The sequence below is a fragment of the Tympanuchus pallidicinctus genome, unplaced genomic scaffold, assembly GCF_026119805.1.
Source record: "Tympanuchus pallidicinctus isolate F22 unplaced genomic scaffold, pur_lepc_1.0 scaffold5, whole genome shotgun sequence".
NCBI lineage: Eukaryota > Metazoa > Chordata > Aves > Galliformes > Phasianidae > Tympanuchus > Tympanuchus pallidicinctus.
In genome coordinates this window covers 51,649,442-51,710,389 of record NW_026294769.1, presented here as the reverse complement: position 1 = coordinate 51,710,389, position 60,948 = coordinate 51,649,442, and the positions used below count along the sequence as shown (strand labels likewise).

Sequence of the window (60,948 nt, the reverse complement as noted above, 5' to 3'; positions counted from 1 at the left end):
CAAATCTCTGCAAGTCCGTTTTCAAGAGGAATTTAAGCAGATATAACCAAATAATAAGAGACTAGAGCTCCACCCGTTCTAATGTACCATTTCTTAGCAAAATGATGATGATCAGTACAAGGTGTTCCTTGCCCCGAGGCTTCTCTTTGGACTCACATTCTTCTTAGGCAGTGGTCTGACACGCTCGCCCTGGCAAAAAAAAATGGAAAACAAAACAAAACACAATAAAAATCCTGTAAAAATACCTTCTGTTCCTCTCAGGTATATTGGGAGGAATACTCAGTATGGCTGGAAGAAGGAAATTTATTTATAAACATGACATACAAGACTAAAAGTAGAGTATGCAGCTTTTCCTCTCCTCTAGAGGAAAAACCAGATGGAGGGAGAACAACCAATATCAAGTTGTCTCTATCCAGTGATCCGGAAGGATATGTATAAACAGAAAATACATAAAACAGGTATAATTTAATGATTTTTCTTCATCACATATAAACAAAATACTTGTTTAAAATCAGTCCACCAGTGTCAAGTTTTTGGCTTTCCGACTAAACCCCAACTGGTAACTCACCAAATGCAGTCTTGATGAACCCAGTGTCTTTGTTTGAGATTCTACCAATTTATAGTAAAGACAAAGCAGTACAGATATAAAATTACTATGTAGAAACAAAGAGTTGTGTATTAAGAAATATTCACATGGCTTCAAACAGAAACAAATACATTTAAAGATGCAGTCTTAGAGAATTAAATACAATGTCTGGATAAGGTTGAAGTCCTAGCTGTTTGTTATCTTTCAACTTCTGTACTATAATTCTGGCAAATTCCTCTCCTTGGCTATCTGAGGTATCAAGTAGCTGTCGGACTTTTGATGTCCTTGTAGGTTTGGTGCTTATAAGTTCATAGTCTTCTTTCATGAGTAAAAATCTTGATAGAAGAGCATCCAGTGACTGATTCAAACATGCTTCAGTCATCTGATCAATAATTTCTTCTCTCTTACTTTGGATCCATTGATGAGCTACATTCTGTTGTATGGTTTCCAAAACAAAATCTGAGATCAGGAAGAATTAAAAAAAAAGATTAAAAAAAAAAAAAAAAAAAATCAATTAATATTATAACCATCTGATGATAAGCAGAGCCATAAAGCAAAGAATGATTAGAGACAGAGCTGTTCAAAAGTTCTTTTTAGTCAGACAGTCACTTGACTACTGTGTTGCATTTCATACTTAAAATGTTCTGATAATTGTCAAATTGTTGGCTAGAATATTTTTTTTTTTATCTGAATCACAGTACTGTTTAAATTGGAAGGCAATTTCACGAGGTCATCTCATCTCACATCCTACTCAAAGCTGGGCCAACTTCAAAGATAAGTCAGGCAGCCCAAGGCCTTTTCTAGATGAATTTTAAGCACCTTCAGTAATGGACCTTCAACAGACTCCATAGTCAACCTATTCTAGCATATGACCCAGCATGGTAAGAAAAGACAGAAGTGCTAACTCCACTTCCCACTAGGATTTTTATTTAAGTCTAGTGAAAATGTCTCTGAAGTTTCCTGCGTATATTCCTTAAACAGAGGATTTAAAGAGTGAAGAGTTGCAGATCCTCATATTCCCATGAGTCCTCCACCACAGTAAATTCAAGATACTGTATATTTGGCTGAAGAATTACAGAAATAATTTATGGCATGCTTTCTTTTCATTTTAAAGACAAAAACAGTTCCACTTCCTCCTTCATACACAAACATGTTCAATATGTGGGACTTGGAATTAAACCAGTATTTGCCATACCTGAGGAAATTGGTGATGTCTGCAGCACACACGAGGAAGAATTTGAGGCAACTGAAATATTCTTGTCAGATGAGGGAAGGTAACTGTATGGATGCACAAAAGGTTTGGCGCTTTGATTTACAGAGAGATTTTCATCCACACTCTGACAGCTGAGAGAGTGTAGACCGCAAGAATTTCCATCTTAAAGTTAAAAAAAAAAAAAAAGAAAAAGCTGTAATACACCTATGCTCATTATGTTCATAAAATACAGTTAATAATTAGAACAAGTTCATAAAACAAATCATTAACACCTCAAATTCACTTCAAATACAGCACACTATTCATTGCACACATGTTCTGGGCACACTCCTTTGTCTACAACCAGGGCTTGATTGTGGTTTTGAGGGTCCTGTCTTATTTTGAAAGAACATTGACACAATAAATCCAGTATGCGTGAACTGTTGGAACTCTGCTGGACAGAAATTTGATGTGCAGACTGGAAGAACAAAATAATTATTTGAAGTGTTTGCAGATGTAGTTGCGAGTCAGTGTGAAAGTCAGTTTATTTTGATGAAATTTTAATCTTTTCTTTAACCTTTGTTACACTACCAAAAAAGATTCAGGTGGAGGAAAGAAATACAAATGCTGACATTCAAGTGAGACATAAATAGAAGCTTTTGGTGGTTTTCTGAAGCAGCACATGCTTTCAAGAAAGCTTTGTGTTAACTTTTCAAGGAATGTTAAAGGAGGATATTTATTAGGTAGCAAGCCTAATAGTTTCTATTGTGAGATTTGTGTAGCAGAAAAAAAAGATGCAGAGAGGCAAGAGAAGAAATGAAAAATAGCTGATAAGAAACGAATTACAGGGCATATACCTAACTCTCCACAGTTCTCATTAAAGATTTTCAATGTGTCACTTGACAAGGAGTTCTGGAGATGTTAACTAAGAAGAAGGAATACAGATATAAAAATTCAGATGAGCATCTGTCATGCTTTGATGGTTTCTCATTGATTTTACATGTCATGCAGTACACTGGGAGTTAGAGAGCTAATGCTGCAGTTCTGTGGATTATTGGTATGTTGGGTCTCTTCATTTCAGAAGAGAAGAATGAACTACAACTCCCAGAAGACTTTATTTTTCTGTTTCTGTTCTCTGTTCTGAGGGAAAAATAAAACTGATTGAGAGTCACAAGACTTCCCTCTTTGCTCCTTGGCTGTTTCACCTACAGCATTAGAGTAAGGACTTCGGTTTTGGAAACTGTCTCCTCAATTTATTTACTAGCTTCAATTCCAATCATATTGTGTTATATTGTGTTATCTTACATTCCACTGCTATATTTAGTAAATTAAGTTTTTTTCCTTAGCTTGTTGCTGCTGTTTCCTTCAACCAGGTTAATCTCCCTACTTTTTCTCTCCTGGGTCTTTCCATGGGTCCCTCCACCTCTTTGTCATGGACAGCAGGCCAAATCATAACAGCAATCTAGAGATGCAATAAGATGTAGCTCCACAAACAACTCGGGATTTACAGCTGCCTGACAAATGGGGAGTTCTGAAAGCTTAAGCACAATGCTGAACTGTGGAAGCACATGGCCGTAAGGACTAAGAGCAGTAATAGGAAAACAGAAATGAAAATGTATTATGATTATTTAAATGAACTAGAACTCACAATTCCAAACTGACTAGAACTCACAGTAACTAGTATTTTATTTCATGAAAGGCAGAAAAAGTAAGTGATGTACTGTGATGCAGCAGATATTATCTCCTGCATGAATGAGAGAGGATAAGGAGAGAACTGGTATGAGCAAATGAGCTTTAGAAAAGGATTTTAAAAAGCTCTGCTGGGACAAGTTGTTATAGATCTCTAGGCAAACACAAATACAGTTAACACAGAAATCTCAGAAGTGGAAATTTGGTAGCATAAATACCAGATCTAGACTCCGTATGAGGCTTAGTGTTTTTGAGATGTGGAATAAGAACTAGTAAATTATCCTGTAACAAAGCACTACATAAGAAAAGAAAAAATATTCTAATATATAAAGTACAGTTCTTATTTCAAACAGAAAACAATTGTTAAACTTTTTATTTTATTTTGAGATATAGAGTTCTGCTAGCCTTAGCTCAGTATCTTAAGATAGAAGAAGCACAGCAAGGACTAGCAGGAGACCATGATAAAAAGAAGCTTATTTTATAATAACACTGTGTCAACAGAGTTCATTCCATTTATCTAGAGAAACAAAAGGTATTAAGGGGTTACTCTGTCTATGAGCCATGGGAAAAAGGGAAGAGAGCTACTTAAGCCTAAAGCAACAACCAAGAACAAGTGCATATAAGCTGGCTAAAAAAACATAAAGGCTATAAGTTGGAAGACTTCCTAATTCTGAAGGACAAGTTTCTGCAAAGTCTCCTAAAGTATTACCAGAAGAAAAAATAAAAAAATCTACAGTCATTTACTTCTGACTTAATGCCTTGCCAAACTCATTTCTTGCCAGTAGAATCTGCAAACAGATTTTCACTTGAAACAACTGTATCTAATTTTGGCAAAGAAAGAAGACTCTTACTTTCCATTGTAAAACTATCTGATGAAGATATTGGCAAAGTAATAACATATACTTTGTACTTGATTGCTTTATAAACATGCTTTAATGAAATGAATGCCTGCAATTGTTAAAGAACTAACTTGACAGCCCAGGAGGCACACTTGGACGCTTAGTTATGCTAAGCATAACTGATGTACAGATAAGTCTCCAAATTCTAAGACTGACTAAGAATTATGGAAAAATATTTTCCTTTGAAGAACCTACTAGCACAGAAACAAGTTATAAAAAGTGGCAGTATTTGTTTATACAGATGTATGACTTGAAGGAATAATACAATTCTATAATATGGAATTGTTCCATGGAAGGGGAATTGTAGCATGGAAGGAGAGTTAAAAGATCTAGTTCAACTGCTTGACCACTTCACAGTAACAAAAGTTAAAGCCTATTACTGGGGATATTGTCCAAATGCCTCTTGAACACCAACAGGAAAGGGCATCAACAGCATCTCTGGAAAGCCTGCTGCAGCGTTTGATCGCCCTCATGGTAAAGATGTTTCTTAATGCCCAGTTTGAACTTCCTTTGGCATATCTCTGCACTGCCAGAGATGTCTTGTGATTGATCAGGGATCAGGAAGCACAGCCCACCTGACACCTGTCTCTGTGCTTCCCCTCCTCATGGAGCTGCAGAGAACAACAAGGTCAGCTCTCAGCCTCCTCTTATCACTGACTGAACAGTGCAAACATCCTCAGCCTTCCCTCACAGGACATGTTGCCACTGTAGTAATTTCATTGTTTCTAATTGCTGTTAAAAAATTGACAGGAGGGTTTTGTAGAAGGTTTTGCAGGCTTTACAGTATCTTTATGCAAATACAATACGTCTAAGCAGTGACACTAAAAAGGACCTCAGACTGATCAATCAATTTAACTGCATCACCACATCTTATTCAAACGATCTCCACAGGAAGATATGGCAATTTTTAACACAAACCAGCAGCAAAAATGGCTGATGGTTATTGTTACAGTAAAGCATCAGAACAGACTGCCGAGGGAAGTAGAAAAGTCCCTGTCCCTAAAGGTATTTGAGAGATTTGGCAATGTAGCACTAAAGGACACAGGACATGGTAGAGTATCTCCAGTTTTGCAGCATACCAGCAGACTTTTTGATGCTCTGATTTACAGCAATAAAGTCAATTGTCTTTTCTGCTTTCTCACCAGTATTTCATGCAAAGCCAAAGGACTATTTTGAAACACAGATTTACATTTTTTCAACATTGAAATGAAGTTTTAATTTCACAATGCATTGCTATTACACTTTTCTGGCTTCTGATGACAGTAAAACTTCAAAATTCAATTTTGACTGTGAATTTTGCCAGCTTTTATTCATAAGAGGTGATAGCTACAAAAGATACGTACAGACACTTTTGCAAGCCAATGTCCATTTGTTGAAACCTTTTTATTTGTTGAATGAGAAATGATCTAGAGGTTGGCCTGGATTAGAAACTTTCTGTTTACTCAGCTGTAAAAGCACCTCAAGATGCTTAGCCTTTTTATTTTTAGAAGTACTTCACAAATGCTTAACTGAACTATCAAGATAATAAGACAAGAAAACAGTACTGCTGCACTCATGATCTTTCAGTAGGAAAACCAATGTTATGAGAATTCCTCAAGTGACAGGAACAGAAAATATAGGCTAAAATGCAGTAGTTTTTCAGAGCACTAAGTTGACAGTAATAAAACGCATCTCTTTTCTGACACAAACAGATATCCAGTAATCTATAGGAGAAGGGAGAATGGTTTTAAACTGACACTGGGGAGGTTTAGGTTGGATGGTAGGAGGAAGTTTTTCTCACAGAGGGTGGTGATGCACTGGAACAGGTTGCCCAAGGAGGTTGTGGATGCCCCATCCTTGGAGGCATTCAAGGCCAGGCTGGATGTGGCTCTGGGCAGCTTGGTCTGCTGGTTGGTGACTCTGCACATAGCAGGGGGTTGAAACTCGATGATCATTGTGGCCCTTTTCGACCCATGCTATTCCATCATTCTATGATTCCACTATATATAAGTGCAATGGCACAATGGCAGCTGCAGTGTCAAATTATATTTACATGAAGTCATGAGTATTACCTGATGAGAGGATATTATACTGGGGAAGAGCTTTGCGTCGTGATACATCCGGAGAGATACTCCGAAGAGGAAGTGCATCACAGTGTATGGAAGCAGATGTTTCCTGAAATTTTTCCAATTAATATTAATACATTTATTAAATAAATGCATATTAAATAAATAAAAAGTTGCAATGATTTAAAGAGCACTTTCCCATCACTTTCTTTTATGTGCTCTAAATACACAATCGACTACACAATTAAAATATTTTTTGAGGTGAATATTATACAAATGTATCCTTAAAGCTGTACTCAAAAAAAAAATGTTATTTAAAGCTGACAGTAATTTTGTATACGAGTTTAACCACTGGTAAGAATCAAAAGAAGTAGCATTAAGAACTAAAAATTTAAAAACAAACCTATATGATCCTATACAAACAAGCGACACAGAGGCATAATAGAGCGCAAGGGAGCCAGTTTCAATCTAACCTGCAGACACTGTGCTGGATTCCTCAAGGGGATGGCTTTCCCACACTTAGAAGATGTATTGAACATGACCTTATTTCTGCTTGATCAGCCTGATATGACTGTGTACATGCTGCATTCCATCTCAACCAGTGCATGTTAGACCTTTCTTTACTGCACAGGAAACTAAATTGCAGAACCACCCCCTCTTACTAAAACAACCCCCTTTTAAAGTTCTAAAGATCTTAATGATGCTGACATACAAGGGAAGATGCAAAATTTACCTCTTGGGGATTCAGTGGTATATTTAGAGATGTTTTCTCCGCAACTGCTTTTTTTCCACTCCTGTGGATACATTGCGATTCATACTGTGACTGTAAGAGACAAATGGCATTATATTAAATTTTTGCTTTAATTTAAGCCTGATACAAGACTAGAGGAATGTCAAATATTACATTTCTCTTAGCAAGGAAAAGCAAACATGCCAATTTATTTTACTCACTTATGACTGCAACAAAAGTGACTTACCTTTGATCTCTTTAACAGAATTACTGCTTCCAGGATAGCTATTTCATCAAACGTTCTCAGGACTGGTTCAAGGTCTATTAAACATTCTAAACAAAGAAAGATTATTTGCCCAATGATGCAGTATGAAAATTAAATTTTCATGTTGTTAAAGCTACTTTCTTATAATAAATTAGTTTTGCAAATATATCTCTTTGTAATACGAAACTACTTATGTTACCGAACAGAAGTTTATTACTTTCACCCGTTACAACAATCTCACATCACCAAAACAAACCCTGTTCTTATCTGGCTTTCTCAGCAGCCTGGTTGAAAGAAATGTAGGACTGTGCCAGACTCCTAGTCTTGCACTCCTGGAATGGACAGATTAATGGACTTGCTATATTTCAGGGCAGACTCAACAAGTTTAGTCTGCTAAATGGGATCTAAAAAGCACAAGACTCCCACTCCAGCAGAAGTGCAAAGAATTATTAGAGGAAAATAAACAATCAAGACCCCACTGCAATATCCAGAAGATCTGCTGTGGAGATCTGTCACCATGGAGATGGTGATTGTTAAAACACTGAATTCATTGGATATGGATAAGTCAAGTAATAGTATCTGCAAGCTCAGCAGAGACAGAAGCTTACATCATCTGCTTGCAAAGGAAGCCACATGACAGTTTAATAAACAAGAGACTGTGTGATGCTCCCTTGTTTCTCAATGCTAAAAGATTTGCAAAACAAAATACTTCAAATTTTGAGGTGGATATTATACAAATGTCTCCTTGAAGCTGTGCTCCATCCTCAGGAAAGGATAACAACATGTAACAACTTCTACTGCGCTTTCTATGAACGCCACTGATTCAGCAAAATCCATTTACTGTACTGTGAACCTCTGACATTGTATCTTTATTAATGTATTTTTATTGCTTTTACTGTATTTTTACTGTTTCACTATAGTTCTCTCAGATTAGTTCCTGTTTAACTGGTACTTTCAAGACATACATTCAGCAGTGGGATTCTCGTTCCCTTGCTTCAGCTCACACAGAACCTGGGACTCCATTTTTCACAGTGAATTACTAGGGCTGTTTTTATTGATTTTAATTAAACTGCAGGTACATGCTAGAAGGCTGCAGAATCAACAGAATTACAGAGCTACGCAGAAGCAGGGGAATAAGTAGCCTTTGGCCCTTCTTTATAAGGGGAACAGACAGGTTAACAAAATATTTCTATTTTAAGTGTATTTGAAAAGGAAGGGGGAGGGTGGGGAGGAGGGGAGAAGCTGGGTGTTATTTTCTTTTTCCCTGTGCTGTGCTGATTGCAAAATTTCACAGTCAGTGAACTTCTCTTCCCTTAATTTTGAGAAAGATTTCTAACTTCCTCATTCTTTTTACAATAGTAAAGGGAAAGCAATGCATGTTTCCTTCAAAGACTAAATCAATTCAGGTACTGCACAGAGCCAAAGAACAGTTCATACTGCGTGTCTGTCCCAGGTAATTATTCCTTCTGTGTGACCACAGACTTGGGCTGCTATTTTATTTTGGGTAACTGACATAGGAAAGCAAAAATACTTAAGGAAGTACTGTGACGTCTTCTTTTTTTTTTTTTTTTTTTTTTTTTTTTTTTACTTTATTTCTTTAAAATATATATTTATTTATGCAGAGAAAAAAAAATAATTAAACAGCCCACAATTTAAAACCATATAAACCAGACTCATACCAAAATAAATGAACATTTCAAAAAACATTTTTAAAGCAAAGTTAAAAATGCTTCAAAAGAGGACACACAATTCATTTTGGACTGCAAATTTTGAACACAGAGATGATAAATCTCTTTGGTTGTGTCTCCATTTTTTTTTTTTTTCTGCAAAACTGGTCCAGAAAGAAGTTACAAACACTTATTTCTCAGCTGCCTGATTAGCAATTTTCCAATAAACTCAGATTTTATAAATGTTTTAAAAATAGCAGACTTCTGTTCAGCAAATCTTCAAACGAGGTGCTAGGATTACTGTCCTAATTGAAATACTTGAATTTTACAAATAAGAGTCATTGCATTCACTTCAAGTTGTGAGAAAGACAAGTTTTTAAGGAGCAATATACAACTCATGAGTTTATTTCAAAAAAGAACCTAAAAGCTTAGCAGATGGCTGTTCAGCAAATCCAGAATTCCCAGCTTCCTCTCAAATACTGTTGAACTCTAAGACAACTTTATTTTTTAGGTCCAGATTCTGAATTTTAATTAACAGTTAAGAGGTAGTAGGATAATGGAAGCCATATGGCAGAAGAGAAACAAAAATTAAGAAGATCAGTTTCAAGGCTAATAAGCCATTTCAAAGCACTGGATCAAATTAAAACATAACATTCTGTGTGAATGAAAAGCTTTTTGAAAGTTCTTAGATGCATCTGACTGAGTTTGAAGACCAGCTCTCGGGGTAAAATACTGAGAAAGCTAAAAGACTGAAATGTGAGCATTCAAATAATGAAATATACTATCTGTATTGAGGACAAAAAGGATGAGGATAAAAGAGAAAATAAGATACTATAATTGTAGTTGATAAAGTGCATGGATGAAATACTCCTTCCATAACAGGGAGATTTTAAATATGGCACAAAGAGACATGATTAGCAATGGAAACAGGTCAGACTGACAGTTGGACTGGATGATCTTGAAGTTCTTTTTCAACCTAGACAGACTATGATTCTATAGGTGACTACACCAACTCTAACAAGAGCAAGTTTCATAACTGAAAACCTGGTGACGACTTTCAGCCCACATTTTTACAGAATTGCTGTTGCACACAAGAGCTAGAAGTCACAAAAATACTAAGCAGCTTTTCATGTTAGAGAGAAATTGGTATGGTATGGGGAGTATATTGGTATGGCTCAGCATACACCAAGCACACTAATTAAGCATGACAAATCTAGGTTTGATTTCAAAACAGAACTTTTCTAGTTTACAACATGCCCTGTTAATCTCTGCAGGCTCACTCTTCAATCTTAGGCTCCAAATTACATAATCCATTGGAAAAAGGCTGAAGGTATTTGTATTTGTTCTCATAGACAAGAAACCATACAAAGAAAACGTTAAAAGCTATTTGTGTGGCCTCAACAATTCAAAGTTCCAGTGAAAAAGATTCATCCATGCAAACATGCAACAACAAAGTGAATTTACAGTAGCTCATCTGATGTGCAATGATTTGCTGCTTTGCCAGCTCTTACAAAACCCACAGTGATCACTCTATGTATTTCCCTTATTCTCCTCCCTATTCTGAAAATAAGTAAATAAATAAAATATTCCAACTCCAACTAACAACTTGATTTTATGGCACACGTAGCTCCATTCATAAAAATTAGTTTATAGATATGATGGAATCAGACAAGAATCACACACCATTTGACTGAGCAGAGACATACTTTTTGACATTTTTACTATTTCCATTTTGCAATTACACCCTTACTCTATATGTACGAGATGAGACAAAAAAATCTGGCAATTTTAAGAACTGTATTCATTTTGCAAAGTAAACTTACTTAAGAATGATGGTCTTTCATCTGGGTTTTGTGCCCATCCACTTTCTATCAATCTTATGACAAGAGCTCGATGTGGAATGTCCATTGATAAGCTCGTTTCACTTAAGTCTAGTCGCTGTCCTTGTGACACACTATACATTATCTGCAAGGGGTTTATAACTTCTGTCAAAATAGACATCGTGCTTTCATTAGAAATATATGCAAAATAAATAGCTTACTACAGGAAGAATAATTAAGACTGCAGTTGTAATATTTACATTTCACCAAAATAAGGCTGTTTTTTCTTTTAAAATTCTTTTAAAAGCAAAGAATTCAAAATACATTTTTTCTTACCAACATTGTAATTTGAAAAAGAATCTAATCTGAGAAGTAACTCAATTACTTCTTAAACAGGCTTACAAATAGGATTGTTATGAAGCAATCCCTAAATGAAGTTCCCAGGTATCTCGGTGACTGGCACGAGTGACAACTAAAGCTAGAAAAATAAATTACAAGAAAACATGGTCTTACCTTCAAATGGGTGTTTCCTTGACATCACTTCCCATATAATAATTGCAAAACTGTTTAAAGTGTAAAAAGTATAGAAGACATTATTTTAGATTACCAGCACTTATTGAAACAATATAGAATCATAAAATTGCTCAGGCTGAAAAAGACCTTCAAGATCATCAAGTCCAACCACAACCCAACCATACTACACTAACAACCCTCTGCTAAATTATGTCTCTGAGCACCACATTTAAATGGTTTTAAACACATTCAGGGATGGTGACTCAGCCACTTCCCCGGGGAGCCTACTCCAGTGCTTAACAACTCTTTCTGCAAAGAAGTTTTTCCTGATATCCAACTTGTTGCAACTTGAGGCCATCTACCCTCGTCCTGTCACCAGTGAGAAGAGACCAGCCCTGCTCTTGCTGATACTACCTTTCAGGTATTTGAAGAGAGCAGTAAGGTCTCTCCCGCAGCCTCCTCTTCCACAATTGCTCAAATAACCTTTGAGCTCTCCAAGCTTCTTCAAATTAGCTGATCATAGCTCTAACATCCTAAGAGCCATTCTTCTATTTAGTTGTACAGGTAGCCACAACTCTAGTACTTTCAGCTATGATTCAGAGCTGACTGAAGCAAATCTACTTGAACTTTCTTAAAGTGAATTATTCCTTCAGGAGATGGCTCTCTATTCAGAGACACAGACAGGAGATCTCTAAAACTCCTCTAAGTCCATTACTCTTTATTTTCTTAACTCCTTTCAAAAAAAAAAAAAAAAATTTCTTCCCAATACATTCTGTGAATTATTTTAATAGATGTATACAAATTACAAAGGTGTGTGAATTGAGCTAATGAACAGTTTCTTTCCACCCTCCACTGTATGCATACACTCTCACTCATAGGAACTAGTCTCCTTGGTCTCTTTTGACAGTTCCAGCTTAATTACTGAAGCATCACACTTGTCACAGCGTTTCCTTGAGAAATGTATAATCTACAATTCCAACTACCAGTTGATTCTTCTTTCCCAATTCATTTGGCTTAGATTCTTATAATATTACTGAAAACATGTTAAAATCTAATTTCAGCAACTCAGATGTGAATTCAGATTGCAGAGTCCCCTTGAGGTCAGTATAGGTTACCTGTAGATATCATGTTTCACACTTGCCCGAGTTTTCTGACTGGGATTGTAATCTTCAGGGGGCATGTAGACAATGGTCCCTCCTTCTGGTAAGGAAGTTTCACTGCGTGACTGTGACATGGATATGACACGCCATTTTGACATGCCAAAATCTGCAATCTGGAAAGGACACAGCAGTTGTTCTGGAAGCCGTATTTATCTCTGTTAACCCTTGTTACAAATTCCTGAAATACACCTGAAAGAACCGGTTGTTTGCAATCCTCAACCTGACACAAAGTATGTGGTTGCTTTAGAGACAGGAAACACCAGCTTCACTTCAGAAAACATTCCCAGTTCATGACTCATGTCATTCCTACAGCACTGCCCTATCCTGTTGTTCTTTTAAGAAAGGTTCATATACTCTGTGGCTGAGGAATCCGTTGTGGAAGTCTGTCCCAAATCACAAAATCATACAATGGCCTGGGTTGAAAAGGACCACATCTAGTTTCAACCCCCCTGCTATGTGCAGGGTCACCAACCACCAGACCAGGCTGCCCAGAGCCACATCCAGCCTGGCCTTGAATGCCTCCAGGGATGGGGCATCCACAACCACCTTGGGCAACCTGTTCCAGTGCGTCACCACCCTCTGTGTGAAAGACTTCCTCCTAATATCCAACCTAAACCTCCCCAGTGTCAGTTTAAAACCATTTCCCCTTGTCCTATCCACCCATGTAAACAGTCATTTTCACTATTTTCTTTCATGGAAAACAAGCAACAAAGTCACTGTGTTTCCAGATCACCGATTGTGTAAAAAGCACAAAGTTAATGAAGATAATAATAGCTACATGCAACTTAGCCTGCAGATATCTAGGGGCAATTGCATTTACAGAAAAAAATTTAGGGAAGTCCACCTCATTCTCAAAACTAAGAATCATTAATCTAAAATTAACAAATTTGGTACCCTGAAATTCTGTGCTGCAAAAAGTCAAATATTTTTTCACTGTGCCTCCAGGACCTTCTTTCTCCTTGTCCCTTCCTAGAGAAGTCACCCTACATCAAGAATTAACCGGCTTAGTTTACATTCCCAGACATCCACAAATCAGGAGCAAGATGTATGACCAGGTTATGGGTGGAGAGCTGCACAAATAGAAGAATAAGAGCACTAGCAAGCTCCCAGTCCAGCACCCAGGTGAGAACCGTTATATATCATAGAACGGCTGAGGATGAGCCGTTATATATCATAGAACGTTATATATCATAGAAAGGCTGAGGATGGAAAGAACGTTAAAGATCACCTAACTCCAGACACTCTGCCGTAAGTAGGCTTGCTACCCACTAGATCAGACTGCCCAGGGCCCCATCCAACCCGGTCTTCAACATCTTCATGGATGGGGTATTCACAACTTCTCTGGGCAACCCGTTCCAGTGCCTCACCACTGATTAAAGAATCTCTTCCTAACATCCAACCTGCACTTAGTTTAAAGCCATTCCCCTTTGTCCTACTGTTATTAGACCATGTAGAACACAGGTAGCCCACCAGCTTGTAAGCTCCCTTCAAGTATGGGAAGGCCACAATGAGGTCTTCCTAGAACCTTCTATTCTCCGAGCTAAACAAACGCAACACCCTCCATCTCTCTTGTGCCAGCAATGAGCTCTGGACTTTTTCAGCATTTCTATTAGAGTAAAATAATTTTCAAGATGCCTCTGCGAGCACAAACTTTCTGGAGAGCATAAACATTATCCTTTTCCCTCAATGGCTCACTCATATTAAGCCTTTCCTGCTGTAGCTGATCAGGTTATCTTGCTCATTCAGTACATCTGGTACAGTCAGAAACAGTCTAATAGTGTTACTTTTATACACATACAACACTTTTCCAGTTTAGCATGTGTGATAACCTTCATTCAGTTTCCTGCCAGCTGTCCTAAATTAAAGAATCTTAGAATAGAATCATAGAATGGCTTGGGTTGGAAGGGACCTCAATGATCATCAAGCTCCAACTCTGCAGGCAGGGCTGCCAACCACCACATATAATACTAAACCAATCATGCTTCACCCAAACTGCTCTAAACAAAGCAACTGTTTATATGTGGTCGGACAGAGCACTAGAATGCACCACTGTTGCTAGGGATTAAAAAAAACTGGATTTTGTGGATTACTTGGGCCAGTTCCTAGTCAGGTTTATCAAGAAGCTTGAGAGATGGTGATACTGGCACAGGTGAGTGGGAGGAGGTGTGAGGTGCTGAGAGAGTGAGTGAAGGGAAAGCTGTGTAAGCTGCCCTGCTGCCAAGGAAAACTTCTTTGCAATGGAGAAAGAAGAGACTGGCAGTGCATCTTTGATATTTGCTCAAAAGATTACAAAGACAAAAAGATTAATCTCATAGTAAGCACTGAAGCTGAAGCTATTCAAGTATGAATTAAGATATCTTGGATTTCTCACTCTGAATAGTATATTCTACCAATTTTAAAAACAAAGATTTTCAGTTCTTTTAAAAAGACACTCTTGCAATTATATAAACACATAACTGTTTTGCCAGAACTTCTTTCAATCTCTTTTTCACACAATGGCAGTGATACTCAAAAAGGCAGAATTGAAGTTTTGAACTAGTACTACTTCTCCATATATGCTTGCTTGCTCTAGGAGCTTTGTAAGAGCCATCTCTCTGCATGTTAAAATTTCAGAGTTACATTTTACACATTCTTATACTGTTCTAATAGAATATACACGTTCATATTGCATGATAAACATCACATGGTGTTAACATTAGAATTTTTCTGACCTTCAGAACTAAGTTGTCTGAGCATCTTGGACAGGAAAAGTTCCTATTTTTTTCCTCAAAAAGAGCCAGATGTAGCTACCAGCGAGAGCTGTCATCAGAAAACATCACTGCTATTGAGTAATGAGCATACAAAGGGACTTCTGTATAGCCCCTCTGTGTTGTAAGGGACTTCAGAGATCACCCAGCCTAGCTCTCTGCAATAAACAAGGACGTGCACAGCTAGATCAGGTTGCTCACACCCTGGTCCAGCCTGGCCTTGAAAGTCTCCAGGGATGAAGCATCATTGGGCAACCTGCTCTAGTGGCTCATCGCTCCCACCGTAAAACACTTTTCCCTAAAACTAAATCTACTCTCCTTAAGTTTGAAAGCAACCTTTATATGAACTTCTATACCTCAAGCAGTTCATATTATGGAATTCTGATCTTTTTAGATGGATCAGATCCACACTTGAGCAAAACAGTGTTTAAAAAAAAATAATTATCTAAGTTCTGTCTGCAAGGATACAAGTAAAACATCTAGCATACAACTATAACCCTCTCCATAGCCACGACCTCACTCTTCTACTGCAATGAAATACTTTGGCTCCTTCTGGGTGCTGAGGAACATAAGTATTAAATAACTCTACCTTGACATGAAACTCATCATCCAATAAAATATTCTGGGTTTTCAAGTCATGGTGCAACAATGGAGGATTCATGTTGTGCAAATAGTTCACTCCCAAAGCAATTTCATAAAGAATGCGGTATCTCAGGCACCAGGCAATGTCAGGATACATATCCTTCTGCCAAAATAAAAACACAAAACCAGAATATATTCCTCTGTTCTGACACGGAAAATAGCACAGAAGCTTTCACTATGAAAAGAAAGCGAGTTGGACAAGCAGTAATCGTCTAAAACTTACATTACATTAAGTGCACATTGATATTGGTTGGCTGCTAAAAACAATACATAAATATAACAATGTGGTGTTACGTTTCCATTCCCCAACATTCATTCAGTAGTTGATGAGTGCTATTTATCATGAGCTAACAGGACGCTTACCATATTATTCCTAATTACTCATAAGGAAACATGGATTACAGATTAACTCCTACATGAAACCTGTAACCTATAGATACTGCACAAAGAAAGGCAAGAATGATTTCTTCAGCTGACACTAGGAGGAGGGGGAAACTGTGGTGAAATTAAGCACAAAATAGTACCTTCAGAAATATAAATACAACAGCAAAAAGGCAGGAAAAATAACATCTTAAAAGTTACATTGACGCTAATGCATTTATGAAAAACACAGCTGAACTATCTAAGGCATAGACAGGTACTGATTAAGGACAGATACAGAAGAGACTGCAGCGCTGCTGAGATAGCTGCAGGAGCTTTGCAGCAGCAACAGTGAATGCTTGGACCAAAGGAGTGGGAGCAGCTGAGAGCTCAGCGTAGGTCAACTTGATGTTGACAGTAATACTTGGTTGAAATACCCATATCTGTTAACGTTAACAATATTTGACTTCTATAAATTCTCCTCAGTATTTTTTTAAAGGTTCAAATTCAAGAAATAGTCATTTTTTTCATGATATTTACATTGCCAATAATACTGAAATCCAAATTAAAGTAGTTCAGTTTCCAACTAGAGGACAAAGTGATTTTATACAGTAGCTCATCCTTTAGCTTGTTATATGGATCATGGCATTAAAAGAAAAAGTGCAATAAAATGAACATCTACTAAGCCTGCCTGCCTTTTTGTGATACAGCAGGTCTACTTGAGCAACAAAAATTATTAGTAAGAGTGACCGTCCTTAAATTTGTAATATTAATAACACACTTACTGTAGTACTTCCCTTAAGCATGGAATTTGAAGTATTTGAAACAGTATTTGAAACAACCAGAGGCTATACTGAAGACTGAGAGAACACTTACCCCATGTAAAAGCTGGTTCAGCGATCCATTTGCCATGTATTCTGTTACAATCCCCAGAAAGTCAGGCTCATTGCAAATTCCCAAAATTGGCAGAATGTAACTAAACCTGGCTTTGTGCAATATCTCTGCTTCTTTTAGAAGGTGGTTCCTATCACTTAAAAAGAAAGCCAACAAGTAAGGTTACCTTACTTACAGTACCAGGAAACTAAGCAAATTTAAGATTCACTATATTCTCTTCAGAAATCAACATCCATATGCAGCACCAGCTTTCAATATTTGTTTCCTACTATGCCTTCTTTGGTAACAAGATGCTGTAAGGCAACACAGAATCTGCACGTGCAAATAGCAGACAGGTTTTCTAGTTTTGTTGTATCACACAAACATCTGTTTCCATAACATTTCATCCATGTTTCCAGCAAACAAGGATACAGTCCACCTTCCCCATTCTGTGTAACTGTAACACTTGTCTTACTGCCCACCTTCAAATACCGAGCATTTACTGTGGCCCACTATTCATCTTAATGCTTATCTTACACTTTTCTAGCTGTTTTAAAGCACTATGACTCTGCTGTGTGCTAAAATAATACTTCAGGGGACACACCTTCAGTTCCCGAATGACCAATCCTGTTATGTTTTCATCTAAATTGTTCCTTCAGCTATGCCCCTGCTTGAATTGCCCACAGGAAAAACACTTGATGGCACAGAAAACAGAAACTGCTTTCACAATGCCTGGATACCTAAATTTGGTGATTGGAATGTTCTTTCTTACAGTCAAACCTTCCCATACAAGTATGGGAATTCATACAAGTATGAATTTGATGCACCTTTACCAATTCAGACCTTGCAGCTTATGGATATGAGAAGCTCAAGCTGTGTTTAAAAATGAGCGTGCTTCTGTCTCTAAAAGCGGTAAGGGGATGCTCTATATTTCAAATATGCTGCAGAGAGGATGCTTGGATCAAAAAGAGAAAAAGAAAAAGAGGTAATATAGAGGTCTGTTAAACTAAGGCCAACTGTCGATCCTTGTTTACGTGACCAAAAAAAAACATCTATTATGAGAAAATCCAGGAAGTGATCCAAGTAAAGAGGCCTGCTTCAGGAAAAACATGGGACGACAGGCTCTGCTTCCTTCCCCTCTCTCTACCACAAACTTGGTTTGAGAAAGTCAGGGGTTTCCCCAGATCATGAGGCACATCTGCATGGGATTCTGCTGTAACCAGGAAGCAGGATGCAACACTTGGAGGTTTATCCCTGTGCCTGGAATTCACTACAGCTGCCTGCTCCTCACCAAGGGCACTGTGTAACACCCACAGGAGCACAGCCCACAGCAGCTCCCGGCTGGCCTTGCTGCAAATAATGACTGAAATTAGGGAAATATCAGTAAATTCAACAACAGAGAACATAACACTTCTGCTTAAAAACACAGCTGAGATTCTGGCAAGATGTCAGAGATAAGGTCCTGTGTACACACGGCCATTCTAAGCTATACCAAACCCCTCATAGCAACTGGGTCACAAGACCAGAAGTCTTCTGGGCTCATTCGCAATCTTTCAGGGGAAACCGAAACACTTGTATATTAACTGAGAAAGGGCTTAAAAGCTTTTAGTCACACCCATGTCATACTACTGAGTGTGGGCTCACTCACAACACGCAGACGTTTGAGTGAAACTATTTCTCTTAACTGCCTAAAACTCAATCAAAGAAACCTAAGTAAAGATGAAAGACACCTGTACAGGAAACAAGAAGCATCACACTAAGGAGAGGCAAATTAGCACCGATATGGGGAAAAAATACAATTATAGAGGATGAAGGGGGCAGATACAAGTGAAAAGCTGTTCCCTGCTGCACTCTCCTATGAAATGACAGCCCCTGCAGGAAACACGGTCACTTACCTCCAGGAAAATGGAGATTATAATTACTACAAGTTGAAGAACTACTGAAAAATACTTGTACACAGAGGCCTCTACAAAGCTGCTACTTTAAATTAGCTCCTCTTAGCACCGTGAGACAAAGACACCAGCAGCCACACTTTTGTCTTGAGAAGCTTCTCCCAGCCTTTTCTGCTGTCTCTCTCTGAACAACACAGACGCTGACAGAAGCTGAGCTGGCACCTCCCACACCGCCCTCCCCTACAGCCCATACGGAGGAAACAGCAGAGCTGCTCGGCACTTCCCCGGCCCGCTTTAAGCGCCCCACTGAAAGACGCGCCGATCCCACGACCCCCGCACACTCCGTGCCCGCTCCACTACCTGTCTAGCAGCGGCCCCTGGAGGCACTTGAGGGCCACCGGGACCCTCCAGTCGGCGTGGCGGGCAGAGGACACGGTGCCGTAGGCTCCGCGGCTGAGGAAGCGCAGGTCCGGCAGCTTGCTGGAGGGGATGGCGGGCAGCGCGCTGCTGATGGCGCCCGCCAGCTCGCCTCCAGCCCCGCCGCTCATCCTCGCACTGCGCCGCGGGGACGGGCTGTGGCTGGAGCCGGCTCCGCGCTGCCCCGCTCTCCCCTGGACGGCCGCGCAGTGTCTGTGCCGGGCGCGGCGGACTTGGAGCGCCCCAACCCGACCACTTCCCCCGCCTCTCCCCCACCTCGGCCCGCCTCCTCCAGCCGCCAGCTCCAGGGAGGAGCGGCTTCCCGTCCCCGAGAGCAGCGGGGCTTCCCGGGCAGGGCGAGGCGGAGCCGCCTCGGTCAGCAGCGGAGGAGGTGCCAGGAGCGCGGTGCGGGGTCAACTGCGCTCCGTATGCAGCGGTTCGGGACCGCAGTGCCCCAAAGGCGATGCGAAGACCTGAGCCCAGCTGCGTTTGCTCATTTCAGGAGTCCGTCCATTTTCAGCTACAATGAGAGGGGGTCAGCTCTTCTTCCGAGGATAGGTGGCCCCTCCGTGACAGTCCCGTGAAGATTTTTCATAGCATTTCGAAAAGGCAGTTTGGGAATTTCCAGAAAGTGATCGTCAGGCTCGCTCGCAGATGGAATTGTTTTGCAAGGCCTATTGGCCCTGCAAACATCCTTCATTAAAAACAATTTAATTTCAAGTTAGAAGCTCCCAGCTTTCCACAAGGGAGGGGCAGTCCCACAGCCATCCCACAAAAAGGAGACACCTCACCTTCCCTTGCGCGTGGATATGGCTGAGCCTATGGCTTTCTTCTGCCCTCTTTCCTCCCTGTAGAGGACAGGGATCAGATAACAGAAAGAAACAGAAAGAATCAGATAAGAGAAAGAAACCAGGTGTTGAGACTGTGGTCGTGTGTTGACGTATTGTGGCATGTGACTGAAGACACAGACATTGTTTCTTACTTCTGTATCTAGGTCAGGAGCATTTAGTCAAGAAAGCTTTGCTATATTTTGTCCAGTTTTCTTAATACCATGGAAGATTCAAACTCTCTAAATGCTGCAGTGTTACCGACATACTGATAGAAAGCCTGATGTACTCTGTCTTCAGCTTCCACTTGATCCTTATTCTTCAGACACACCAGGTGGATTCCTAGCAGCATAAATTCATGGTAGTCTTTGCAGTATTCAGGTTCTAGGCACTGATTTATTTACACACCTCTCTGTTTGTAGCACGTCAGCAGCACAATTTCACAGAACCATGGAATGCCTTGAGTTGAAAGGGACCTTAAAGACCATCTAGTTCTAACCTCCTGGTTGCCACCCACCAAATCAGGCTGCCCATAGCCCCATTTAGCCTTGCCTTACACACCTTCAGGAATGGAGCATTCACAGCTTCTCCCGGCAGCCTATCCTGGGTGCTCACCACCCTCTCAGTGAAAAATTTCATCTTAACATCTAACCTAAATTCCCCCTCTTTTAGTTTAAAGCCATTTCCCCTTGTTCTGTCACTATCAGACAATGTGAAAAGTTGGTCCCATCCTTCTTATAAGCACCCCTCCTTTTTCATGCTATTGGAATTTTGATGTGTAAGTTTTTGTTGGCCAAAGAAAATAACACACAGTGAGCATACGCTGTGAACATGTGCTCTAAAAGCACTTTGTAAATACATACTTCAGGTGTTTTCCATTAAGAGGTTATGAATATCACTATACTAAAAGTTTTAAGATATTTTATAAAAACAGGATGAGTAGAGGCAGTGCTGCTTTCTACAGATCTTCAGGAATTTTGCCAGGGTTCAGATGAACTTGCCTGTAGGGGTGGGGTGGGAAGAGAAGTGCTCCATTTGACTCCTGTTGATAGCCCTGTGGTGAGCTGTTTATGTTTTGTTGGCACACCAAAGCAGAAGTTCCAAAAAGATAAACTGGGGGCTTGAAGTTCCCAATGGGAGGGGCTACTGAGGGAAAAATCAGGGTAAATTATTGCTGCTCTGGGAAACCCCCTTTTTGCCTTTGATAAATGTAAAGACATTATGTCAGATAATATCAGATAACATAACCTAAGATTTCATTGTTGAAGTGATGTGGCATAAATTGCAGCTATAATACAAAGTAATTCCAGTATAAATAAAGTTGTATGTTTGGTGTTCGTATTTTTAGGTTAATGGCGCAATTGTCTTTCAATCAGTGTTGCAACGGCATACAGGAAAACCATGTAACAATACCTGCAGTTCTTTTGTATCTGTAGACTGGTTCACAACCTCGTCGCAGAATCACAGAATTGCAGAATCACAGAATAGCCTGGGTTGGAAGGGACCTCAAGGATCATGAATCTCCAAACCCCTCCTGCCACAGGCAGGGCCACCAACTTCTACATTTAATACTAGACCAGGCTGCCCAGGGCCCCATCCGATCTGGCTTTGAACGTCTCCAGGGATGGGGTATTCACAGCCTCTCTGAGCAGCCTATGTAAAGAATTTTCCCCTGACATCCAGGGGGATTATCTTCATGGCCCTACTCTTGACCCTCTCCAAAAGCTCCACATCTTTTCTGTGTTAGGGGCCCCAGATGTAGATGCAGTACTCTAGCTGGGGCCTCACACAGGCAGAGAAGAGATGGGACAATCACCTCCCTTGCTCTGCTGGCTGCCCCTCTTCCAATGGGACCCAATTGGCCTTTTGGGCTGCAAGCGCACATTCCTAGCCCACATTAAGCTTTTCATCAACCAAGACCTTCTGAAGGAGTTTTTCTCCCAGTTTGTATACGTATCTGATATTCCCATGACTCAAATGCACTTTGCTTTTATTAACCTTTATTAGGTTCATAAAGGCCCACTTTTCAAGTTTATCAAGGTCCGTCTGGATGTCATCCCTTCCTTCTGCTATATCAATCACAGTGCTCAGCTTAGTGTCAGCAGCAAACTTGCTGAGGGTGCACTTAATCCCATTATTTATGTCACTGTTAAGGATGTTAAAAAGTACTGGTCCCACGGTGGGACACAACTCCTTACTGGCCTCTGCCTGAAGATAGAGCCATTGGCCATAACCCTCTGGCTGCATCCTTCCAAACAATTCCTTATCAACCAAATAGTCCATCCTTCAAGTCAGTATCTCTCCAATTTAGAAGTAAGGATGTGGTGGGGAACCATGTCAAAAGCCAGGTCCAGGTAGTTGACATCAGTTGCCTTTCCTTTATCCACTAGCCATCACTCTATCATAGAAGGCCACCAAACTGGTCAGGCACAACCTTCTCTTAATCCATTTGAGTAATCCTGGCATGGAGAAAGCTGGAGTTTAGGTTCCAGAGCCTGAGCGTGGGATGAAGCAGGAAGAGTAGATGAATGCATTTTCCTGTTCCTGGGGCTGGCTGTCAGACCAAGTATAACAGCTTTGCTTCTTAGTGCAGATGCCTTTAGCAAAATCCATTAAATTGCAACATAAACATGTGCAGTTGGCAGTAGAGAAAATACATAAATAATAGAACTGCTAATAGAAACAACTGCTAGTTTTTATGATATCAAATAATAACACGTAATATGTGTTACTTATGCAATTAATTTTTTTTGGCCTAATACATTTGAATGAGAAGTCACTGTAACCTGTAATTCACTGTTTGTCTGATTGAGTCAGGTGAAAAATGACCTGCTACAACAAGCTGTTCCTTTTACATTTCTTATTATCAAATGGATATAATAATAAAAAATACTCCTTAATTCTTAAATAGAAGATTCAAAATCCTTCACTATGGTTGTAGACAGAATCTGTCTTCTGTCTTCCTGTAGATCAGGCTTTTGATGTTTCTAAATGATGGACCATGGAGCAGATAATCAGCTGCCTGTTGGTTTCTTCTTTGAGTTTTTAACTTGCTGATTCTTTGTGAGAGTTCCCATATATTTGCATTCCCATTTGATCATTTGCATTCATTTGATCATTTGCATTCAGAAGAAATCTTTCACCTGCCTCTTCCCTTAACATGGGAATTTCCACAAAGATAAGGAGAAAGTGAAAGTTCAGAAAAAAGAGAGTATTTTTGTTATATTTTTTCTTTATGCCTTAATCAATATTGTAATAAATGTAGTTCTCTTTCTTGAACTTAGGAAGTATTTAGTGCAACTGACTTTACAAGTGTGACAGCTATTTCTGTGGACTTAATTTTCAGCTTGTAAAAAAGAGTGAACCTACTGTCTTTTCAGCACATGATGATATCAGCTTGTAAAATGTGGTTCATGCTTTGTATCCCTATGTAAAAGGCTATAAAAAATAACAGCTAAAATTGTACACATTTACCAGATTGAGGTAGTACTTCTTTTCTGATATTCCTCCTGGTAGGCAGTATACACTGGAAAGAGCCATTAGATTTCTGCTGTAAACAGATGTTGAAAAATGATAGTAAAGATGAAAAGGTGCTTTTTTCTGGAAAATGTGCATCTGTGGGACTCATACATATTATTGCCATCTGCATGATAGGTCTCCAGTGCCTAGTGAAAACATCCCTTTATATTCAGATATATATGCATAAGAATGCACACCAGATGTGTGTCTTTACTAATAGATGAGATTTTCTGACATAATTTGTTATAATCTTTCCCTCCAGCAAGATGAATTTTAGTACCTTAATTTTTATGGATATTCAACACCAAATTCAGTTGTGTTGTTTTTAAAATGCACCGTATTCACTGTGACAACAGCACAGAAAGCTGTACAGCTCTGCTTATTGTCAATCCAATATTGAAAGAAACAAGGGTTTGTGGTGCACTTTTTAAAACTGATTTAATCCTCACTGAAGAGTGGTAGTTTTCTCAATAAATAAATAAGGTTCAATTTGTCATGATTTCAAATACCTGCTTTTCAGCATGGGTTCTCTGTGTCTTCCATTTTTCTGGAAAGAGCAATGGTTGGTTTGTACACAGTTGCTAAAATGGAATTTATACTGCCTGCTCAGTTCAGGTTTTGCCTCTTTGGTCATTTGTCTGAAATGGGGTTTTGGGATTTAATAAAATAGATGGAGTTCCACTGAAACAGTTGAACAATCTTCTCTAATCTCAATAGCCAGAAGATTATCAAAATCAGTGGTCTGTATCAGACACTTAGGTTCTGACTGTGTTTTGGGACTGCGGACTGATCTCAGTCTGGCCATGTCCCCTGGATATGACCTAGAGCTGGGGAGAGATCTACCTATGTATCATCTCCTTCCTCCTTCTTGTCTCATCTTCTTCTTTTGTGGTTTCCGTACAAAGTGATGCACTATTCAGACAGGACAGCTATCAATAGCTTCTCTAGAACAGTAATGTTCACCATCTGCCCTGCCTCTTACTTTCAGTCTTGCGTTGATCCTGTCATAATCCTTCCCTGTTTGCTTTTTTTAAAACTCTTTTTTTTTTTTTTTTTTTTTAGGGGTGAGTTGAATTTGAATTCACAAATAGGATAGTGATAGGATTTTTGCAAGTAAGATTTTATGGCAGGATTTAAAGATTTAAAATGGCAGGCCCTGCAAAATGGAAGTATTATCTTGCGTACAAAGTCTGGGGAGAATTTTATAGCAAGCTGCATATTTTTAGTAAGGTAGTGAAAAAACAAATGGTAAGCAATTAAAATCATATAGCAAATATGGCTACTGCTTTTGAAGATAATTGTATACTTACTTGGGTCACTAGTGTAATTTTCTGTGAACTTGTAACATTCAATATCCATTATCATGGTTTATTGCATATGACTCACCTGAGGACAGGATAACACTAATCTTAAGTACACTAATATGTATCACTTAGAGAAAACTGTTTAGATGAGCATATGAAGTAATATAAAAGTGTGGCAGTAGTTGGAACGTGATTTCTATATTAAGCTACTGTGCATGTTATTTCCTGTTGGACTTAAGCATGACAGATCCTCTTATTTATTACGTATTCTGAAACACTTGATGAAGAGATGCTATTTTTCTCTTAACACTTAGTAGACCGTGAATTTTACATGTATTTTTAGAATTGAATAAAGGATTGTGGTTTAAAAAATAACTTTTCATTCAGTTATCATAGCACCTTTGTCTTCTTTTTTTTTTTTGTGGAATTTTCAAGCTTCTAATTGAAAAGGGAATGCATATTTGTTTTAGAATAGGTTCTTCTAAGGCATATTTTCTCTGAATATTTTGTTCTATCCTCATGCAAGAAATTAAGGAGATTGGTAGTTCAGTTATGCTTGTTCTTATCAGTAAGAAATTGTTCCCTGTCCTGACATCTTCTGAAACAAGAGGCTTTGGAAAACAAGATCAGGTTTCAGATTCTGCTTGTCCCTCACAATGTAATAATATACACACACAGATCCATTGATAATAAGAGCTACAGCTGAGAAAGACCATGGAAATCAATACCTTCTGCAGTCACCTGTGTGATTTCAGACCAGTGTTAACACTTCCTTGCTTGCACCTGCCATACATCAGCTGGGCTGTGCCTGAATGGCAGAACACCTGTATTCTTTGGGAAATTATTGCATATTGTGTGACTGTTTACATAATTTTACACGAACAGATCTGCATGAAAGTACATGTAACCAGCTATTGCAACATGTTTATTCTTCTCAGCTGATTGAGCAAAGGGGCAGAGCTGCTGGTTGCTTTGCTGGCAGTTTGGAGGGAGGAGGGAGTGCTTGGGAGAACAATACCTCTGAGTCAACTCCTTATTTCCTTGTGCTCCAGCTGTAGGGTGCCCATGTGGTGAGGAAACCTCCCAGATACAATGTCAGGATAATCTCGGGTTCTGTCTTGAAGATAAATGATTCTTGATATTTCTTTTCAGCACTTCTGCTCTGCGTGAACACAGTGAAGCTGTCTGTGTGAAAATGATGTAGAGACAAAAACTCAGTATAGTAGGAGAAAGGTAAAGAGGGGAAGATTTGATGGATTCTGCTTGGACATGGTAACGCTGCAGTACTTCTTTCTCTGTGGTCTTCTCATTACGATCTGTCTTGGATTCTCTGAGGTCACATGGAGCCTAGGACTCCTCATATTTCATCCATGCTAATAAGCTGAACGTTCCCTAGACCATTCCTTAGCATCAATGCCAGCTAGCGTGGGATGACTCTCATCCATCCAAAACTGAGAATGTGCACCAAAAACCTGTTAATTCAAAGCTGTAACCTCTGAAGCGTGAGGATTGTTATAACAGAGCCCAAAGGGATTATTCTAGCAGGTCAACCTTCTGACAGCAGCCTGGAAACATTCCATGATAACTCTAAATTTACCAACACAAATAGTCCATAGTAATCTGATCCACACTCAGGATCAGGCTATGGTCATTATTTAATATATGTATATTTTAATATATCCTCAAATGCTTCAGCTTTTACCATCTACTTCTGAGTTGTAACCTTCATTTTAATTTTCAGTTTCTCAAATGCAAGTGCTTTTCATTTTTCCCACAAAAGGTGGCTAAAAGCTGATAGCTTAAACTGGAAGATTTAGTTTCAGCAGTTCATTAGAGAAAATAAAATGTTTTTTTTTTTCTCCCTTTTAAAATCCAAAGCAGAGCTGCAAATCTGATGGAAAGTGCTGTATATCGTGCCAAAAATCTCCCAAGTTGGTAATTACAGTTTCCAGAAGTACATAATCTGCTGGAACTCAGTCCTGCCTCTTGGGTAGCTACAGTTCTCTCCAAATAGCTGTTAAGCTGTCAGTCATGACAGAGTCATGAAGGATAGCACTCATTAATTGGCTATGAGACTGGAGAAGTCTAGAAAATAAAATTGATGCATAGAATCAGCTGGTGAAGTAGGGGCTGAAAATATTTGAAAAGCATTTGCTTTTATGTTCTGTGTTGGCACTTCAAAAAGGGTAAAAAACTGTCATGTTAATTTGACAGCATGTACATGCCTTGAAATCAAATTAATATGCAGCCTGTCACTGAAATTGTAAGAGCTGTAGGAATGGAGCGTATTTAGTACTGTACAAGACTGAATTCTTATTAGAAATATCTGTCTCCATTTCCACACCCAAGCGGTGGTGTTCTTCAGGTTTTGATCAAGTTCAAATCTTGTTTAAATTCTGTGATTCTGAACCACCTCCAATAGGTACGCTTTTTATTGTATAAAACTAATAGTTATGCCAACTTCTCCCCTCCCTTCTGCTGCCCTCCCCTCCCCTCTCTCATGTCTGTTGACCATAACATTCAACGCCATTTGCTGATAATCTAAGCTGTAGTTACTTAGGACGTGAAGTTCAATCTTGTATGTTTAAAAGCAAGTAATTCCTTATGAATATTCTGAAGAAGGACTATAGTTTTAGAAATAGTAAGCCAAAATGAATCACCATGTTAATCATTTCCTTGGTTTTCAGCATAAACACGTGGCTCTCTTTTCCTGTTTCGATATGTAATTAATGTGTGTCATCAAGGAATGATGTAAGACATATTTTAAGCACAAATACAACAGTTTGGGAGAGGTTAAATCATAGAATAGCTTGGTTTGGAAGGGACTCCAAGGATCATGAAGCTCCAATTCTACCCTGCCATAGGCAGGGCCATCAATCTCCAGATCTGGTGCTAAACTAGAGTGCCTGAGCCCCCATCCAGTCTGGCCTTAAACACCTTCAGGGATGAAGCATCCACAACCTCTCTGGGCAGCCTCTTCCAGCACCTCACCACTCTCACTGTGAAGAATTTCCTCCTGACATCCGATATAAACTTTCCTTCCTTGAGCTTAAAACCATTGCCCCTTGTCCTATCCAAGTAATAAACTGATTCCCCTCATTTTTGTAATCTTCTTCTAAATACTGGAATGAATTTGAAGAAAATTCAAGGAAAATTCAAGAAAAATATCTTACAGACACTAATGGAAAGGGATTTTTTTCACGAACAATATATAGATAAAACAGGAATTACATTAGGACTCCATTTATCAGCATATATACAGAGTCTTACAGATTCAGTTTGTCCAAATGCTTTGGTATTAGCATGATTGTTTGCCAAACTGGGGACCAGGGCACTTGGACATCTTATGTGGAGATTTTTCCATCAGCTTACTGGCACTTGGATAGTATATGAAATGCCAGTACATGGCAGGACTGGAGTTACCAGAACAACTATCATACAGGGAACATAATATAGACAGGCTAGGGTGATAGTTGGGATGATGCAGAAAGGCATTTTTGGATTTTGGAATGCATATGCAGTGATGTACAGAATAAAAATATTTTCCTGGATTACAAATATACATGTCAAAATAATACACTCTTTGTTGGACTAGATGACCTCTAAACATCCCTTCCAACTCTAAGGATTGCAATTCTATGATATGGGATAAAATATATTAAAAGAGGGCAAAGCTCATCCTCTTAGTAGAACAGCATACTTGTTTTTCTCTACAATTTTTCCAGTGCGCTTATTGTATTTTTCACATGCCACCTTGTGGTCTTTGATGGTAAAGAGAAATTTTTTTTTTTTTTTTTTTTTTTTTTTTCCAGATTTGGTAAACTGAAAGCATGTTTCTATTTTAGTATTTCCAGTAAACAAAAATCTTTAGGTTTGGGTCTTATCTAAGCAAATTTTTGAGAAAAAAATAATTCAGCAGTTTACTGATTAATGAGTTTTAAGAGCATCAACTGAAAGTGAGTTTAGAATGCAGCTTTAAAAACAACAGCATTTATGTTGTAGGAATTGTGCTAAACATACAAAGATGGAATACCAAAGGAAATATACAGGATGTGAGTCCTTTACATCTGTAGCTTAAAAAAATCAATAAAATATTGTAGATGCTGTCCAAGAAAACAATTGATATTTGCAGTTGTACTGCCATTCTGGGATCTTCTATAAGAAGCTAGTTCGCAGATTCACAGAATGGAAGAGGCTCGCAGGGCCCTCTGGACTATTTGGCCCAACCCCCATGTCAGCAGGGAAACCCAGAGGAGGGGTTCATGGCCAGGCTGCTTCTGAACTTCTCCAAGGAGGAGACCCCACAGTCTCTGGGGTATCACCTCTCCAGTGCTCTGGCACCTGCACAGCATAGCAGTGCTGCCCGGTGTTCAGAGGGAGCCCCTGTGCTCCACCTTCTTCCCACTGCCTCTTGGCATTGCACTGGGCACCAGTGAACAAAGCCTGGCTCTGTCCTCTTGGCACTGTCCCTTCAGATATTTATAGACATTGATGAATCCTAAGCAATGTTTCCCAGAGCCTCATCCAACCTGACTTTGAACATCTCCAGGGTTAGGGCATCCAAAATTTCTTTGGGCAATTTGTAAAAAGCTTCATTCAAACATCTAACCTAAATCTCTCCTCTTTTAGGTTTAAGCCCTTCTCCCTTATCCTATCAGAATGGGACTCTGTGAAAGTCAGTTTAGATCCTTTTTAAAAGTTCTCTTTAATTACTGGGAGGCCACAATGTAGCTTCATTGGGGTCTTCTCCAGGCTGAAAAACTCCAGGTGGCCTCAGTCTTTCTTCATAGGAGAGGTGCTCCAGCCCTCTGATTTTCAAAGAACCATCCCAGCTCTCTCAGCCATACTTTGTAGGAGGGGTGCTCCAATCCTTTTATCATCATTGTCTTTCAAAGGCATTCAGTTCTTCAGCATTTCCCCTGTCCTATGTAACCAGATCTCCTGTTTCATCTAGCAAAGGGGCCCATATTTTCACTAGTCTTTCTTCTTTTGCTGGTGTATTTATAGAAGCCCTTCTTATTGCCAGTAACATCCCTTTCTAGATTAAATTTCATTTGGGCTTTAGCTTTTTAACCTCATTCCTGGATGCTTGAACAATGTCTCTGTGTTCCTCCCAGGCTATCCATCCATGCTTTCACTCTCTGTATACCTGTTTTTCACGTCTGAGTTTGGTCCGCATCTCCTTGCATATTCCTGCAGGTTTCTGGGCATTTTTGCTTGACTTCCTATTCACTCTTTAGAGAGAGGGATCACTCTTTAGCTTAGAGAAGGTGATCCGTGAGTGTTAACAAGGCTCTCATCAGCTTAATCCCATGTGTAAATATCCACTAGTGTAATGCTTTTGAGTAGCGGTCTTAGAGAAATGCTATGGGTTATTTATTTATTTCTTTATTTATTTTAAATTCATGTTGGTGGATAATGACTTGTGGTAAAACAAGGAAACATCAAACAGTAAAACCTGGACATCTTGTGCACACTGCATGCCTTTGAGAAATGTGTTGGTTATCCACTTGGGCTGTTATTAAGACCTTGCAAAAATAAATTAAATTTCTTCATTGTTCTTCAGATTTCTCTGAAGTCTCACACTACATGCAGAAGCTGTTGCACAACATGTGGACAAAATTCCTTTAAATCTGAAGACCAAAGTCTTTGTATCAGACCCTTAGCACATTCCCTCAACGTACCTCTAGATGTAGAGGAGAATCTGCTGTTAAAGGCATAGTTTGCAGATGCTTTCATCTGCAGTCTTCTCATAAATATGTATGGAAGTGTGTTTCGGCAGAGTGTATTACTATGTGAAAGATGTGCTGGATGAGAACTACTCATGTGCTCCCAAGTGTGTGAAAAGCTCCAGTGATTTTTGACAGATGCCACATGTAATCTAGTATGTAAATAGCAAAGCCAGTAAGGAGGAAATGGCACTTTAAGGCATAGAAATGAAAATGGCATTAGAGAACTGAAGAAGTTGGGGTATTTTTGTACAAACTGCATCATGCTCTGGTCATAGGCAGTGGGAGAAGAGAGAAAGAAGAAAGAAACAGCAGATTAGGAACATGCTGTGGAATCAATAAACATCATAAACAACCATATGTATTCATTGTATTCCTGACTACTGATCTTCAGCCTCCTGCTGTCCAGTGAAGCCTTCTTGGCCTTTCAAAAAATGAAGCATATGGCTGCAGCCAGCTGTGTGCTTATGTGTGTAATTAATTATTCAGGTAGTTTCAGTGACTTAATCTGCTGCACTTTGTTTTGCTTTTGAGGAATGAAAGCCTTCACTGGTGCACTGGTTCTCTGATTACCCAAGCATGTTGGTTGTGCTTTGGCACACATTCAGGACAGGTTGGTTTGCACAGGTATGAGATATTTGAGGAGCCAAAGGTATGCAGGCCTGTGGGTCTGCTGTCAACATAGAGGTTGTGTGTGGCCAGAGCAAGATCGAGTGGTGGGGAAGCACTTCTGGTGCTAGAAAGAAAGCACAAAATTTGGTGCTGGTCACATGGCTGACATTAAACACATCCATAAATATTTGAATGGTAAAGCTGCATCGTTCAGGCTTTTGATGTCAATATTTCTTAAGGCTTGACACCATTGCTAAGGCAGATGCCTATTCTTGTCCAGAAAAGCTGTGGATGGCCCATCCCTGGAATTGCGATCAGGTTGGATGGGGCTCTGGGCAGCCTGATCTACTGGATGGCAACCTTCTATATCTTTAGGGTCCCTTCCAACACAAGCCATTCTATGATTTTATGATTTTATGATTCTGTTCAAAATGAATGACTGCATGTTTAAAATCTGTAATGGGTTCACCTTTATAGTTCCTATACAAGCAATGCCAGTTGATTTAGCATTCCGTTCTAGTTGCAATCTACACATTGGCATTGTACGTTTCCCCTTCATTAGTCAGTGGGAACTTCAGGGAGCTATCGTTACTGTTACAGCAGAGAGGAGTTGGTAGGGTCTTGTGTCAATACACAGCAGCAATTGAGAGTGATCACCACTCGATGTCACTGTTGTTATTCAGATTCCTATTTGAGAAAACCTGATTAGCTGTGTTTTTGTATTAGTGAGAACATGAATGTGGTATCTCAGATGAGCAGCATTACAGATCTTTTTAAGCAGCTGTGTAAATAATAAGCTTTATTAAAATACTCTTGCAGGTAGGTTTTTTTCTGTGTGTTCCTCAGGTACTCTCAGAACAAATATAATCAGAAGTTGTGATTTGTATTTCCTATTTTTCATAGAATCCCTTTAGGGTATAGTAAGCTAATTTAAAGTGCCATATGCATTACGAGTTTATGGTTAGATGTTTTTATGTATCAGTATATATTTATCTACCAATATATATCATCCCTCTTAAACAAATTTAAAAGATTCTGCAGTATTTTATCTCTCACATAGGTGATGCAGATTTATTTTCTTTGATACTTTACAATGTTAGAGAAGAACACATGACTTTTGAGAGAGCAGCTGGACAAAATTGTTATCTTATTGTCACTGCTTGCCAATAAAATTTAATAATACTTGTATTTATACTTAAAATAGTAAATTAGAAATAATTAGATTTTTTTTTTGGGGGGGGGGGGGGGGGGGGGGGGGCGGGGGAGAAGAGTATCTGCTTTGCATTTGCAAGAAACGCTGAAGTAAATGGTGATTGATGTAGCTTTTGCATTTCTTGGGTAATATTTGATATTTCTTAACTTCAGTCCAACCCGGAGAGCTTAAAGGGCTCCTTCAATGTATTTGTGCAGATGGTCCCTGAAAACCTAAGAAGCAAGTGCCTGAAGACAGAGACATTTATGTATGATTGTCTAATGCCGCAAAGAATCATAGGTACAAAGGATAAAGAAATTTCAGACAAAAATACGTTTTTCTGAGTCAGGTATTTCTTTTATGGCCTCTTCAGAAAATGCATGAAGTCCTGAGGATTAGTCACTTGTCAGTACAGTATGTTCTCTCTCAGCATAGCTCAAGCTCCTAGAAACCTCATTTGGCCTTGTCCTTCTCCTCTCTTTGTTGCCAAAACTTGTATGAGAAATCTTGTGCTGCCTTTGCCAAAGACATACCCTGAAGAATGGAATTTTTTTTTCCATCCTACTTGGCAGAACAGCAAAACAAGAACAGCCACTGAGGGAAAGGTGCTAAGTACTGTGGTGATTTCGTGAAATGCATTTCTTGAAGGACAAGTCTTCCTGATGAGAAACGTGGTAAAAATCTGTGTGTTGCTTCTCCAGATGCCTGGAAAAGATGAATGCTTTAAGTTCAGAAGTCAAATGAGGAAACCCTGAAACTCAGATAAAGCTGACCCTTGCAGTAGAGAGCAAGCATGTGCAGCCGTGTTACTCGTCAACTTTACCGCTGTAGTTATCCTACAGCAATCTTTGCATAAACAGATATGGAGTTGGTAGGACCTTTTCTGCTCCAGATCATTTACCCACAAAGAATAAAGCAGGCACACACTGAGGATCTTGCCCAAGGAAAGTCACGTGGGTGGACTGTGATTAGGCAGTCCTGAAATGCTGAATTATTGTGGCTTTTCTGCTATCAAACTAATTTAGAATAGCTATCTGTAGATGTCTTCAGGAGACATCTGCCTCTGCCTCTGAAGGCTCATACATCATGTAGGTGACAGATCCAGTCCTGGAGCAGTGATTTCTGGCAATTTGTTTCCAACAGATGAGCCACTTCTACTTTATCCCTCAGTCTTCAGTCTCTGGATGATGAGTAAGAGCTCAGCGCTGATGTCTTGTATGGAAAAATATTGCTTGTATTGGAAAAGCTGGGTTTCTCATCCCTAATCATATCCTACATGCAGAGTTCTCATTAATCACTGCCCTTCTATGAAATGAAAACAAGAGTCACTATGAACTAGCAAAATCTGGTAATTCTTATTAATATGCATTTGTCTTAAGATACTTTTTGACAGCTCTACTCTAAACACACTTTCCAAACAGAAAGTGCTACATAAGCATACTGTGACAGTGTCTTATTGTTCCACACTATTCCACATCTGTCAGCCAGGAGAACATTACTAAGATACTGACACAATGCTCAGACAAGCAACTTTTTACAAGTGAAGCACTCATAATGATTTATTATAGAGTTATATATCTTTCTTTGAAACTCTGTGCATATAGAAAAACACACATTTGAATTATCAGGTGAGCATGAGAATAACCCGTTGGAGGCCAATTTTTAAATAAAATATCTTTTTTTTCTTTTTTTATTTAGCCTGCTATAAACCAGCAGAATTCTCTGAATACTGTGAAGAGGATTCACTCTGAGTTAAATGCTGAATCTGAATCTGGAATTTTGGAAATTGCAAGTCTGAGTGGATATTAAAGACTCTGTTAATAGGAATAGATGAAATATTTCTGCTGTTGTTAAAAAACCATGGCGTGGGGCACTGCCCATACTACCTCATTTTATGAGGTATACCAGATTTTCCAGGGGACCAAAGGGGATTTCATCATATAAATGAGTTAAATTTCCCTGCAAAAAGAGATATCTTCAGTCATAACAGAGACTTTTTCCCAGTGATTTTATAGCATCAAAAAACTTAATGCCCTGGTACTGGGCCCTCAAAAGTGCTACTTCATGAAAGGGTTCTTTAAGGAATCATGTATATGCTAATCCTAGAAGGAATTCAGGAGTATTTTTAGGAGCTGCTATCACATGAGCAGTTATTACCATGACAGCATGTTCTTATATATTATAAAATTTTTCAGATTAAAAAAATATTAATGATTTCCTTTTGTCTCTCCAGCAGCCAAATTGTCTCAGAAAGGTCAATTGAATTTGTGCAGAAGCTGTAAGTAGTGTATACACAGAAACCTGGAGACATTGATTTTCAGTTCAGACTCTGTGGCCTGTAAGCAGTGAGCTTAATTTTTCTGTTTGCAGGTAGAAGGATTTTTAAAAAAGATGGATGTGTGTATAGAAAAGAATATTTTGGCAAATACTGTGTCATATAACACACAATACTTGTAAGAAGGAAACTTTAGTTCCATAAAATTTGAGAACTGAAAGGATGGGGAGGTTGGTTGTTTTTTCTCCCCTTTTTTTCAGCGTTATGGAAGAGAATATTAGTGAAAGGGACATAACGTCCACTTATCTGACTTCCAATATCAGCTTCCCTGCAGACCATTTTCAGTGCAGCAGGGAGCTCAAACCCCCTGCGCAAAGATCCTCTTTTCTGACTCAGCTGAACTACAACCCACAAGCTCATGCTAATGCATTAACAAAGCAGCTGAGCAAGCAGTGAGTATCCCTGTGATGAACCCGTCAAGAGGGAAAGAAGAGGGCATGCTTCTCTCCTGGCAGTACTTGACTGCTGCGGCAAAGCAGAGTTGCTGGGAGATGCTTACCTTGCACCAGGCAAGACTCAGCCCAATTAGGCAGCGTCTCACTGCGGCCATCTCACACTGGAGTGAGTTCCTGCCAGTCAGCAAAACTGTGTGACCCAAAGCGACACTTTCAATGGAGCACTATCCTGAATTAATGTGCGAGTGCTTCTGGAAAGGAGGAAGGGTGGGGGGATGTCCTGTGATTACCATGAGGTGTTATAATTTTTTTAAGTGACAAGATTTATGGCTGAGCAGCCTAGCCTGGCCCAGCTGTGCACACGTTGTTCAGCTACAACCAAACATCAGTGTGCTGTTACTGCCCAGAGCCATGGGAAGGTGCAGTGCAGGGCTAGCTCAAGATATGGTTATGGCAAACAGTTAAAATAAGTTTTGTTATTAAATCCATTAACTATATTATCTATTTTATGAGGAATGCTCTGAAAATAATGCCTCCTATTTTACTGTGTTCGCCTGCAGCATCAGAGCCAGATGTTTGTGATATGGCTGAATCCACCAAGATTCCATTACATTTTGTTGTGTGACAGATGGCAGCAGAGAAGCAGTCTGACAAAATGGTGTCTGACATGGAAGTGTGTATGAAACAACAGTGTGGAACTGAATTTCTCCATTTGCAACCACTGATATTCATTGATGCTTGATGAACATTGATGGAGACAGTGAGTGTGAGCATAGTGAGTGGCAGGTAGTGCATTTCAGAAGTGGTGACAGCAACAGCAGGTCACCTTTACTGGAGCAGGTTTTGACTAGCACAGCATTCAGGCACTTGTTCATTACTGGTGAAAATGCATTGCTAATTGTGGTGTCTGTTGAAAATTAGTGTTTTGTAGTTGAGGTTTTTTCTATCAAACAGTGTTATGTACTCCTTGTATTTATTATAGTTTCTAATGAAATAAATAGGAGGCATTACTTTTGGAGTGGCTTAGGTATCTGTGGCCCAAAACAATTCCTCTTCACTCAATATGGCCCATGCAAGGAAGAAGGTTGTACACCCATGCTCCAGGCTCTTCATCATCTTGGAGGTCCTCTATTGGACTCTCTAATATATGGAGGTATTTCTTGTACTGGAGGTCCAAAACTGGACGCAGCACTCCAGGTGTGGACTCATCAACACTGAGTAAGTTGGAAGGACTACATCTCTCAACCTGCTGGGGATAAATTGCATGATGCAGTCAAAAATACTTTTGTCCTTCTAGCAGCAAGGGCATATTGCTGACACATATTCAACTTAGTATCTACCAGGACCACCAGATCTTTTTATGAAGATCTGCTTCCAAACTGGGTGCCCCTAGCATGTGCTGCTGCCTGAAGTTGCTCCTTCCCATCTGCAGGGCACTTCTCGTTGTTGAACTTCATGGGGTTCTTGTCAGCCTCTGCAATAAAACATAATCCAATAAAGTATATTTTAATAGTCTTCCATTAAAAAACTAGAAAAATTTATTTCTGACTTCCCCCTAGCACTGAAAGATACTGAGAAGGGTTGTAGACATAGGCATTTTCTGGCTTGCGAGTAAACCTGATATTGCTGTCTGTTGGTGGCAGGTGGGCCCTGGCAGTGGCCTGTGCTAACTGGGATGATAGTGTTATTGATATTATGCTTTTGAGAAAAGCTGGCCTATTAAATGGGAGCTATATCATGCCAGCAATTTTGGTTTTGCTTTGGTTTTTGTTGCTTTCCACATCAATTTTAAATATTCATATTTTCTGTACCTAAAATAAATTAGGCTAGTGTATAGTGTCTCAGTCTTTTTTTGTGTAGTACTTTGACCATTTAACCAGAGATATCTTTTTCTTGGGCTTTTTGTTTAAGTTCTAATAACAGTTATGTTGATCTCTCCTCACTGTTTCAGGTATTAACATTTATTACAGAGTTTTGTTGCTCCATAGTAAATTCTTCTGATTTATATTTGGTTGACTGTACTGCATATACTACATTCAAACCACATTCTGTAGTTTTTTTCTCTGAATCATAGATGCTTTAGGAGAGCTGGTCACATACATTTTTGTGGTTGTTTCCGTTTCGAAGTCTACTCACTTTGGTTTAAATCCAAGTTTGTTTTTAACTATTTTGTAGATTTTTCTCATTTGTGGATAAAATAGCAAACTTCAGTTTGCTTATAACCACCCCACTTCTTCTAGCTGGAAGTGTTCAGATGTATGACAGGATCACAAAAATTGCAATTGCATTTAGCCAAAAGTTGAATAATATATTGCTCTCATTTTCTCAGTGTGTCCTGGAGAAATGGTGGCTTGCTTTGCAATGCTATGTTTAAATGAAGCATAAACCCTAAGATACGCTCTGAAGGAGGGAAAGGATAGCTTATTAACGCAATACTCTGTTTTTTATTGGGCAGTTTAGATATCCCAAAAGAAAAATGCACTCATATTGTTCTACATGCATGCTAACATGTAGAAAAAGAGGATTTGTGCTCTGGAAATTTTTCAGTCCAAATGAACAGGAGGAAGGGTGAGCAGAGGTTGCTCCTCGGCTGTGCTAGCTGAGGTTGGCCTGCTGTGAGCTGAAATGATCACTGAGGAGGCAACAGGCCCTGCTACTGAGCCTGACATTAACGCAGCCAGGCAACGTGTTTGCAAAGACAACATCCTTTATCTTAATAGGTCATTCCAGGCCTCTAAAGCTCCTTGGGTTGAACTAGCAAATGGATGACATCTCACAGTTTCCACCTACTAAGGCAGCTGTGGTGTTTGGGAGAGAAGGCTGAGGAGCTGTGACCCCTGTGCTGGACACCTGGCCACAGGTCCCTGTGTTGTGCCAGGTTCACCAGGCAGCCCGCCTGCAATTTACAGCCTTTCAGTTTATTGCAATATCATTCTCCCATTTGTGCTTTTCTGTAGTATGTGATGACTTTGAATAGAGCAACTCCTGCAGCAATTAGATTACAAATGTATTTAGTCTGTTATGCCTTCCCTGCATATTTTTTCCGTAGTTGATTCTAGGAGAAAGTGCTGTAAGAGTTATAACTCTTTCTAATTAAAAAAAGTAAAAAAATGTGTGTCTTATCCGTAACCTCAGTTTAGGTATACAGGTATGAATTCAGCAGCAGAACTAAAAAACCCAGCAGTATAAGTAAGGTATAATTGAAAAAGAAAGAAATCCATGCAAAGAAAGTTGAAATAGTATAAGTTGAGCACACTGGGGCCTTCAGATCTCCTTTTATGTACTTGTCCTTGATATGTCATTATGGAGAACATGCAGTATGTAATTAAAGCAGAAGTGTAAAGAATGAAGGCCATGCCATGCTTTCTCTGAAAATGATGTAATTCCTGCCTTACCAGTAGGCATGCTGTGAAGCTTAATTAAAGTTTATGAAGTACATCAAGATCCTTGGATAGAAGGCATACTTCTGTGAACTGAATAACTTGTGATTTCCAGCACTGCAGAGAGGAAGCCTGAAGTGGAAATGCTTTGTCTTGATGTGCCATCTTTGGATTTGTAAGTTTTAATTGTGCTTGTGGATTTATCCACTGGGAATACCAGAGGCTGTGATGTTTTGTTTTAGTGACCATTATTGTTTATATTATGTACTTTTTCCTGTATCTTCTAGATTGCATGGGAGCTTATTTTATCCTTTTTTTTTTCTTTTTTTACATTTTTTCCCTAGTAACTTATCTCCAGGTTTGTTTTTCTGTAATTCTTCTCCCTATGGAGTTTTTTTTTTTTTTTTGTTAATGAAATGAAATAATCAAGTTATCATTAATCATCAGTGTTTCCAGTCCTTATGCACTCTTTCATTTTAGTATATATAGTTTGCAAACATAGCCTAAATGAGTCTGTGATGTCACCCACACAGTATCTTTTAGTGGAGTTTATAAGATCTGCTTGCCCTTTTATGCGTGTAATCCAAAAGCTCCTCTAGGTTGCTGGATGGAGGATGTGGGATTTGGAGGCATCTTGCTGGAAGCTGTGACTGTGGGAATGTGTGTGCAGACAGAGTCTGCATTGCTCCAGGGGGGCTGATGGATTATTGTGCCTTTGAAGGCCTTGTTAATCATGTGTGGTACCCTCACATGATTTCTTGGGAAAGACTTGGAAGAGTAGGTTAGAATCAGTTCTGAGCACGGTCCAACAGGAAAGCAGGAGAAATAAGCAATTAATTTGAATTCAAGCTTGTCTCCAAGATTCCTGACCAGAAAATTCTGTAGGTTGTTTCCTACATTGTACTACACTGTGTGGTTCAGGAAAATGCTGCACGTGATGAGTCTATGCATGGCATTTGACTGCAGGGCTCTGAACTTAAACTTACGTCAAATAAAGTGAAAACTTCACTTGATCTCTCTGTAATGAGCAGAGGTGCAGTGTCTTAACTGCGTTGTTTTTTGAGTATAGCAATGTGACATACATCAGTACATTTATGTTGGGGGCTGTATTGAATGTCTGGTGTTTGGACCTGCAAGTGTTCCAGTGGGTGCATGATAATAGCTGGTGATACAAGGAAGAGCAAATCTTTCTTTATTGCTTTGGTGAGGTTTGATTTAATGTCTCTTCCTTTGCAACGTACAGAGAACTCTCATTTACAAATGATGACACTTTTAAACAGAACCTATATTTTGCGTCAGAAATAGCCAGTATTTTTGTGCTATTTTTCTCCCTGCTTACATTCTGAAAGCAATCTTTTATCTGTCAGATTACAGTTATACTTTTTGTAACTCAATATCTTCATTTTTCACCTGTCCTCACTTTTCAAGCTCTAGTGTCCTGCTAAAAGTATTAATGTATATCCTGAGTTTGTTCTCGCTATTCTGTTCTAAAAAGGTTTGTAAATTTCATTGAACTCTTTGCAGTAATAGGGACTCAATTACGTTATTTCTCCATGGAAGGTGTGACTCCAGGTTCAATAAGCTTTTTTTTTTTTTTTTTTTTAATTTAAAAGCTGTAGTTAATTTGAAATATTTTATATTTTATAGAAATATATATATTAATTCCTCTTCTCTTAACTCAGATTTGAAAAAAAATAAGTCCCAGAAAAGCTGTTAACATAAATATCCTGACATACCATGTTTCAACTGACAAATAGTATTGACAAGGCACTAAAAGTTAATGTAAAACAGAGTAAAAAAGGATAAAATTGTATATTTCTTTATAGGCTATGCTTATCTATATTGAAGTATTTTGGACAATTACTTTACTTGGTTGTGTTCACATGAAGACTCTTTGCAAATACAAAAAAACAATGTAATTCAATCAAGAAAAAATTCGAGTTTCCAATCCTAGGTCTTGTTCCATCTAATACATGAACATGTACAAGTTTTTAATTTATTCCTTTACAAAGCTTGACTGCAGCATTAAAACAGAAAACCCCTGTTCTTAGAATGCAGCGTGTATGCGTGGCTTCTAAAAATCAACTGCTATCTACAATGTTGCCTACTTTTATTTAAAGAATGGACATTTCTCTCTCAATTCAATCCCATTATTAGTTGTACTGAAATTGGATATAGCTATGACCACTGGAAAAATTCATTTATATATATATATATATATATATTAATATCTCTCCTATTCTCACATTCATCTATTAGTTTCAATCTAGTGAACTTTTTCTTAACGTGTACTCGTGTAGCAACTGCTCTGCCTTATAAGTATGGCTGTATCTTCTTTGGTTCCCTGCAAAATCAGGACATGCAGAGTATCCAGTCAAATGCAACTCAGAGCAGATGCCTCATAAAGTTGCTTTAGGTTAGTTGAGAGAACAATGCTCTTAATTACAAATCTGTTTTCTCCCTTGCCCTGTCGGGAACTGTCATTCTTAGAAGCAGTAACATGGTGACAGTTTCCTAAGGAATATAAATCAGAGGATCATCTAACTCCACTCATATATGTCAACTGAGACCATGCCCTTGCCTCTTTGTTTTCATTCTCTTTTCTTCTTTTCCGCTTTGTAATCAATAAATGAATGTGGTAAAATTTTTGTCTTGTTTAGCAAGTGTAATTTCTGCAAGTTGTTAAGATTTCTCATGTTTAGTTCAAAATTTGGATGCCTAGCTTTAAAGTAATGGCCAAATGTCTTAAAAAAAACTTCCATAATCCTGAAATCTCTATCAGCATATACAGAGAGAAAGATTAGGAAGAAAAAGGAAAAAAAAGAAAGAAAGAAAGAAAGAAAGAAAGAAAGAAAGAAAGAAAGAAAGAAAGAAAGAAAGAAAGAAAGAAAGAAAGAAAGAAAGAAAGAAAGAAAGAAAGAAAGAAAGAAAGAAAGAAAGAAAGAAAGAAAGAAAGAAAGAAAGAAAGAAAGAAAGAAAGAAAGAAAGAAAGATTAGAAAAAGAACGAAAATAGATTAGCACAGAAAAGAGTGTATGGAAGTTACACAAAAAGCAATTTACAGCATCAGTCCATTTCTGACAATTCTGATGCTTCTGATCAAGCTTCTCAATAAATCTTTTGATCCCTTATTTTGTACTGAGCCTTAATTTAGTATCTTCCCCTGAGCCTTATTTGTCTATTTTTGTCTTACTCTTTCAAAATTCCTTAGGATCAGTGATACCATTAGTTCTGTATTGTTTCCATTCCTTTATTTTACCGTGTTTTCTTCTCAGTGTTTGTCTTCACATATTACTTACCATTTCTAGCATTTGCCTCATTCTACTATCTGTCGCTTGTTAGGCAACTCACATTTCCAGTATTTGTCATTTTCTTTTGCATTTAATTTCAATATTTGTGACATGTCTTTTCTTCTTTCCATGACTCATAGCTCATTTGCTCCTAGTGCTTCTCCAAATGGCTCTAGGATAGATTCATGCATAATGTGGAAGACTGCAAAGTCCAGAGAAATGACCCACTGTTCTTATTAGTGTTTATCTTCTTGATTTTAACTGAAAGGCAGAGGGAAACAGAATAATTTAGTGCGTTAGTGCAGCTTTCTGACTTAGACTACCATTAAATTTTTGTCCCTGGACAATGTTTCTTCATATAGTTCTCAATTCTTTCAGAAAGACCAGGCAAAGCTTTGATATCTGAATATATTCAGTACTGATTTTCAGAATATTCATCATTCTGCATTATTGATACAAGGCGACATGTTAACATACTATTTTTCTTTGTGCATATTAGCACATAGATTGTATACAATTATATAAGATTTTTTGTTTACTTGAGAAAAAAAGTATGGATAAATAGCTATTGAGTGCATTACTATAGTCTGTTACTTCTGTGCTATGTTTTGTGATGCTTCGTATGTGTAATATATTTTAATATTTACAATATTTTACATTTACGTATTTTTCTTTAGAACTTACAGACAAATCTAATTTGAACAACTCAAAGGAAGGAGAGAGTTTAGAATGAGAAAGGCTATCTGAGTATTTAAAAAAAAAAAATCCTTAGCTCCTGGAGCAGGTCCAGAGAAGGGCAACAAGGTTTGTGGAGGGTTTGGAGAATATGCCCTATGAGGAGAGACTTAAGGAACTGGGGTTGTTTAGTCTGGGGAAGAGGAGGCTGAGGGGAGAACTTACTGCTGTCTTCAAATACCTGAAAGATGATTACAGCATGAGTGGAGTTGGTCTCTTCTCACTGATGACAGGTGACAGGATGAGGAGAAATGGCCTCAAGTTGTGCTAGGGGAGGTTTAGGTTAGATATCAGGAAAAACTTTACAGAAAGGGTTGTTAATTGGAATAGGCTCCCCAGGGAGCTGGTTGAGTCACGATCCCTGTATGCATTTAAAATCCATTTGGTTGTGGTGCTCAGGAACATGATTTAGTGGTAGATTCTTAGTTAGGGTAGTATGGTTAGGTTGCAGTTGGACTCAATCTTTAAGATCTTTTCCAACCTGAGCTATTCTGTGATTCTATGATTCTATGATTGTATTTCCTTATTTAAATATCTGGATGCTGTGGAGAAAATACAGATGACACTATTACCATCTTTCAGTGGAGGGTCTGAAGTTCTGTGTGGATCCACCCCATGCTACAAAGCACTCAAAGGTCAGGGCTGGCAGTGTCATTGTCTTCTCAGTGAATGGCTAAATTGTGCTGGTGATTTCCCATAGGCAGCTTTTATTTAACAATATTTTCTTGCACTTCTGCTGCAAAAAAGATTTGCTCTCACCATACTCTTCAGTAAACTTTGATAAAACACAGATCTTGATACAAAGAAGGTTTTCCTAATAAACAAAATTATTGATTGTGCTACATCATTTTACATGATTATAATATAATGTGTAATATATATAATGTCCTGAACACAGTGGCACATTATGAAGAATCTTTTCATTCTTAGTCCAGGATCTGGAAGTGGTTTCAGGGCAATTCATTTGTTTCTTTAAAGACCTCAAAGTATGAAGGTCATGATTCACCCAGCTAGAAAACGTAAACAAATGTTTAAGTCTCATTTTTTATGCTCATTTTTTTATCAAATTTTATGCATTTTTTCAACCATTTTTTCCCATAACCTCAGAAAATTGGTCTGAGTTCTTCACCCTCCAGTGTGATCTTTTCCTTTTACAAGAGGTAATAGCTTCAACTTTTACCATGGAACATTCAGATTGGATATTAGGAAGAATTTATTCTCAGAAAGAGTGATGAGGTATTGAAACAGGTTGCCCAGGGAAGTGATGGAGTAACTTCCCTGGAGGTGTTCAAGAAATGTGTAGATGTGTCAGTGAGGGACATGGGTTAGTGGGCATGGTGGGAACAGGTGAGTGGTTGGACTAGATGATCTTAGTAGTCTTTCCAATCTTAATGATTCTATGATTCTATGATTCCATGATTCTAGGTTCATTTTCACTTTACATTCAGAAAATTTTCTGACTACCTGCAGATGTCACTGCAGTCCAAAGAAAGTTCCAAGAAGAATTTCACTATGAATAAGACTTCTTTCCTTGTAAAATACAAGTGATAAACCATTGTTATTTCTAGTACTATTCCCAATTTTTTTATTTGTCAGATGAAATCCATGAGAGAATGAATTATGTCTCAGGAAAGAATTCATGATTGAAGTCCAGATTTTTGACTTTTTTTCTGAAAAATAAATGATTAGAAATATCTCAGCAAACTGTGCTTCCACTGGAAAAAAACAAATTGATTCATTGAAATAATTTGTGGAATTGTGATGACTTTAGTGAAGATTTTTGTGTTATATAAACCTCAAATTCTTCAGTAAGGTTTCTCTTTGACATTCGGAGTAGAGATCCAAATCCAAAAGAATTCAAAGTCTTATAATTAGAGAATATGCTTGAAACAGATTGTCCTGTGCTTTAACAACAATAATTGAACAGATCTCATGGAACAAGAGAAAAAAAGAGAAACCTCAGCAGTAGAGATGAGGCAAAAAAGTATCTTTATCCCTTTCAGTGCTGTGATACCTTCAGAAAGAAGAACACTTTATGGAAGAAGGCAATGTTGTAGTTAAGACTGAGGTCTATATGTTTAGGTTCTTTAAACATTCTGCCAATGACATTTTATTCAATATAGATTACTTATTACCTCTGTATGGCATTTTTCACATTTTTAAAATGAGGAAAATATTACCTTCCTACCTCAAAGGAACATCAGGAAGATGAATTTTTTAACTATTTTAAAGGAACATGAGATCTCAGGGAACCATATATGTTCAATACATTGCTGATTCTCTTAGTTTTGTGTTACAGAAAGAACTCAGCAAGATCTCAGTGAAGAAAACCATTCCCCACTGAACTTTTGTGCAGATATATATTTTTTATTTTTTTTATTTTTATTCTTAGGAAGCCCATACACTTTATACTTTGAAATTAGAGTGTTTCAAGTTTTTAGTAAAACAAGGTAGACTTATCTATCCCATCTTGTGAGCAGGCATACTAGAGACTAAGATAACATATTCTCTCTGAACATGCCAAAGGTTTTGAGCTTCTGTTTGTTTTTCTGTCTACATTTGAATTGATGTGTTTACCTTTATGAGATAGGTATTTGATCTCTGTAAGATTTTAAGCAAGTGCATGAACCATGTTGAGTAAATAACATTAACAGTCATTCCAATTGAAGATGCTTCACTTCACATGGATAACTATTTCTAGTGTAAAGAAAGATGACTTAGCAGTCCAGTGGGTAGAAAACCTGCTGTGTATGTGGAGCATAATATTCAGATGCATGGATTGAACTAAGCAAGAACAGCATGATTGGATTTTTTCTGCCATGTGGCTACTTGAAACTCTTTTCAGGTTAAAAAACATCTGTCTTCGACCTGTGTTTGACCAGAAAGTCTCATCATTTAAAACTGGCATGAGTGCTTCTCAGTGGCACTTTTCTACTTTGACACATCAAGTTCATGACAAATAATTAATCACAAAATTGTCTGCTAGTTCAAAAAAAGCTAACCTGCAGGAGCTCAATGGCTAAACATATAGGGAATGTTTTGCTAAATAAAAAGAACATTTTTTTTAACTAATTGTCTCTATTGTCCCAGGCATTTAGGTTAGAAGGCCCTGGTATGTGGCCTATGGGTTATAATTAGACATTAAAACCAATGAAGGCATCATTTTTTTTTTTTCTGACTATATTTTTGCAAAGAGCAGGCGCTGTCCTCCGGGGAACTGTTCTTCAGTTAGAGGATATGGACCATATCCACTGCAGCAAAGTAACTGCTGAGTGAATAAGGACATGTTCCATGGATAGAGACGTGGATTTTGCTAGCAGTCCTTCATTATATTATGTGCCTCACAATGTCATGGCATAAAACTATGGACATAGATGGAAGAAAAGCATTAGATAGAGCAACATGAAACAGAGTGATTGTGGGCTTCACACAAATGGATATTTAACTCTTCATTAAGCTTAAATGATATTTAATTTGGCTACGAAATAGGACTGCTGGCAGAGTTGGACTAATGAGTGAACAAGAGCTATACAAAATGCATCTAGTCATGGGAAAAGTGAAAAAAATAAGTTACTACAGAGCAGTAGATGTTATAACAGATACTGTGCTTTAGGTCAGATGCAACAGCAACAGCTGTCAAGGTGTTGGTGTTGGAAGGTGTTGGAAAAGCACTGGAACTACAGAAAATATAGTTGGCTCTATACCATCTCCTGTCTTCTCAGCAGAAGGAATGTTTGCTCCTGCCAATATAAAATAGATTCTGCACTGATGCTAAGACAAAACAGCATTCCTGAATAACAATGAAAGTCACTTAAAAATCCAATTCAAAGCAAATGAGTGAATAGTTTACCTGGAGGCTCTTCTACAATTACTTGAAGTCACCAGAAAAAATTTAACAGAGCTAAGCAGGTGCTGAAGAAAGCCATTAGCAAAGAGAAAGATAGGACTCTGTTTTATGGGCTTTAGTGAAACTGCAGCCAAAGAAATATAACAGCTAGTGGATTGTAATAGCTTAATAATGGTGCCTTACTTTGAAATTGGTGGAGTTGGGAATGCAGTCTCCTAAATGCAATTGCCCTAAAGATACAGCTTGGTGGACACTATAGGCACACACATGTATCCTATTGTTTTAATTTGGATCAGGAGCATTTTTGTGAATTTGCCCACCATCCTCAGAATCTGGAATCGATGTATGCAAACTGGATTCATTTTTTATGAAAATAATCAAGAATAAATGCTGCAGGAAGTTACTTAATATACTCCAACTGCTAGTGGGTAGTGAATAAGAAGGATCAAACCAGATCTAGTTTTCATCAAAACCTTTAAATTGGATATGTACATCGCATCCTTGTCACCAACTCCTCTACCTTCCAGATTCTCTCTCTTTGAAACACTACCTGCTTAGGTAGATGTATCTTAAATTCAGGTTTTTTTTCTGTCTCAGCTCCAATAGATAATTGCAAAAGAGATCTGATCATCTATGCATGCAGAAAGACCTGAGAGAAGTCAGTTTTCATTACAGCCTACCTTTCCCTTTTGTATTTGTACACCTGGTCTTTATCTGTGGTATGTGGAAGTAAATGTTCCTTATCACCTCTTATTTTGTTCTGTGCCTGTTTGTACTACAGCAGATGTAAAACCTTTATAATTCTGTTAGAATGAGGAGAGGCAGATGCTGCTGCATTCTAGATGATGATGTTTGCTGTCATGTTATTTCTACACACTGCATAAGTACATCTTGGCACTTCCCTCATTGTCTGGTGAGTATTGCTTTTGACACTGCAAGATTCATTCATTAAAAACCATTTTAATGATTAATATCTCCTTACTTTGATGATTCATCATTAGTTGTCTTCTGTAACTGTTCCTTACAGAAACCAGTCTTTTATTTCCTTGGGCTGATTCATGGAATGATCAGTTGGTAAGGCAGTAAGAGCCGGAACACAAGTCTGAGGAAAGTGGCAACCTGAAAGCCAAAATGGAAGTATGAGGCCACAGTAACAGTCAAGAAAATAAGACTTGCAATCTGATGATACCTGTGTAAACAGTCATAGAATCATGGAATCAGAGAATCATTAAGGTTGGAAAAGACTTCTAATGTCATCTAGTCCAACATCAAACCATCACCGTTGTGCTCACTAACCCCGTCTCTCAGTGCTGCCTGTAAATCTATGCATTTCTTGAACACCTTCAAGGACAGTGACTTCATCACTTCCCTGGGCAGCCTGTTCCAGTGCTTGACCACTTTTTCACAGAGGAAATTTCTTCTGATATCCAGCCTGAACTTCTCCTGGCACAACTTGAAGCTATTATCTCTCTTCATATCACAAGTTAACTGGGAGACCCTATGCCAAGTGGAATTAGAAATTTCTAACCTTTTTTTTTTAAATGATGTTTTGATTTTTTTATTCTTTTTTAACGGACAAAAGCAGTTTGCCACATATGATGGTTAGTGTGCCTTTAAATTAGATGTTTAATTCAAGTAGTAAATTTAAAGGTACAACATTTCATTTGGCCTTACATTTTTGTTTTTGCTTTACACTATGTTGTCTGGTCATGAGTTACAGTTTGCTTTTCTTGTCCTAACTTCCAAGTTCAAGCTATAAAATTCAGTCTTAACAAAAATATAGGAAAGTCAGTGTAAGTCTTTCTACTGACTGTAGTTGGTAGATTAAGACCAATATGCGCTGTACTGTGGACTTAAGTACATTGTTAGTAGGTATGCTTCTGAGTGGTCTCACTCATAGTAGGATAGTAGTGATCAGGTAAGCACTGCTTGGTTTTCACAGTCTGGACCTCCTTGAGTAATGAAAGAAAATCAAAGTTGTGGAGAAAAAGAAAATAAACCGAGAGAGCGAGTCAGGGAGAAAAATCCTAGCTGTGTTCTCACTCCTCCATTCCCAGATGTCAGAAGAGAAATACTTCCAAAAATTCAAGTCTATTTCTACCTCTAACCTACACTGGCTGAGATCTATTTTTTTTTCTGCATTCCTGAAATTATACCATTGGACATCGTTTCACCAAAACCTGGCATAAAGCAACATCTTATAGCAGTGCTGTGGTGGACTGAATGCACAAAAAGACCCTTCACATTAATTGTGGAATTATCTTTAGTTTTCTGGACATTTCACATTCTCAGGAGTCATAAAATTATTTCTTTCTGGAGAGGATATATAACAAGGAAAGCTTGAGTTGGTGCTGGAAATAATGCTGAAGGCAATCTCTTTAATCAGGTCTTTTAAAACTAATCTAACTGTGATGAAGAAAATAGCAGAAGGTGTCACCGATTTCCTGGTAAAGGCATCAAAGCTTATAAATATGCAATGAATTCATTAAAAAAAAAAAAAAAAGAGAGATGTTAGCCATTTCAACAGAATTGTTACTAATCTTTTTCAAAGACAAAGCTAAAGTGACATCTGAAAAAAAGAGCATATTGCCATTCCACCCATTCCACTGTTCAATTTGAATGCGACTTAAGGTCAGCTACCTTAGATTGAATCAAGTGGCTCTTTAACTTCCAAGAGTGCTTGAATGCCAGATGCCTGTGTAGGCCTGTGTGCTAAGCTGTGATTGCCTCAGCAAGCCTGAGTTATGTCCTGTACCTGCTGCTCTGCTCCTGGAAGCTGTGAGCAGGAACAGATTGTGACTCAACTGCCTTTTCAGGGTACTGCTCACGGTAACACTGCATGACATAAGAAAACAGCAATAAAATAATCCATGCTCTATGTGCCGTAATCTGCCTACACACAGCTCAGCACTCATCAGTTGTTAGCCAAACACAGCTGTCTTCTTTAGACTTCCTCTGTATCCCTCTCTGGGAAAGCTGCAATAGTTTTCGGGTGCTCTCGTCCTGGACTTAGTCATCAATATACCTGCTGACATGCTAAACTCAGATCCAGATTTGGCATGTCAGGTACTGCAGATCTCAGACATATGTGTTCAGTCATGGTCTCCAACCAGATGAGCAAGCAACGGAGGCCTGTTGAATCTCAATTAGCGCTTTTAGCTTGTTTCAGGGTGAGATCCAGGAGACCTTTCAGATTCCCCTGAATCTGGGGATGGCTTGAAGCAGCAAAGCATAGACAGAAACATTTGTACCTGCATAGATTAGTTTTTAAATTCCAGTAGCCTCTATGCCCAGTAACTAGTCAGTAAAATAAAAAAGGAGATAGCCAGTTTTTTTTTTTTTTTTTTTTTTTTTTTTTCTGCTTCCTTTAGTTTATTCCTACTGTTTTTTAGCTAGCCTTTAACTTTGGCCTGGTCTGAGGTGAGAGCTGTGCTGGAGCTGAGACTAGAAAAGCCCAACTACAGCTCTGTGCTCCAGAATTCTGGGTGTTTCCTCACAGCTAGGTGAGGACAGTGGTAGATCGTTGTCATGGCTTACATGTTGGCTTGTCTTCCTTGGTTTGAGATATCTGAAACCAGGCCATTTCCCATAAGGATGCTCTGACTTAGCATCACAATCCTGTGACAGCACAGATCCTCAACCAGTCTTTTCCTTGAAGCAGCTGCTGTCTAGGAAGTAGCTTCAGCTCTCCTCAAAATCTTCTCTCCTCAGAGAACTTGAGAGTGAGGAACAAGATCTTGAGACTCTGTTTTTAATTTGCTGGGAAAGGTAGTCAAGTATGCATTTTCATATTAACCTCCCAGATATTACATACGTTGTAGATCTTCACGTTTCCCACAGAAATCATAGAATCACAGAAGGGAGTTCAGAAGGGACCTTTAAGCTCCATCTAGTCCATCTCCCCAGCTACATCTACATCTGCAGCTAGATCAGGGTCCCCAGGGCCTGTTCCAACCAGGGTTGGGTTCTCTGGGCAAACTGTTCCAGTGTGCCTCACCACACTCACTGTAAAAGTCATTTTCCTTATATATAACCTAAATCTACTCTCTTTGAACTTGAAACCATTTCCCCTTGTTCTGTAACCACAGACCCTGCTGAAGAGTCTGTCCCCTTCTTTCTCATAGACTCTCTCTTAGATATTGAAATGCTGCTATCAGGTCATCTTGGAGCCCTCTCTTCTCCAGGCTGAACTACCCCAGCTCTAGGCTGAACTACCCCAGCTCTCTCATCCTGTCCTCATAGGAGAGGTGTTCCATTACGTGGATCATTTTTGTCGCCCTTTTCTGGATGTGCTCCAATAGGTCTATGTCTCTACTGTACTGAGGACTCCACATCTGGATGAAGTACTCCAGGTGAGGCCCCATTAGCATAGAGTAGAGGGGCAGGATCACCTCCCTCATCCTGCTGGCCACGCATCTTTTGATGCCCAGATTATGTTTGGCTTTTTGGGCTGTGAGAGCACACGACTGGTTCATCTCCAGCTTCCCATCCACCAGTAACCCCAAGTTTTATTTAGCAGGACTGCGCTCAATTCTTTCATCGCCCAGCTTGTATTGGTAATGGGGATTGTCTCAACCCAGGTGCAAGATCTCGCATTTAGATTTATTGATTTGATGTTCACGTGGGCCCACTGCTAAAGCCTGTCTGGTTCCTCAAGTTGGCACTCTTTTCCTCTTGTGTGTCGACCGCATCCCAGCTTGGTGTCATCAGCAAACTTGCTGAGGGTGCACTTAACCCCACTGTTGATGTCACAGGTGAAGATATTAAAGAGTATAAGTCCCAGCACCAACTCTTATAGGATACCACTCATCACTGGTCTTCATCCAGACACTGAGCCACTGACCACCACTCTTTGGATTTGATCCTGTAGCCAGTTCTTCATCCATTGAACAGTGTACCCATCAAATTAATATCTTTCCATTTGGAGAGAAGGATGTTGTGGGGTTGTCTCGCTCCAATTTATAGGAGGGAGAGGAGGTTCTTTTATTTGCTATATACCTGGAATGAGATTAAGAAACAATGGTTCAAATGTTGGTCCGACCAGTTTATTACAAATCTTAATGAGGGAAATGAGGAAGGGGAGGACGGACACTATTATGAATTAGGGTAATGGGGGAAGGGAAGGAGAGTGATGGAAAAGATAGAAAAGAAGAAGCAAGGAGTCTTTACAGGAAGCAAGAGGGACATAGTCACCACCATGGATCTAGCGAGGTTCTTAGTTCCGTCTTTGATCCTCAGTAGTGGTGGGTCGTTGGGCATTATTCTATTGATGACGACGAGGACGAGCGACGACCATGGTGATGATGGCCCTTTTTCAATGCTTCAATGTGGTTGAGTCAGCTGTCTTTGGAGTGACAGCTCAAATCCAAAGTGGTCGAGTCAGCTCTTCTTTGAGTGATTGTTGCATTGCCTCCTACGGTACTGACCTAAAACCAGGCCAGGACCAAATGACTGCACGCACACACCAATATGATGAACAGCAAAATGGCGTTTATTACACGTGAACTCTAGCTTATATAACCTATGTGCTTCGTCTACGCCCCTAAGGGCACGTGCCACACATCAATCATAGAGCAGGGAGAGGGCCTATCGCATCACATCCCATGGGGGGGTCTCGCAGTTGCTGACAACAAGTGACAGCTCAAACCCAAGGTGGCTGAGTCAGTTCTCCTTGCGGTGGCAGCTTCTGGCTTTGGGATCTCAGCAGGAACCTCCTTAGTTCTTATCTTTCTGGCCTTGCCAGCAGATAAGAGGAAGCAGGGAGGCACCAACTTGTATCTTGTCTTCGCAGGATACAATGGTATCATTCCCCAGCGTCCCATACTAAGCTGGAGCGGTTTAGTCACAGGCCAGATCTTCCGCCAGTGAATACTCCTGAGCACTCTCTTCCGCTTTTCTACAGAGCAAGCAGCTCTGGGGGAAGGGGCTTTCAAATGTTCCCAAAGCGATATCGATTGTCACACAGTTAGCACCCATCACTTGCCTCCTCGACAAGTCACTCAGAGTCTTATCACAAGAAATACCCCAGGAAGCAAGCTTTGAGCCAAAAAACAAAGAAGGATTCTCACAGGGGTTCTGTGTCAAAGGCCTTACTGAATTCCAGACAGATTGCATCAGTGGCTCCTCTCTTGTCCATACAGCATCTCTAAATGTTTAATTTCTTATTTTTCCTTTTGCCTTGGTCATTTGTACTTAGCTCTTTATAAACACAGAAGAGCCTCTCATAAAACAATTGGCTGCTTTGGTGGCTCATAGAATGGTCATGGCTTTGTATAGTATATGTTACATTCTCTGTACACATCAGTCATTTCATACTGATGGTTGAGTGGATACTTTCCTGAGAAATTTGTGAGTTCACAGAAAATTCAGGGCAAGATAAATTCTCCCAACTTTCAGTACTGAGCTGTGTATGGATTATGATAATTACATGGACAGAAAATTAGAAGCATATAGCTGAAGAAACAGTCTTGGTCATGATCTATAGACAGTCTGGATCATCAAGGCCTGAACCCTCAGAAGCATTGGCAACCAAGGACATCTCTGGTTCTAAAGGCTACAGAGACCCCAGAGGTACTGTATACCCTAGAATGCTAAGCACATCCAATATCATATACTAAAATTACAGGCTAATACAGGCCCTGTTGCCATGCCACCATGGCAGCAGCTTTTCCCCACCTGATCTGGCCTCTGGACATGGGGACAGTGCAGTGAAGTGCTGACTCTACCCTTTGTGCCCCATTGCATGTGACAGTCAGTCACATCGAACGCCATGTATATTACACGTGGCTTATGCTCGTTCCACTTGTTGTGTAAAACACAGTGATTGCTGACACTAATAGTTCAACCTATCTACTGAACCTCAAAAAAGAAAGATTGTGGATGAAGGAAGTGTTCAGAGAAAAATGGACAGATGAGCACCTTTTTGTCAAGACAAATAATATGATATTATTATTGACATGGTAGAAGGAAGGGATACTATTCAGAAGGACCTCGACAGGCTAGAAAGGTGGGCCCAGGTGAAATTAATGAGGTTCAACATGGCAAAGTGCAAAGTTTTGCACTTGGGCCGGAGGAATCCCAGGATTCCATACAGACTGGAAGGAGCGGTCCTTGAGAGCAGCCCTGCAGAGAAGGACCTGGGGTCTTGATAGATGAAAAACTTAACATGAGCCAGCAGTGTGCCCTTGCACCTCAGAAGGCAAATGGTATCCTGGGCTCCATCAGAAGAGGGGTGGCCAGCAGGGACAGGGGGGGGTTGACCCCCTCTACTCTGCTCTTGTGAGACCCCATCTGGAGTACTGTGTCCAGGTTTCACCCCCAGTACAAGAAAGACAGAACTGTTGGAGAGGGTCCAGAGGAGAGTCACAAAGATGATCAAGGGACTGGAGCACCTCCCCTGTGAAGACAGGATGAGGGAGCTGGGCTTGTTCAGCCTGGAGAAAAGAAGGCTGCAGGGTGACCTCATTGCAGCCTTTCAGTACCTAAAAGGAGCCTACAAACAGGAGGGGAATCAACTCTTTGAAAGGGTAGATAACTGCAGGACATGAGGAAATATTTTGAAGTTGAGGGAGGGGCGATTTAGGTTTGATATCAGAGGGAAATTCTTTACAGAGAGAATGGTGAGGTACTGGAACAGGCTGCCCAGAGAAGTTGTGGATGCCCCGTCCCTGGAGGTATTCAAGGCCAGACTGGATGGGGCTCTGGGCAGCTTGGTCTAGAGTTAAAAGGGGAGGTTGGTGGCCCTGCATGTGGCAGGGGGGTTGAAGATTCACGATCCTTGAGATCCATTCCCACCCAGGGCATTCTGTGATTCTGTGATGTTGTGATTCTATATTATACTTAATTTGAAAGGAAATAGTATCAGCTATCAAAGATTACAATTTGAAAATACATGGTATAGAGAAAGATGGTGCGAGTTCAATGCACATCAAGGAAAGTTTTGTAAAGACAAAGTAGTGAAACTGAAAAGAAGTCTGTCACCTCAATAAGATCTTTTAAAAATGTTAAAATTCAGACTACTTTATTGAAGTTAATTATGTGGTAGCAAATCTGATTGAAAAAAAAAAATAAAAAAAAAAAATCTAAAATCTAAACCATTTATTGATGGTGAGTTTATTCAGCAATATTTGAAAAGTGGCAGATATGGCAGATATATTATGTCTATAAAAAAACAGATTTTTCTAAAATCAGACTGTTAACCACGTGAATTGAAGAAATAGCAAAATCTATTAAAAAAATTGGAGAGTAAAGCTGCTAACTTCAAATGCTTTGGTGATAGATGAAAGTGCTGGTGCTACAGATACAGCTCAACTTGCCATTTTTGTTGAAGGTAATGATAGTAAATGTAATATCACTGAATAAATGGCTTCTTTTCTTCCACTGAAAGACATAAGTAAATCTCATGACTTGTATGAAACAGTAAAAAATAATTTAAAGTGATTTTTTTTAACCTTTGTCAACGTATCTGATAGAGCCACTGATGGCACCTTGGTGATGGTTGATAAAAAAAGAGGTACTTATAAAATTAATAGAAGATGATGCAATTACTACCAGTAAGTCGTTTGATGAAGTATCACTGCACTGTACATTTGACCACTCATTAAAATGAGCTAAACATGCATCTTCAAGGTAAAAATCCACTTAATAGACCATAACATCATATGAAATGAAACTTAAATTATGGCAAACTCAAGCTGTGATAAATAATTTCATGCATTTTGTCACGTGAATAGCAAAAATTATGCAGCCTTGCTTTTCATTTTGATAAAGAAACCTGAGAATAGGTTTCAAGATTTAAAAATAATTTTTTTATGTATATTTGTGCCTTCATTTTTAGTCAGCATAAATACATTACTCGTGAATCTTCAAATGGAATGTGTAGAGTTGCAACCAGATATTCAACTCAAAGAAAAATTTCATCATGTCTCTTTACTAGACTTTTATAAGACTTGTTTTACCAGAGAAAAATATCCCTTGCATCACAATCACACCCTTTTTGGCTGTATGTACATTTATGAACGGTTATTGTCAAGGATGAAGCACAGGAAAAGTAATCAAAAATTTCTGATGAACACCTTGAGAACTCAGTAAGAATTGCAACCACTGTCATTGAACCAGACGTTGGTGCACTGGTTTCACAAAAACATCTCACTGGCTTTATGTTTTTTTTGCTCTCTGCTTTTTATGTTTTAATAAAAAATACATTTGTTACTTATATACATTAGCTATATTATATATTTCATATGCAGACCAAGACAATGCCTGTTTGCTCAGTGCGACCCAGGCAAACAAAAAAGTTGGACGCTCATGGGCTAAGTGCTACAGCTATGCCATGAGAGTTGTGAAGGAGAATATCTCCAATCCAAAAACCAGCACAGAATTTGTTAAACATGACTACCTCAGAGACAGAATACCTTTCTCTTTATACAGAAAAAGAAATAGATACAACGGTCTTTTAAGTCAGAGTTGGGAGAAGAGTCTACACTTGACCAACATCTGCTTTTACTCTTAGCATCACTCTGAAGCAATATGATACAGTATGACCTCAAAATGAGTCTTGTCAACTTCCTCTCTGTAGCTGTGGAGGACATTTTCTGCTTCAAAGCTAAAAGCAAAACCTTCCTCCCCTAGAAAATAGAACATTCATCTGGGGGAAATCCTCCCTGGCCTCCAAATGTAACATGTGAAATCTCTGAGAAAACATTTTAGTATAGATGCAATTCAAGTTTATAATAATTCAGTTCCTTGGATATCACTCTGCCTACACAGCACATAATATACCTGAAGTTTGATTATCCGCACTCATGGCCTGATTCTAAAGAGAATTGTGGTCAACTAATGCCATTTGAGATGCTGTAGCCTAGCAAAAACATCTGCACAGGTGTGACAGATACTATTCAGATCTATACAGTAGGAATAATTTTTCTGGACACCTCTCTTCTGGTAGCCAGAGCTTTACTTCAGAAGCCAGAGGCAGTACTCAAGGACTCTAAGGGCAATAATTATCTCTGTTTATGGTACTGATGTTGAGTCATCAACTTGCAGACATTTCTTTACTGTGTTATACAGCTCTTACCACTATGATTTGAAGATCGTCTTAAAACAAACTTCAGTTCACAAATCTGGGGATATCCTCAGAATCTTACTCAGTAATTATGTCAGAGCTTATGGAAGAATAAGACACGAGGGTTTATTTTTTCCTTGATACTAATCCAAATACATGTTTCTAAGGTCTTCAAATGCTCCTTCCATCTCGTACCTTGCATGTCTAAAGAGCTCAAGTTCTGCAATATGTCACTGTACAACTTTACTTAACAGACATTCTAAATTCTCCTTCCTCCTCTTCTACTGCTATTTTAACTTTAGCATAGATGAGTGGTCTTGCACATACTATTTCAAACAAGATCTTACCAATGCCATGTTGCAGTGGTACTCCTGCAGTTTCCATCTAATACTACTGTCGTGCTGTGGGTTTGTAGCATAAATGGCAACTAAATTCTAGAAGTATTTTTAAAATTTTAAACACTTAAATAAGAGGGATAAAACATTTAACTCATAGTTTCCCTAAAGTTAGAAAGGTTGATGCAGGATTTTTTTTACAGGAAGCTTCACATGGTCTATTTCTTTTGTCTTTTGTTCACTTCTCCATTTCCTCACATGCTGCCAAAACAATTTTCCATCAGCATTTGCCACTTCACTGTAAACAGCCTTTTAGTTCTTCAAGCTCTCTGTATATCGGCAATCAAGCACACTTTCACTATTTTCTTCCATTAGTAACTAAGAAAAATTTGTCTTCAGCATCTATATTTTCCCCCTTTATTTATAGTCAATAGGATTTGCTGGTACATGTCCCATTACCTAAAGGCACTAATGTCAAGGTCTAAGACCATTATCGGACTACCAGCAGGCTCTAGAGAAAAAGAGCTGTCTCAGTATCCCATAAAACGATGAGAGTTCACATGATACATTCGTACATAATATGTGATTTATGTTACAGTGTGGCAGAGACAGAAATCCTTCTTTGCACAATGTAACCGAGCTACCTTACTTATGAAAACACAATCCTTCATCAGGGAGTTTCAGGAACTGAAGTTTATCTTTTATTAAACAGAATGGACAAACTAATTTCAGTTAAAATATCTGGTTAGGACAGAAATATTTTCAAACTCTCCCCTATCACTAAACACTTATGAAATCAAAATCCATCCTCTGAACTGCAAATGCCTCACTTCTTACAGTATCTATGTGACATTTAGGTTCTGGAATATGAAATGGTTTTGTATTTCAAGTTAAATAAGCAATTTTTAGAGGAGGTATAGCAGAAATAAGTTCAAGCTAGTATAAATTGGTGTCAGCTAACTTTTGAAGGACTGAAACGTGAAGCAAGGGAAAATAGGGATGAATACTAAACAGGAGATGTAGGCTAACTCCTTGTTATCAGCATCTCTGTGCTCCATGCAGCCCAACAGTAACACTGTTGTATGCAGAATCTTGAGGAAAGCATATATTTCTATTATTATTAGTTTTTGTTATTCCTACTATATTAATTTCACCTTTTCTTTATTGTAAAATCTCTTCTTCTGAACTCTGTTATTTTCTTTTCTTGACCAACACTGTGAGGTCTCCTGTTATCTTTCCAACACTAACCTGTGTGTGTTTTTACTGGGGTAAGAGCAGGTGAGGGAGGTAGTCTTCTGTGTTTTCCTACCCCTCACTGCCACGTCATAGGAACATGCATGAATATCTCTGAAAGATGAAACTCCAAAAGGAGAAAGTTATTTGCATTACAGCAATGAACTGTTGTGGTCTAATCCATCAGCTGAGCACCAATCATTCGCTCACTTTTCCAGTGTTATTGAGGATGAGGATCAGGAGAAAAAATTAAACTCATGAACTCCCACCCTCTTCAAAACTCTTTCCAAATGCTGTCATACGATATGGAATATCCCTTTGTCCAGTTTAAGTCAGCTGTCCCCATTCTGTTCCCTCCAGCTCCTTGGGCCCTTTGCTGAGAATGGCCTTGGCTCTGGACAGGACTGCAGCGACTAACATTGTTCTTGTCCCAGAAACAAACCATGGCATCCTACCAGGCACTCTGTAGCAAATGATTCCATCCCAGCTGAAATAAAAAAAATCCCGGTTTCTCTTTTAAACAGAAATTGTGAACAGTTCTTTGGTACGGGAGAAGCTGCTATTCAGCCCATGAAACAAATCTGTTTCTAAGAGAACCATTTTCTTAGAGTGATATGTCACATGAGCAACTCTGTGGACCTGATAATTGCGATGCTGACAAAATGCCACCAGTACTTCTACCATAATTTTCAATTATGGACTTCATCATCTGAAGCTGATATGTAAGTACAAGTGGATGAAGCACATCTTCCTCATTCTGTAATCTCCACTCCTTATGTCTTCATGGCGTTTGCTTCTAAAAAGCCTTCTCTTCTGCATTTATCTATTGCAAGACTTGTATAGGCATGCACAACATTCACCTGCAGCCTTGACCTCTCTGGCTCCTAGCTAGAATACTGGCAGCCAGCTACCTGTCAGCAATTTAATGGAAAGATCCTGCCATCATCTGTTTCAAACTCTTTGGGCAGGAAAATGAGATGGAGGTTTCATGTTTCAAAGAACAATAGGGCTTAGGGATGATTTTTAAAATTGAAATTCTGGCTGTGGGAGTCATTAAATATAGTTCTGCTTCTCTTCTAGACTGTGAGATCAAACAGCACAGGGAATTGGAATATTTGCTCTCTTATGGTATATGCATAATTTTTGCAGATTGGTTGGCTTCACTCTGCAAGTTTCTATAAAAAGGACATAAAAGTATCATTGACATGTCTGGTTTTGTGCTGAAAAATTCCCAAGCTAAAATATTTTTTCCCCAAACTGTTTTTGAATTTTTTCTCCATTGATATACAGACCCTAAAATGTATGTTCCTCTGGAAAACGGCCTCAGCTTTTACTAAGTGAATAATCTTTCATTTGAAAGATCTGGTACAATAATCCTTTATTTTTGACGTAGTTGAGGTTGGTACTGATGAAAAATCCATTTAAATTTATGGATGATGTAGTCCAAGACAGCAATCCACAACTTTAGACTCCAGAATCACTACACAATTTTCACTAAATTCACCAGACCAAACTTTCATGTATTACCTTTCACCTTAGGACTGAAAGAAAACTGACCTACTCATAATCTAAAAATGGGAAACATTTTTTATCCAGTTTGTCATTTCTCCATCTCACAAATAACAGCCCTCCACATATGGAATAACATATCTCAATGTAATAGGTTGCACCTAAATGGAAATTCATGTTTCTTTAAGATGTCTGACCATAAATGTGTTTGTGTGATCTCCAGTTATAGTATCTGAACAATGGTGATTCATTGCAGTAAGAAATGTGGAGTATTTGGCTACAATTTTATTACTTAAGAAAGGGTTGTTTGTTTATAGAGCTTTGTATTTAAAAGTTCATTTCCCAGTTAGGAAGTTATAATGTATTTGGTACTCAAATTAAGGGAGAGATAACTGTATACTACTGTAAAATAAATAAATAGGTTATTTTCCTTCCTGGAAATATAGGAGTTGTAAATTAAGATTGTGCCTATGTAATAATGATTTATGAATGTTTACAGCACTCTACTTTGCTTTGAGACACAATTTATTATGTTTTCAATAATAAAAAGAGCACACACACACATACACAGAAAAACCTTCCAAATCAGTGATATACTGACATTTTTTTCCCCCAATTGTGGCAGATTTAATTGAAATATTAATGAGGGTTTTTTGTTTTTTTTTTTTTTTAAATGCAAAATATTGAATAATATACATCAAAGGAATTTGAACATTTTTGAGACATGGTGCTGTGAAGTCTGAATAACAGTTTGGGGGGAATCTGTAAAAATGGAGGACTCGTATCTGTGATCCTATGAGGAACATGCTGGATCACAACAACACAGTACAGGCTCCAGAAGCACCTATTGTACTACGTGCAGCAAAACCCAAGGTGATAAGAATTCATTGATACGGTTGTTTGGAAAACATCACCCAGTCAAAAGGGACCAATGCAAGGACCTTTGTGATGGAGAAAGAAGTCAGCTTGTCATCAGGGGCTGACCACCCTTTTCTGGAGATTTAACTGCCTTTGAGTATATTACTCTACGCAAGACCACAATAACTTGTTTTCTAAGTAGTGCTTTCTGTGAGTATTCCTGAAGCAGATGACATGGAAGAAAAGAGAGAATTTAAAATCTTAAGTTAAGTTCTTCTAGCAATGTTTT

At 38.8% G+C, this 60,948-nt stretch overlaps 1 protein-coding gene across 2 annotated transcripts; it reads right to left on the bottom strand.

Annotated features, from left to right (window-relative positions):
- Nucleotides 1–231: 231 nt before the first annotated feature.
- Nucleotides 232–19,868, bottom strand: RIPK2 (receptor interacting serine/threonine kinase 2). Of its 2 annotated transcripts, none has more exons than XM_052703373.1 (11): nucleotides 19,441–19,868; nucleotides 17,192–17,345; nucleotides 15,903–16,058; nucleotides 12,522–12,679; nucleotides 11,407–11,456; nucleotides 10,897–11,058; nucleotides 7,389–7,474; nucleotides 7,145–7,234; nucleotides 6,418–6,520; nucleotides 1,782–1,961; nucleotides 232–1,045 (listed from the first exon to the last, which is right to left on the bottom strand). In XM_052703373.1, exons 1-11 carry the CDS (start codon nucleotides 19,626–19,628, stop codon nucleotides 720–722), a joined length of 1,653 nt encoding a protein of 550 aa, XP_052559333.1. In that variant the 5' UTR covers nucleotides 19,629–19,868; the 3' UTR covers nucleotides 232–719. The 2 variants fall into 2 exon arrangements, with proteins under 2 accessions (XP_052559333.1, XP_052559332.1); XM_052703372.1 differs by lacking the exon at nucleotides 19,441–19,868 and adding an exon at nucleotides 19,084–19,279.
- Between the last annotated feature and the right edge of the window lie 41,080 nt (nucleotides 19,869–60,948).

Bases quoted from the DNA above. Each gene is read 5' to 3' on its own strand.
- RIPK2 (XM_052703373.1), bottom strand. From the start codon at position 19,628: ATGAGCGGCGGGGCTGGAGGCGAGCTGGCGGGCGCCATCAGCAGCGCG. The intron at 17,346-19,440 runs GTAGTGGAGCGG...TTTCTTTTTAAG, and splicing joins CAGGGGCCGCTGCTAGACAG to TGATAGGAACCACCTTCTAA. The intron at 7,475-10,896 runs GTAAGTTTACTT...TTCTTTGTTTAG, and splicing joins TGAAAGACCATCATTCTTAA to AATGTTTAATAGACCTTGAA.